A 62,125-nucleotide genomic window follows, 5' to 3' on the forward strand; every position below is an offset into this window, starting at 1 on the left:
ATGATGTATTGTTACACCATGTAGGAACAGTATAGACCAAGTCTGTTCATTATATACATCTACATGATGTATTGTTACACCATGTAGGAACAGTATAGACCAAGTCTGTTCATTATATACATCTACATGATGTATTGTTACACCATGTAGGAACAGTATAGACCAAGTCTGTTCATTATATACATCTACATGATGTATTGTTACACCATGTAGGAACAGTATAGACCAAGTCTGTTCATTATATACATACATGATGTATTGTTACACCATGTAGGAACAGTATAGACCAAGTCTGTTCATTATATACATCTACATGATGTATTGTTACACCATGTAGGAACAGTATAGACCAAGTCTGTTCATTATATACATGATGTATTGTTACACCATGTAGGAGCAGTATAGACCAAGTCTGTTCATTATATACATCTACATGATGTATTGTTACACCATGTAGGAGCAGTATAGACCAAGTCTGTTCATTATATACATCTACATGATGTATTGTTACACCATGTAGGAACAGTATAGACCAAGTCTGTTCATTATATACATCTACATGATGTATTGTTACACCATGTAGGAGCAGTATAGACCAAGTCTGTTCATTATATACATCTACATGATGTATTGTTACACCATGTAGGAGCAGTATAGACCAAGTCTGTTCATTATATACATCTACATGATGTATTGTTACACCATGTAGGAGCAGTATAGACCAAGTCTGTTCATTATATACATCTACATGATGTATTGTTACACCATGTAGGAACAGTATAGACCAAGTCTGTTCATTATATACATCTACATGATGTATTGTTACACCATGTAGGAGCAGTATAGACCAAGTCTGTTCATTATATACATCTACATGATGTATTGTTACACCATGTAGGAGCAGTATAGACCAAGTCTGTTCATTATATACATGATGTATTGTTACACCATGTAGGAGCAGTATAGACCAAGTCTGTTCATTATATACATCTACATGATGTATTGTTACACCATGTAGGAGCAGTATAGACCAAGTCTGTTCATTATATACATCTACATGATGTATTGTTACACCATGTAGGAGCAGTATAGACCAAGTCTGTTCATTATATACATGATGTATTGTTACACCATGTAGGAACAGTATAGACCAAGTCTGTTCATTATATACATCTACATGATGTATTGTTACACCATGTAGGAGCAGTATAGACCAAGTCTGTTCATTATATACATCTACATGATGTATTGTTACACCATGTAGGAGCAGTATAGACCAAGTCTGTTCATTATATACATGATGTATTGTTACACCATGTAGGAACAGTATAGACCAAGTCTGTTCATTATATACATCTACATGATGTATTGTTACACCATGTAGGAACAGTATAGACCAAGTCTGTTCATTATATACATGATGTATTGTTACACCATGTAGGAACAGTATAGACCAAGTCTGTTCATTATATACATCTACATGATGTATTGTTACACCATGTAGGAACAGTATAGACCAAGTCTGTTCATTATATACATGATGTATTGTTACACCATGTAGGAGCAGTATAGACCAAGTCTGTTCATTATATACATCTACATGATGTATTGTTACACCATGTAGGAGCAGTATAGACCAAGTCTGTTCATTATATACATCTACATGATGTATTGTTACACCATGTAGGAACAGTATAGACCAAGTCTGTTCATTATATACATCTACATGATGTATTGTTACACCATGTAGGAGCAGTATAGACCAAGTCTGTTCATTATATACATCTACATGATGTATTGTTACACCATGTAGGAGCAGTATAGACCAAGTCTGTTCATTATATACATCTACATGATGTATTGTTACACCATGTAGGAGCAGTATAGACCAAGTCTGTTCATTATATACATCTACATGATGTATTGTTACACCATGTAGGAACAGTATAGACCAAGTCTGTTCATTATATACATCTACATGATGTATTGTTACACCATGTAGGAGCAGTATAGACCAAGTCTGTTCATTATATACATCTACATGATGTATTGTTACACCATGTAGGAGCAGTATAGACCAAGTCTGTTCATTATATACATCTACATGATGTATTGTTACACCATGTAGGAACAGTATAGACCAAGTCTGTTCATTATATACATGATGTATTGTTACACCATGTAGGAACAGTATAGACCAAGTCTGTTCATTATATACATCTACATGATGTATTGTTACACCATGTAGGAGCAGTATAGACCAAGTCTGTTCATTATATACATCTACATGATGTATTGTTACACCATGTAGGAGCAGTATAGACCAAGTCTGTTCATTATATACATCTACATGATGTATTGTTACACCATGTAGGAACAGTATAGACCAAGTCTGTTCATTATATACATACATGATGTATTGTTACACCATGTAGGAGCAGTATAGACCAAGTCTGTTCATTATATACATCTACATGATGTATTGTTACACCATGTAGGAACAGTATAGACCAAGTCTGTTCATTATATACATGATGTATTGTTACACCATGTAGGAACAGTATAGACCAAGTCTGTTCATTATATACATCTACATGATGTATTGTTACACCATGTAGGAGCAGTATAGACCAAGTCTGTTCATTATATACATCTACATGATGTATTGTTACACCATGTAGGAACAGTATAGACCAAGTCTGTTCATTATATACATCTACATGATGTATTGTTACACCATGTAGGAACAGTATAGACCAAGTCTGTTCATTATATACATACATGATGTATTGTTACACCATGTAGGAACAGTATAGACCAAGTCTGTTCATTATATACATGATGTATTGTTACACCATGTAGGAGCAGTATAGACCAAGTCTGTTCATTATATACATCTACATGATGTATTGTTACACCATGTAGGAGCAGTATAGACCAAGTCTGTTCATTATATACATGATGTATTGTTACACCATGTAGGAGCAGTATAGACCAAGTCTGTTCATTATATACATCTACATGATGTATTGTTACACCATGTACCAGTATAGACCAAGTCTGTTCATTATATACATCTACATGATGTATTGTTACACCATGTAGGAACAGTATAGACCAAGTCTGTTCATTATATACATCTACATGATGTATTGTTACACCATGTAGGAGCAGTATAGACCAAGTCTGTTCATTATATACATCTACATGATGTATTGTTACACCATGTAGGAGCAGTATAGACCAAGTCTGTTCATTATATACATGATGTATTGTTACACCATGTAGGAGCAGTATAGACCAAGTCTGTTCATTATATACATCTACATGATGTATTGTTACACCATGTAGGAGCAGTATAGACCAAGTCTGTTCATTATATACATTATGTATTGTTACACCATGTAGGAACAGTATAGACCAAGTCTGTTCATTATATACATCTACATGATGTATTGTTACACCATGTAGGAACAGTATAGACCATGTCTGTTCATTATATACATGATGTATTGTTACACCATGTAGGAGCAGTATAGACCAAGTCTGTTCATTATATACATCTACATGATGTATTGTTACACCATGTAGGAACAGTATAGACCAAGTCTGTTCATTATATACATCTACATGATGTATTGTTACACCATGTAGGAGCAGTATAGACCAAGTCTGTTCATTATATACATGATGTATTGTTACACCATGTAGGAACAGTATAGACCAAGTCTGTTCATTATATACATCTACATGATGTATTGTTACACCATGTAGGAGCAGTATAGACCAAGTCTGTTCATTATATACATCTACATGATGTATTGTTACACCATGTAGGAGCAGTATAGACCAAGTCTGTTCATTATATACATCTACATGATGTATTGTTACACCATGTAGGAACAGTATAGACCAAGTCTGTTCATTATATACATCTACATGATGTATTGTTACACCATGTAGGAGCAGTATAGACCAAGTCTGTTCATTATATACATGATGTATTGTTACACCATGTAGGAGCAGTATAGACCAAGTCTGTTCATTATATACATCTACATGATGTATTGTTACACCATGTAGGAGCAGTATAGACCAAGTCTGTTCATTATATACATGATGTATTGTTACACCATGTAGGAGCAGTATAGACCAAGTCTGTTCATTATATACATCTACATGATGTATTGTTACACCATGTAGGAGCAGTATAGACCAAGTCTGTTCATTATATACATGATGTATTGTTACACCATGTAGGAGCAGTATAGACCAAGTCTGTTCATTATATACATCTACATGATGTATTGTTACACCATGTAGGAGCAGTATAGACCAAGTCTGTTCATTATATACATACATGATGTATTGTTACACCATGTAGGAACAGTATAGACCAAGTCTGTTCATTATATACATCTACATGATGTATTGTTACACCATGTAGGAACAGTATAGACCATGTCTGTTCATTATATACATGATGTATTGTTACACCATGTAGGAACAGTATAGACCAAGTCTGTTCATTATATACATCTACATGATGTATTGTTACACCATGTAGGAACAGTATAGACCTAGTCTGTTCATTATATACATGATGTATTGTTACACCATGTAGGAACAGTATAGACCAAGTCTGTTCATTATATACATCTACATGATGTATTGTTACACCATGTAGGAACAGTATAGACCAAGTCTGTTCATTATATACATCTACATGATGTATTGTTACACCATGTAGGAGCAGTATAGACCAAGTCTGTTCATTATATACATCTACATGATGTATTGTTACACCATGTAGGAGCAGTATAGACCAAGTCTGTTCATTATATACATCTACATGATGTATTGTTACACCATGTAGGAACAGTATAGACCAAGTCTGTTCATTATATACATCTACATGATGTATTGTTACACCATGTAGGAACAGTATAGACCAAGTCTGTTCATTATATACATGATGTATTGTTACACCATGTAGGAACAGTATAGACCAAGTCTGTTCATTATATACATCTACATGATGTATTGTTACACCATGTAGGAACAGTATAGACCAAGTCTGTTCATTATATACATCTACATGATGTATTGTTACACCATGTAGGAACAGTATAGACCAAGTCTGTTCATTTATATACATGATGTATTGTTACACCATGTAGGAACAGTATAGACCAAGTCTGTTCATTATATACATCTACATGATGTATTGTTACACCATGTAGGAGCAGTATAGACCAAGTCTGTTCATTATATACATCTACATGATGTATTGTTACACCATGTAGGAACAGTATAGACCAAGTCTGTTCATTATATACATCTACATGATGTATTGTTACACCATGTAGGAACAGTATAGACCAAGTCTGTTCATTATATACATCTACATGATGTATTGTTACACCATGTAGGAACAGTATAGACCAAGTCTGTTCATTATATACATCTACATGATGTATTGTTACACCATGTAGGAACAGTATAGACCAAGTCTGTTCATTATATACATCTACATGATGTATTGTTACACCATGTAGGAACAGTATAGACCAAGTCTGTTCATTATATACATCTACATGATGTTCATTATATACATGATGTATTGTTACACCATGTAGGAGCAGTATAGACCAAGTCTGTTCATTATATACATCTACATGATGTATTGTTACACCATGTAGGAACAGTATAGACCAAGTCTGTTCATTATATACATCTACATGATGTATTGTTACACCATGTAGGAGCAGTATAGACCAAGTCTGTTCATTATATACATCTACATGATGTATTGTTACACCATGTAGGAACAGTATAGACCAAGTCTGTTCATTATATACATCTACATGATGTATTGTTACACCATGTAGGAGCAGTATAGACCAAGTCTGTTCATTATATACATCTACATGATGTATTGTTACACCATGTAGGAGCAGTATAGACCAAGTCTGTTCATTATATACATGATGTATTGTTACACCATGTAGGAGCAGTATAGACCAAGTCTGTTCATTATATACATCTACATGATGTATTGTTACACCATGTAGGAGCAGTATAGACCAAGTCTGTTCATTATATACATGATGTATTGTTACACCATGTAGGAGCAGTATAGACCAAGTCTGTTCATTATATACATCTACATGATGTATTGTTACACCATGTAGGAGCAGTATAGACCAAGTCTGTTCATTATATACATTATGTATTGTTACACCATGTAGGAACAGTATAGACCAAGTCTGTTCATTATGTACATCTACATGATGTATTGTTACACCATGTAGGAACAGTATAGACCAGTCTGTTCATTATATACATGATGTATTGTTACACCATGTAGGAGCAGTATAGACCAAGTCTGTTCATTATATACATGATGTATTGTTCAGTATAGACCATGTTCATTATATACATCTACATGATGTATTGTTACACCATGTAGGAACAGTATAGACCAAGTCTGTTCATTATATACATCTACATGATGTATTGTTACACCATGTAGGAGCAGTATAGACCAAGTCTGTTCATTATATACATTATGTATTGTTACACCATGTAGGAACAGTATAGACCATGTCTGTTCATTATATACATGATGTATTGTTACACCATGTAGGAACAGTATAGACCAAGTCTGTTCATTATATACATCTACATGATGTATTGTTACACCATGTAGGAACAGTATAGACCATGTCTGTTCATTATATACATGATGTATTGTTACACCATGTAGGAACAGTATAGACCAAGTCTGTTCATTATATACATCTACATGATGTATTGTTACACCATGTAGGAGCAGTATAGACCAAGTCTGTTCATTATATACATCTACATGATGTATTGTTACACCATGTAGGAACAGTATAGACCTAGTCTGTTCATTATATACATCTACATGATGTATTGTTACACCATGTAGGAGCAGTATAGACCAAGTCTGTTCATTATATACATCTACATGATGTATTGTTACACCATGTAGGAGCAGTATAGACCAAGTCTGTTCATTATATACATGATGTATTGTTACACCATGTAGGAGCAGTATAGACCAAGTCTGTTCATTATATACATCTACATGATGTATTGTTACACCATGTAGGAGCAGTATAGACCAAGTCTGTTCATTATATACATCTACATGATGTATTGTTACACCATGTAGGAGCAGTATAGACCAAGTCTGTTCATTATATACATGATGTATTGTTACACCATGTAGGAACAGTATAGACCAAGTCTGTTCATTATATACATCTACATGATGTATTGTTACACCATGTAGGAGCAGTATAGACCAAGTCTGTTCATTATATACATCTACATGATGTATTGTTACACCATGTAGGAGCAGTATAGACCTAGTCTGTTCATTATATACATGATGTATTGTTACACCATGTAGGAACAGTATAGACCAAGTCTGTTCATTATATACATCTACATGATGTATTGTTACACCATGTAGGAACAGTATAGACCAAGTCTGTTCATTATATACATGATGTATTGTTACACCATGTAGGAACAGTATAGACCAAGTCTGTTCATTATATACATCTACATGATGTATTGTTACACCATGTAGGAACAGTATAGACCAAGTCTGTTCATTATATACATGATGTATTGTTACACCATGTAGGAGCAGTATAGACCAAGTCTGTTCATTATATACATCTACATGATGTATTGTTACACCATGTAGGAGCAGTATAGACCAAGTCTGTTCATTATATACATCTACATGATGTATTGTTACACCATGTAGGAACAGTATAGACCAAGTCTGTTCATTATATACATCTACATGATGTATTGTTACACCATGTAGGAGCAGTATAGACCAAGTCTGTTCATTATATACATCTACATGATGTATTGTTACACCATGTAGGAGCAGTATAGACCAAGTCTGTTCATTATATACATCTACATGATGTATTGTTACACCATGTAGGAGCAGTATAGACCAAGTCTGTTCATTATATACATCTACATGATGTATTGTTACACCATGTAGGAACATTATTAGTCTGTTCATTATATACATCTACATGATGTATTGTTACACCATGTAGGAGCAGTATAGACCAAGTCTGTTCATTATATACATCTACATGATGTTTTGTTACACCATGTAGGAGCAGTATAGACCAAGTCTGTTCATTATATACATCTACATGATGTATTGTTACACCATGTAGGAGCAGTATAGACCAAGTCTGTTCATTATATACATCTACATGATGTATTGTTACACCATGTAGGAACAGTATAGACCAAGTCTGTTCATTATATACATGATGTATTGTTACACCATGTAGGAACAGTATAGACCAAGTCTGTTCATTATATACATCTACATGATGTATTGTTACACCATGTAGGAGCAGTATAGACCAAGTCTGTTCATTATATACATGATGTATTGTTACACCATGTAGGAGCAGTATAGACCAAGTCTGTTCATTATATACATGATGTATTGTTACACCATGTAGGAACAGTATAGACCAAGTCTGTTCATTATATACATCTACATGATGTATTGTTACACCATGTAGGAGCAGTATAGACCAAGTCTGTTCATTATATACATCTACATGATGTATTGTTACACCATGTAGGAGCAGTATAGACCAAGTCTGTTCATTATATACATCTACATGATGTATTGTTACACCATGTAGGAACAGTATAGACCAAGTCTGTTCATTATATACATGATGTATTGTTACACCATGTAGGAACAGTATAGACCAAGTCTGTTCATTATATACATCTACATGATGTATTGTTACACCATGTAGGAACAGTATAGACCAAGTCTGTTCATTATATACATGATGTATTGTTACACCATGTAGGAACAGTATAGACCAAGTCTGTTCATTATATACATCTACATGATGTATTGTTACACCATGTAGGAGCAGTATAGACCAAGTCTGTTCATTATATACATCTACATGATGTATTGTTACACCATGTAGGAACAGTATAGACCTAGTCTGTTCATTATATACATCTACATGATGTATTGTTACACCATGTAGGAGCAGTATAGACCAAGTCTGTTCATTATATACATCTACATGATGTATTGTTACACCATGTAGGAGCAGTATAGACCAAGTCTGTTCATTATATACATGATGTATTGTTACACCATGTAGGAGCAGTATAGACCAAGTCTGTTCATTATATACATCTACATGATGTATTGTTACACCATGTAGGAGCAGTATAGACCAAGTCTGTTCATTATATACATCTACATGATGTATTGTTACACCATGTAGGAGCAGTATAGACCAAGTCTGTTCATTATATACATGATGTATTGTTACACCATGTAGGAACAGTATAGACCAAGTCTGTTCATTATATACATCTACATGATGTATTGTTACACCATGTAGGAGCAGTATAGACCAAGTCTGTTCATTATATACATCTACATGATGTATTATTACACCATGTAGGAGCAGTATAGACCTAGTCTGTTCATTATATACATGATGTATTGTTACACCATGTAGGAACAGTATAGACCAAGTCTGTTCATTATATACATCTACATGATGTATTGTTACACCATGTAGGAACAGTATAGACCAAGTCTGTTCATTATATACATGATGTATTGTTACACCATGTAGGAACAGTATAGACCAAGTCTGTTCATTATATACATCTACATGATGTATTGTTACACCATGTAGGAACAGTATAGACCAAGTCTGTTCATTATATACATGATGTATTGTTACACCATGTAGGAGCAGTATAGACCAAGTCTGTTCATTATATACATCTACATGATGTATTGTTACACCATGTAGGAGCAGTATAGACCAAGTCTGTTCATTATATACATCTACATGATGTATTGTTACACCATGTAGGAACAGTATAGACCAAGTCTGTTCATTATATACATCTACATGATGTATTGTTACACCATGTAGGAGCAGTATAGACCAAGTCTGTTCATTATATACATCTACATGATGTATTGTTACACCATGTAGGAGCAGTATAGACCAAGTCTGTTCATTATATACATCTACATGATGTATTGTTACACCATGTAGGAGCAGTATAGACCAAGTCTGTTCATTATATACATCTACATGATGTATTGTTACACCATGTAGGAACATTATAGACCAAGTCTGTTCATTATATACATCTACATGATGTTTTGTTACACCATGTAGGAGCAGTATAGACCAAGTCTGTTCATTATATACATCTACATGATGTATTGTTACACCATGTAGGAGCAGTATAGACCAAGTCTGTTCATTATATACATCTACATGATGTATTGTTACACCATGTAGGAACAGTATAGACCAAGTCTGTTCATTATATACATCTACATGATGTATTGTTACACCATGTAGGAGCAGTATAGACCAAGTCTGTTCATTATATACATGATGTATTGTTACACCATGTAGGAGCAGTATAGACCAAGTCTGTTCATTATATACATCTACATGATGTATTGTTACACCATGTAGGAGCAGTATAGACCAAGTCTGTTCATTATATACATCTACATGATGTATTGTTACACCATGTAGGAACAGTATAGACCAAGTCTGTTCATTATATACATCTACATGATGTATTGTTACACCATGTAGGAACAGTATAGACCAAGTCTGTTCATTATATACATCTACATGATGTATTGTTACACCATGTAGGAGCAGTATAGACCAAGTCTGTTCATTATATACATCTACATGATGTATTGTTACACCATGTAGGAGCAGTATAGACCAAGTCTGTTCATTATATACATCTACATGATGTATTGTTACACCATGTAGGAACAGTATAGACCAAGTCTGTTCATTATATACATCTACATGATGTATTGTTACACCATGTAGGAGCAGTATAGACCAAGTCTGTTCATTATATACATCTACATGATGTATTGTTACACCATGTAGGAGCAGTATAGACCAAGTCTGTTCATTATATACATCTACATGATGTATTGTTACACCATGTAGGAACAGTATAGACCAAGTCTGTTCATTATATACATGATGTATTGTTACACCATGTAGGAGCAGTATAGACCAAGTCTGTTCATTATATACATCTACATGATGTATTGTTACACCATGTAGGAGCAGTATAGACCAAGTCTGTTCATTATATACATGATGTATTGTTACACCATGTAGGAGCAGTATAGACCAAGTCTGTTCATTATATACATCTACATGATGTATTGTTACACCATGTAGGAGCAGTATAGACCAAGTCTGTTCATTATATACATGATGTATTGTTACACCATGTAGGAGCAGTATAGACCAAGTCTGTTCATTATATACATCTACATGATGTATTGTTACACCATGTAGGAGCAGTATAGACCAAGTCTGTTCATTATATACATTATGTATTGTTACACCATGTAGGAACAGTATAGACCAAGTCTGTTCATTATATACATCTACATGATGTATTGTTACACCATGTAGGAACAGTATAGACCATGTCTGTTCATTATATACATGATGTATTGTTACACCATGTAAGAGCAGTATAGACCAAGTCTGTTCATTATATACATGATGTATTGTTACACCATGTAGGAACAGTATAGACCAAGTCTGTTCATTATATACATCTACATGATGTATTGTTACACCATGTAGGAGCAGTATAGACCAAGTCTGTTCATTATATACATCTACATGATGTATTATTACACCATGTAGGAGCAGTATAGACCAAGTCTGTTCATTATATACATCTACATGATGTATTGTTACACCATGTAGGAACAGTATAGACCATGTCTGTTCATTATATACATGATGTATTGTTACACCATGTAGGAACAGTATAGACCAAGTCTGTTCATTATATACATCTACATGATGTATTGTTACACCATGTAGGAACAGTATAGACCATGTCTGTTCATTATATACATGATGTATTGTTACACCATGTAGGAACAGTATAGACCAAGTCTGTTCATTATATACATCTACATGATGTATTGTTACACCATGTAGGAGCAGTATAGACCAAGTCTGTTCATTATATACATCTACATGATGTATTGTTACACCATGTAGGAACAGTATAGACCAAGTCTGTTCATTATATACATCTACATGATGTATTGTTACACCATGTAGGAGCAGTATAGACCAAGTCTGTTCATTATATACATCTACATGATGTATTGTTACACCATGTAGGAGCAGTATAGACCAAGTCTGTTCATTATATACATGATGTATTGTTACACCATGTAGGAGCAGTATAGACCAAGTCTGTTCATTATATACATCTACATGATGTATTGTTACACCATGTAGGAGCAGTATAGACCAAGTCTGTTCATTATATACATCTACATGATGTATTGTTACACCATGTAGGAGCAGTATAGACCAAGTCTGTTCATTATATACATGATGTATTGTTACACCATGTAGGAACAGTATAGACCAAGTCTGTTCATTATATACATCTACATGATGTATTGTTACACCATGTAGGAGCAGTATAGACCAAGTCTGTTCATTATATACATCTACATGATGTATTATTACACCATGTAGGAGCAGTATAGACCTAGTCTGTTCATTATATACATGATGTATTGTTACACCATGTAGGAACAGTATAGACCAAGTCTGTTCATTATATACATCTACATGATGTATTGTTACACCATGTAGGAACAGTATAGACCAAGTCTGTTCATTATATACATGATGTATTGTTACACCATGTAGGAACAGTATAGACCAAGTCTGTTCATTATATACATCTACATGATGTATTGTTACACCATGTAGGAACAGTATAGACCAAGTCTGTTCATTATATACATGATGTATTGTTACACCATGTAGGAGCAGTATAGACCAAGTCTGTTCATTATATACATCTACATGATGTATTGTTACACCATGTAGGAGCAGTATAGACCAAGTCTGTTCATTATATACATCTACATGATGTATTGTTACACCATGTAGGAACAGTATAGACCAAGTCTGTTCATTATATACATCTACATGATGTATTGTTACACCATGTAGGAGCAGTATAGACCAAGTCTGTTCATTATATACATCTACATGATGTATTGTTACACCATGTAGGAGCAGTATAGACCAAGTCTGTTCATTATATACATCTACATGATGTATTGTTACACCATGTAGGAGCAGTATAGACCAAGTCTGTTCATTATATACATCTACATGATGTATTGTTACACCATGTAGGAACATTATAGACCTAGTCTGTTCATTATATACATCTACATGATGTTTTGTTACACCATGTAGGAGCAGTATAGACCAAGTCTGTTCATTATATACATCTACATGATGTATTGTTACACCATGTAGGAGCAGTATAGACCAAGTCTGTTCATTATATACGTCTACATGATGTATTGTTACACCATGTAGGAACAGTATAGACCAAGTCTGTTCATTATATACATCTACATGATGTATTGTTACACCATGTAGGAACAGTATAGACCAAGTCTGTTCATTATATACATGATGTATTGTTACACCATGTAGGAGCAGTATAGACCAAGTCTGTTCATTATATACATCTACATGATGTATTGTTACACCATGTAGGAGCAGTATAGACCAAGTCTGTTCATTATATACATCTACATGATGTATTGTTACACCATGTAGGAACAGTATAGACCAAGTCTGTTCATTATATACATCTACATGATGTATTGTTACACCATGTAGGAGCAGTATAGACCAAGTCTGTTCATTATATACATCTACATGATGTATTGTTACACCATGTAGGAGCAGTATAGACCAAGTCTGTTCATTATATACATCTACATGATGTATTGTTACACCATGTAGGAGCAGTATAGACCAAGTCTGTTCATTATATACATCTACATGATGTATTGTTACACCATGTAGGAACAGTATAGACCAAGTCTGTTCATTATATACATCTACATGATGTATTGTTACACCATGTAGGAGCAGTATAGACCAAGTCTGTTCATTATATACATCTACATGATGTATTGTTACACCATGTAGGAGCAGTATAGACCAAGTCTGTTCATTATATACATCTACATGATGTATTGTTACACCATGTAGGAACAGTATAGACCAAGTCTGTTCATTATATACATGATGTATTGTTACACCATGTAGGAACAGTATAGACCAAGTCTGTTCATTATATACATCTACATGATGTATTGTTACACCATGTAGGAGCAGTATAGACCAAGTCTGTTCATTATATACATCTACATGATGTATTGTTACACCATGTAGGAACAGTATAGACCAAGTCTGTTCATTATATACATCTACATGATGTATTGTTACACCATGTAGGAACAGTATAGACCAAGTCTGTTCATTATATACATGATGTATTGTTACACCATGTAGGAGCAGTATAGACCAAGTCTGTTCATTATATACATCTACATGATGTATTGTTACACCATGTAGGAACAGTATAGACCAAGTCTGTTCATTATATACATGATGTATTGTTACACCATGTAGGAACAGTATAGACCAAGTCTGTTCATTATATACATCTACATGATGTATTGTTACACCATGTAGGAGCAGTATAGACCAAGTCTGTTCATTATATACATCTACATGATGTATTGTTACACCATGTAGGAACAGTATAGACCAAGTCTGTTCATTATATACATCTACATGATGTATTGTTACACCATGTAGGAACAGTATAGACCAAGTCTGTTCATTATATACATGATGTATTGTTACACCATGTAGGAACAGTATAGACCAAGTCTGTTCATTATATACATGATGTATTGTTACACCATGTAGGAGCAGTATAGACCAAGTCTGTTCATTATATACATCTACATGATGTATTGTTACACCATGTAGGAGCAGTATAGACAAAGTCTGTTCATTATATACATGATGTATTGTTACACCATGTAGGAGCAGTATAGACCAAGTCTGTTCATTATATACATCTACATGATGTATTGTTACACCATGTAGGAGCAGTATAGACCAAGTCTGTTCATTATATACATCTACATGATGTATTGTTACACCATGTAGGAACAGTATAGACCAAGTCTGTTCATTATATACATCTACATGATGTATTGTTACACCATGTAGGAGCAGTATAGACCAAGTCTGTTCATTATATACATCTACATGATGTATTGTTACACCATGTAGGAGCAGTATAGACCAAGTCTGTTCATTATATACATGATGTATTGTTACACCATGTAGGAGCAGTATAGACCAAGTCTGTTCATTATATACATCTACATGATGTATTGTTACACCATGTAGGAGCAGTATAGACCAAGTCTGTTCATTATATACATTGATGTATTGTTACACCATGTAGGAACAGTATAGACCAAGTCTGTTCATTATATAAATCTACATGATGTATTGTTACACCATGTAGGAACAGTATAGACCATGTCTGTTCATTATATACATGATGTATTGTTACACCATGTAGGACGAGTATAGACCAAGTCTGTTCATTATATACATCTACATTATGTATTGTTACACCATGTAGGAACAGTATAGACCAAGTCTGTTCATTATATACATCTACATGATGTATTGTTACACCATGTAGGAGCAGTATAGACCAAGTCTGTTCATTATATACATGATGTATTGTTACACCATGTAGGAACAGTATAGACCAAGTCTGTTCATTATATACATCTACATGATGTATTATTACACCATGTAGGAGCAGTATAGACCAAGTCTGTTCATTATATACATCTACATGATGTATTGTTACACCATGTAGGAGCAGTATAGACCAAGTCTGTTCATTATATACATCTACATGATGTATTGTTACACCATGTAGGAACAGTATAGACCTAGTCTGTTCATTATATACATCTACATGATGTATTGTTACACCATGTAGGAGCAGTATAGACCAAGTCTGTTCATTATATACATGATGTATTGTTACACCATGTAGGAGCAGTATAGACCAAGTCTGTTCATTATATACATCTACATGATGTATTGTTACACCATGTAGGAGCAGTATAGACCAAGTCTGTTCATTATATACATGATGTATTGTTACACAATGTAGGAGCAGTATAGACCAAGTCTGTTCATTATATACATCTACATGATGTATTGTTACACCATGTAGGAGCAGTATAGACCAAGTCTGTTCATTATATACATGATGTATTGTTACACCATGTAGGAGCAGTATAGACCAAGTCTGTTCATTATATACATCTACATGATGTATTGTTACACCATGTAGGAGCAGTATAGACCAAGTCTGTTCATTATATACATTATGTATTGTTACACCATGTAGGAACAGTATAGACCAAGTCTGTTCATTATATACATCTACATGATGTATTGTTACACCATGTAGGAACAGTATAGACCATGTCTGTTCATTATATACATGATGTATTGTTACACCATGTAGGAACAGTATAGACCAAGTCTGTTCATTATATACATCTACATGATGTATTGTTACACCATGTAGGAACAGTATAGACCTAGTCTGTTCATTATATACATGATGTATTGTTACACCATGTAGGAACAGTATAGACCAAGTCTGTTCATTATATACATCTACATGATGTATTGTTACACCATGTAGGAACAGTATAGACCAAGTCTGTTCATTATATACATCTACATGATGTATTGTTACACCATGTAGGAGCAGTATAGACCAAGTCTGTTCATTATATACATCTACATGATGTATTGTTACACCATGTAGGAGCAGTATAGACCAAGTCTGTTCATTATATACATCTACATGATGTATTGTTACACCATGTAGGAACAGTATAGACCTAGTCTGTTCATTATATACATCTACATGATGTATTGTTACACCATGTAGGAACAGTATAGACCAAGTCTGTTCATTATATACATGATGTATTGTTACACCATGTAGGAACAGTATAGACCAAGTCTGTTCATTATATACATCTACATGATGTATTGTTACACCATGTAGGAGCAGTATAGACCAAGTCTGTTCATTATATACATCTACATGATGTATTGTTACACCATGTAGGAACAGTATAGACCAAGTCTGTTCATTATATACATGATGTATTGTTACACCATGTAGGAACAGTATAGACCAAGTCTGTTCATTATATACATCTACATGATGTATTGTTACACCATGTAGGAGCAGTATAGACCAAGTCTGTTCATTATATACATCTACATGATGTATTGTTACACCATGTAGGAACAGTATAGACCAAGTCTGTTCATTATATACATCTACATGATGTATTGTTACACCATGTAGGAACAGTATAGACCAAGTCTGTTCATTATATACATCTACATGATGTATTGTTACACCATGTAGGAACAGTATAGACCACATGTTCATTATATACATCTACATGATGTATTGTTACACCATGTAGGAACAGTATAGACCAAGTCTGTTCATTATATACATCTACATGATGTATTGTTACACCATGTAGGAACAGTATAGACCAAGTCTGTTCATTATATACATCTACATGATGTATTATTACACCATGTAGGAGCAGTATAGACCAAGTCTGTTCATTATATACATGATGTATTGTTACACCATGTAGGAACAGTATAGACCAAGTCTGTTCATTATATACATCTACATGATGTATTGTTACACCATGTAGGAACAGTATAGACCAAGTCTGTTCATTATATACATCTACATGATGTATTGTTACACCATGTAGGAGCAGTATAGACCAAGTCTGTTCATTATATACATCTACATGATGTATTGTTACACCATGTAGGAACAGTATAGACCAAGTCTGTTCATTATATACATGATGTATTGTTACACCATGTAGGAGCAGTATAGACCAAGTCTGTTCATTATATACATCTACATGATGTATTGTTACACCATGTAGGAGCAGTATAGACCAAGTCTGTTCATTATATACATGATGTATTGTTACACCATGTAGGAGCAGTATAGACCAAGTCTGTTCATTATATACATCTACATGATGTATTGTTACACCATGTAGGAGCAGTATAGACCAAGTCTGTTCATTATATACATGATGTATTGTTACACCATGTAGGAGCAGTATAGACCAAGTCTGTTCATTATATACATCTACATGATGTATTGTTACACCATGTAGGAACAGTATAGACCATGTCTGTTCATTATATACATGATGTATTGTTACACCATGTAAGAGCAGTATAGACCAAGTCTGTTCATTATATACATGATGTATTGTTACACCATGTAGGAACAGTATAGACCAAGTCTGTTCATTATATACATCTACATGATGTATTGTTACACCATGTAGGAGCAGTATAGACCAAGTCTGTTCATTATATACATCTACATGATGTATTATTACACCATGTAGGAGCAGTATAGACCAAGTCTGTTCATTATATACATCTACATGATGTATTGTTACACCATGTAGGAACAGTATAGACCATGTCTGTTCATTATATACATGATGTATTGTTACACCATGTAGGAACAGTATAGACCAAGTCTGTTCATTATATACATCTACATGATGTAATGTTACACCATGTAGGAACAGTATAGACCATGTCTGTTCATTATATACATGATGTATTGTTACACCATGTAGGAACAGTATAGACCAAGTCTGTTCATTATATACATCTACATGATGTATTGTTACACCATGTAGGAGCAGTATAGACCAAGTCTGTTCATTATATACATCTACATGATGTATTGTTACACCATGTAGGAACAGTATAGACCTAGTCTGTTCATTATATACATCTACATGATGTATTGTTACACCATGTAGGAGCAGTATAGACCAAGTCTGTTCATTATATACATCTACATGATGTATTGTTACACCATGTAGGAGCAGTATAGACCAAGTCTGTTCATTATATACATGATGTATTGTTACACCATGTAGGAGCAGTATAGACCAAGTCTGTTCATTATATACATCTACATGATGTATTGTTACACCATGTAGGAGCAGTATAGACCAAGTCTGTTCATTATATACATCTACATGATGTATTGTTACACCATGTAGGAGCAGTATAGACCAAGTCTGTTCATTATATACATGATGTATTGTTACACCATGTAGGAACAGTATAGACCAAGTCTGTTCATTATATACATCTACATGATGTATTGTTACACCATGTAGGAGCAGTATAGACCAAGTCTGTTCATTATATACATCTACATGATGTATTATTACACCATGTAGGAGCAGTATAGACCTAGTCTGTTCATTATATACATGATGTATTGTTACACCATGTAGGAACAGTATAGACCAAGTCTGTTCATTATATACATCTACATGATGTATTGTTACACCATGTAGGAACAGTATAGACCAAGTCTGTTCATTATATACATGATGTATTGTTACACCATGTAGGAACAGTATAGACCAAGTCTGTTCATTATATACATCTACATGATGTATTGTTACACCATGTAGGAACAGTATAGACCAAGTCTGTTCATTATATACATGATGTATTGTTACACCATGTAGGAGCAGTATAGACCAAGTCTGTTCATTATATACATCTACATGATGTATTGTTACACCATGTAGGAGCAGTATAGACCAAGTCTGTTCATTATATACATCTACATGATGTATTGTTACACCATGTAGGAACAGTATAGACCAAGTCTGTTCATTATATACATCTACATGATGTATTGTTACACCATGTAGGAGCAGTATAGACCAAGTCTGTTCATTATATACATCTACATGATGTATTGTTACACCATGTAGGAGCAGTATAGACCAAGTCTGTTCATTATATACATCTACATGATGTATTGTTACACCATGTAGGAGCAGTATAGACCAAGTCTGTTCATTATATACATCTACATGATGTATTGTTACACCATGTAGGAACATTATAGACCTAGTCTGTTCATTATATACATCTACATGATGTTTTGTTACACCATGTAGGAGCAGTATAGACCAAGTCTGTTCATTATATACATCTACATGATGTATTGTTACACCATGTAGGAGCAGTATAGACCAAGTCTGTTCATTATATACATCTACATGATGTATTGTTACACCATGTAGGAACAGTATAGACCAAGTCTGTTCATTATATACATGATGTATTGTTACACCATGTAGGAGCAGTATAGACCAAGTCTGTTCATTATATACATCTACATGATGTTTTGTTACACCATGTAGGAGCAGTATAGACCAAGTCTGTTCATTATATACATCTACATGATGTATTGTTACACCATGTAGGAGCAGTATAGACCAAGTTTGTTCATTATATACATCTACATGATGTATTGTTACACCATGTAGGAGCAGTATAGACCAAGTTTGTTCATTATATACATCTACATGATGTATTGTTACACCATGTAGGAGCAGTATAGACCAAGTCTGTTCATTATATACATCTACATGATGTATTGTTACACCATGTAGGAGCAGTATAGACCAAGTCTGTTCATTATATACATCTACATGATGTATTGTTACACCATGTAGGAGCAGTATAGACCTAGTCTGTTCATTATATACATCTACATGATGTATTGTTACACCATGTAGGAGCAGTATAGACCTAGTCTGTTCATTATATACATCTACATGATGTATTGTTACACCATGTAGGAGCAGTATAGACCAAGTCTGTTCATTATATACATCTACATGATGTATTGTTACACCATGTAGGAACAGTATAGACCTAGTCTGTTCATTATATACATCTACATGATGTATTGTTACACCATGTAGGAGCAGTATAGACCAAGTCTGTTCATTATATACATGATGTATTGTTACACCATGTAGGAGCAGTATAGACCAAGTCTGTTCATTATATACATCTACATGATGTTTTGTTACACCATGTAGGAGCAGTATAGACCAAGTCTGTTCATTATATACATCTACATGATGTATTGTTACACCATGTAGGAGCAGTATAGACCAAGTCTGTTCATTATATACATCTACATGATGTATTGTTACACCATGTAGGAGCAGTATAGACCAAGTTTGTTCATTATATACATCTACATGATGTATTGTTACACCATGTAGGAGCAGTATAGACCAAGTCTGTTCATTATATACATCTACATGATGTATTGTTACACCATGTAGGAGCAGTATAGACCAAGTCTGTTCATTATATACATCTACATGATGTATTGTTACACCATGTAGGAGCAGTATAGACCTAGTCTGTTCATTATATACATCTACATGATGTATTGTTACACCATGTAGGAACAGTATAGACCTAGTCAGTTCATTATATACATCTACATGATGTATTGTTACACCATGTAGGAAGCAGTATAGACCAAGTCTGTTCATTATATACATCTACATGATGTATTGTTACACCATGTAGGAACAGTATAGACCTAGTCTGTTCATTATATACATCTACATGATGTATTGTTACACCATGTAGGAGCAGTATAGACCAAGTCTGTTCATTATATACATGATGTATTGTTACACCATGTAGGAGCAGTATAGACCAAGTCTGTTCATTATATACATCTACATGATGTATTGTTACACCATGTAGGAGCAGTATAGACCAAGTCTGTTCATTATATACATCTACATGATGTATTGTTACACCATGTAGGAGCAGTATAGACCAAGTCTGTTCATTATATACATGATGTATTGTTACACCATGTAGGAACAGTATAGACCAAGTCTGTTCATTATATACATCTACATGATGTATTGTTACACCATGTAGGAGCAGTATAGACCAAGTCTGTTCATTATATACATCTACATGATGTATTGTTACACCATGTAGGAACAGTATAGACCTAGTCTGTTCATTATATACATCTACATGATGTATTGTTACACCATGTAGGAGCAGTATAGACCAAGTCTGTTCATTATATACATGATGTATTGTTACACCATGTAGGAGCAGTATAGACCAAGTCTGTTCATTATATACATCTACATGATGTATTGTTACACCATGTAGGAGCAGTATAGACCAAGTCTGTTCATTATATACATCTACATGATGTATTGTTACACCATGTAGGAGCAGTATAGACCAAGTCTGTTCATTATATACATGATGTATTGTTACACCATGTAGGAACAGTATAGACCAAGTCTGTTCATTATATACATCTACATGATGTATTGTTACACCATGTAGGAGCAGTATAGACCAAGTCTGTTCATTATATACATCTACATGATGTATTATTACACCATGTAGGAGCAGTATAGACCTAGTCTGTTCATTATATACATGATGTATTGTTACACCATGTAGGAACAGTATAGACCAAGTCTGTTCATTATATACATCTACATGATGTATTGTTACACCATGTAGGAACAGTATAGACCAAGTCTGTTCATTATATACATGATGTATTGTTACACCATGTAGGAACAGTATAGACCAAGTCTGTTCATTATATACATCTACATGATGTATTGTTACACCATGTAGGAACAGTATAGACCAAGTCTGTTCATTATATACATGATGTATTGTTACACCATGTAGGAGCAGTATAGACCAAGTCTGTTCATTATATACATCTACATGATGTATTGTTACACCATGTAGGAGCAGTATAGACCAAGTCTGTTCATTATATACATCTACATGATGTATTGTTACACCATGTAGGAGCAGTATAGACCAAGTCTGTTCATTATATACATCTACATGATGTATTGTTACACCATGTAGGAACATTATAGACCTAGTCTGTTCATTATATACATCTACATGATGTTTTGTTACACCATGTAGGAGCAGTATAGACCAAGTCTGTTCATTATATACATCTACATGATGTATTGTTACACCATGTAGGAGCAGTATAGACCAAGTCTGTTCATTATATACATCTACATGATGTATTGTTACACCATGTAGGAACAGTATAGACCAAGTCTGTTCATTATATACATGATGTATTGTTACACCATGTAGGAGCAGTATAGACCAAGTCTGTTCATTATATACATCTACATGATGTTTTGTTACACCATGTAGGAGCAGTATAGACCAAGTCTGTTCATTATATACATCTACATGATGTATTGTTACACCATGTAGGAGCAGTATAGACCAAGTCTGTTCATTATATACATCTACATGATGTATTGTTACACCATGTAGGAGCAGTATAGACCAAGTCTGTTCATTATATACATCTACATGATGTATTGTTACACCATGTAGGAGCAGTATAGACCAAGTCTGTTCATTATATACATCTACATGATGTATTGTTACACCATGTAGGAGCAGTATAGACCAAGTCTGTTCATTATATACATCTACATGATGTATTGTTACACCATGTAGGAGCAGTATAGACCAAGTCTGTTCATTATATACATCTACATGATGTATTGTTACACCATGTAGGAACAGTATAGACCTAGTCAGTTCATTATATACATCTACATGATGTTTTGTTACACCATGTAGGAGCAGTATAGACCAAGTCTGTTCATTATATACATGATGTATTGTTACACCATGTAGGAACAGTATAGACCAAGTCTGTTCATTATATACATCTACATGATGTATTGTTACACCATGTAGGAACAGTATAGACCAAGTCTGTTCATTATATACATGATGTATTGTTACACCATGTAGGAGCAGTATAGACCAAGTCTGTTCATTATATACATCTACATGATGTATTGTTACACCATGTAGGAACAGTATAGACCAAGTCTGTTCATTATATACATCTACATGATGTATTGTTACACCATGTAGGAACAGTATAGACCAAGTCTGTTCATTATATACATGATGTATTGTTACACCATGTAGGAACAGTATAGACCAAGTCTGTTCATTATATACATGATGTATTGTTACACCATGTAGGAGCAGTATAGACCAAGTCTGTTCATTATATACATCTACATGATGTATTGTTACACCATGTAGGAGCAGTATAGACAAAGTCTGTTCATTATATACATGATGTATTGTTACACCATGTAGGAGCAGTATAGACCAAGTCTGTTCATTATATACATCTACATGATGTATTGTTACACCATGTAGGAGCAGTATAGACCAAGTCTGTTCATTATATACATCTACATGATGTATTGTTACACCATGTAGGAACAGTATAGACCTAGTCTGTTCATTATATACATCTACATGATGTATTGTTACACCATGTAGGAGCAGTATAGACCAAGTCTGTTCATTATATACATCTACATGATGTATTGTTACACCATGTAGGAGCAGTATAGACCAAGTCTGTTCATTATATACATGATGTATTGTTACACCATGTAGGAGCAGTATAGACCAAGTCTGTTCATTATATACATCTACATGATGTATTGTTACACCATGTAGGAGCAGTATAGACCAAGTCTGTTCATTATATACATTATGTATTGTTACACCATGTAGGAACAGTATAGACCAAGTCTGTTCATTATATACATCTACATGATGTATTGTTACACCATGTAGGAACAGTATAGACCATGTCTGTTCATTATATACATGATGTATTGTTACACCATGTAGGAGCAGTATAGACCAAGTCTGTTCATTATATACATCTACATTATGTATTGTTACACCATGTAGGAACAGTATAGACCAAGTCTGTTCATTATATACATCTACATGATGTATTGTTACACCATGTAGGAGCAGTATAGACCAAGTCTGTTCATTATATACATGATGTATTGTTACACCATGTAGGAACAGTATAGACCAAGTCTGTTCATTATATACATCTACATGATGTATTATTACACCATGTAGGAGCAGTATAGACCAAGTCTGTTCATTATATACATCTACATGATGTATTATTACACCATGTAGGAGCAGTATAGACCAAGTCTGTTCATTATATACATCTACATGATGTATTGTTACACCATGTAGGAACAGTATAGACCTAGTCTGTTCATTATATACATCTACATGATGTATTGTTACACCATGTAGGAGCAGTATAGACCAAGTCTGTTCATTATATACATGATGTATTGTTACACCATGTAGGAGCAGTATAGACCAAGTCTGTTCATTATATACATCTACATGATGTATTGTTACACCATGTAGGAGCAGTATAGACCAAGTCTGTTCATTATATACATGATGTATTGTTACACAATGTAGGAGCAGTATAGACCAAGTCTGTTCATTATATACATCTACATGATGTATTGTTACACCATGTAGGAGCAGTATAGACCAAGTCTGTTCATTATATACATGATGTATTGTTACACCATGTAGGAGCAGTATAGACCAAGTCTGTTCATTATATACATCTACATGATGTATTGTTACACCATGTAGGAGCAGTATAGACCAAGTCTGTTCATTATATACATTATGTATTGTTACACCATGTAGGAACAGTATAGACCAAGTCTGTTCATTATATACATCTACATGATGTATTGTTACACCATGTAGGAACAGTATAGACCATGTCTGTTCATTATATACATGATGTATTGTTACACCATGTAGGAACAGTATAGACCAAGTCTGTTCATTATATACATCTACATGATGTATTGTTACACCATGTAGGAACAGTATAGACCTAGTCTGTTCATTATATACATGATGTATTGTTACACCATGTAGGAACAGTATAGACCAAGTCTGTTCATTATATACATCTACATGATGTATTGTTACACCATGTAGGAACAGTATAGACCAAGTCTGTTCATTATATACATCTACATGATGTATTGTTACACCATGTAGGAGCAGTATAGACCAAGTCTGTTCATTATATACATCTACATGATGTATTGTTACACCATGTAGGAGCAGTATAGACCAAGTCTGTTCATTATATACATCTACATGATGTATTGTTACACCATGTAGGAACAGTATAGACCTAGTCTGTTCATTATATACATCTACATGATGTATTGTTACACCATGTAGGAACAGTATAGACCAAGTCTGTTCATTATATACATGATGTATTGTTACACCATGTAGGAACAGTATAGACCAAGTCTGTTCATTATATACATCTACATGATGTATTGTTACACCATGTAGGAGCAGTATAGACCAAGTCTGTTCATTATATACATCTACATGATGTATTGTTACACCATGTAGGAACAGTATAGACCAAGTCTGTTCATTATATACATGATGTATTGTTACACCATGTAGGAACAGTATAGACCAAGTCTGTTCATTATATACATCTACATGATGTATTGTTACACCATGTAGGAGCAGTATAGACCAAGTCTGTTCATTATATACATCTACATGATGTATTATTACACCATGTAGGAACAGTATAGACCAAGTCTGTTCATTATATACATCTACATGATGTATTGTTACACCATGTAGGAACAGTATAGACCAAGTCTGTTCATTATATACATCTACATGATGTATTGTTACACCATGTAGGAACAGTATAGACCAAGTCTGTTCATTATATACATCTACATGATGTATTGTTACACCATGTAGGAACAGTATAGACCAAGTCTGTTCATTATATACATCTACATGATGTATTGTTACACCATGTAGGAACAGTATAGACCAAGTCTGTTCATTATATACATCTACATGATGTATTATTACACCATGTAGGAGCAGTATAGACCAAGTCTGTTCATTATATACATGATGTATTGTTACACCATGTAGGAACAGTATAGACCAAGTCTGTTCATTATATACATCTACATGATGTATTGTTACACCATGTAGGAACAGTATAGACCTAGTCTGTTCATTATATACATCTACATGATGTATTGTTACACCATGTAGGAGCAGTATAGACCAAGTCTGTTCATTATATACATCTACATGATGTATTGTTACACCATGTAGGAACAGTATAGACCAAGTCTGTTCATTATATACATGATGTATTGTTACACCATGTAGGAGCAGTATAGACCAAGTCTGTTCATTATATACATCTACATGATGTATTGTTACACCATGTAGGAGCAGTATAGACCAAGTCTGTTCATTATATACATGATGTATTGTTACACCATGTAGGAGCAGTATAGACCAAGTCTGTTCATTATATACATCTACATGATGTATTGTTACACCATGTAGGAGCAGTATAGACCAAGTCTGTTCATTATATACATGATGTATTGTTACACCATGTAGGAGCAGTATAGACCAAGTCTGTTCATTATATACATCTACATGATGTATTGTTACACCATGTAGGAGCAGTATAGACCAAGTCTGTTCATTATATACATTATGTATTGTTACACCATGTAGGAACAGTATAGACCAAGTCTGTTCATTATATACATCTACATGATGTATTGTTACACCATGTAGGAACAGTATAGACCATGTCTGTTCATTATATACATGATGTATTGTTACACCATGTAAGAGCAGTATAGACCAAGTCTGTTCATTATATACATGATGTATTGTTACACCATGTAGGAACAGTATAGACCAAGTCTGTTCATTATATACATCTACATGATGTATTGTTACACCATGTAGGAGCAGTATAGACCAAGTCTGTTCATTATATACATCTACATGATGTATTATTACACCATGTAGGAGCAGTATAGACCAAGTCTGTTCATTATATACATCTACATGATGTATTGTTACACCATGTAGGAACAGTATAGACCATGTCTGTTCATTATATACATGATGTATTGTTACACCATGTAGGAACAGTATAGACCAAGTCTGTTCATTATATACATCTACATGATGTAATGTTACACCATGTAGGAACAGTATAGACCATGTCTGTTCATTATATACATGATGTATTGTTACACCATGTAGGAACAGTATAGACCAAGTCTGTTCATTATATACATCTACATGATGTATTGTTACACCATGTAGGAGCAGTATAGACCAAGTCTGTTCATTATATACATCTACATGATGTATTGTTACACCATGTAGGAACAGTATAGACCTAGTCTCTTCATTATATACATCTACATGATGTATTGTTACACCATGTAGGAGCAGTATAGACCAAGTCTGTTCATTATATACATCTACATGATGTATTGTTACACCATGTAGGAGCAGTATAGACCAAGTCTGTTCATTATATACATGATGTATTGTTATACCATGTAGGAGCAGTATAGACCAAGTCTGTTCATTATATACATCTACATGATGTATTGTTACACCATGTAGGAGCAGTATAGACCAAGTCTGTTCATTATATACATCTACATGATGTATTGTTACACCATGTAGGAGCAGTATAGACCAAGTCTGTTCATTATATACATGATGTATTGTTACACCATGTAGGAACAGTATAGACCAAGTCTGTTCATTATATACATCTACATGATGTATTGTTACACCATGTAGGAGCAGTATAGACCAAGTCTGTTCATTATATACATCTACATGATGTATTATTACACCATGTAGGAGCAGTATAGACCTAGTCTGTTCATTATATACATGATGTATTGTTACACCATGTAGGAACAGTATAGACCAAGTCTGTTCATTATATACATCTACATGATGTATTGTTACACCATGTAGGAACAGTATAGACCAAGTCTGTTCATTATATACATGATGTATTGTTACACCATGTAGGAACAGTATAGACCAAGTCTGTTCATTATATACATCTACATGATGTATTGTTACACCATGTAGGAACAGTATAGACCAAGTCTGTTCATTATATACATGATGTATTGTTACACCATGTAGGAGCAGTATAGACCAAGTCTGTTCATTATATACATCTACATGATGTATTGTTACACCATGTAGGAGCAGTATAGACCAAGTCTGTTCATTATATACATCTACATGATGTATTGTTACACCATGTAGGAACAGTATAGACCAAGTCTGTTCATTATATACATCTACATGATGTATTGTTACACCATGTAGGAGCAGTATAGACCAAGTCTGTTCATTATATACATCTACATGATGTATTGTTACACCATGTAGGAGCAGTATAGACCAAGTCTGTTCATTATATACATCTACATGATGTATTGTTACACCATGTAGGAGCAGTATAGACCAAGTCTGTTCATTATATACATCTACATGATGTATTGTTACACCATGTAGGAACATTATAGACCTAGTCTGTTCATTATATACATCTACATGATGTTTTGTTACACCATGTAGGAGCAGTATAGACCAAGTCTGTTCATTATATACATCTACATGATGTATTGTTACACCATGTAGGAGCAGTATAGACCAAGTCTGTTCATTATATACGTCTACATGATGTATTGTTACACCATGTAGGAACAGTATAGACCAAGTCTGTTCATTATATACATGATGTATTGTTACACCATGTAGGAGCAGTATAGACCAAGTCTGTTCATTATATACATCTACATGATGTTTTGTTACACCATGTAGGAGCAGTATAGACCAAGTCTGTTCATTATATACATCTACATGATGTATTGTTACACCATGTAGGAGCAGTATAGACCAAGTTTGTTCATTATATACATCTACATGATGTATTGTTACACCATGTAGGAGCAGTATAGACCAAGTTTGTTCATTATATACATCTACATGATGTATTGTTACACCATGTAGGAGCAGTATAGACCAAGTCTGTTCATTATATACATCTACATGATGTATTGTTACACCATGTAGGAGCAGTATAGACCAAGTCTGTTCATTATATACATCTACATGATGTATTGTTACACCATGTAGGAGCAGTATAGACCTAGTCTGTTCATTATATACATCTACATGATGTATTGTTACACCATGTAGGAACAGTATAGACCTAGTCAGTTCATTATATACATCTACATGATGTATTGTTACACCATGTAGGAGCAGTATAGACCAAGTCTGTTCATTATATACATCTACATGATGTATTGTTACACCATGTAGGAACAGTATAGACCTAGTCTGTTCATTATATACATCTACATGATGTATTGTTACACCATGTAGGAGCAGTATAGACCAAGTCTGTTCATTATATACATGATGTATTGTTACACCATGTAGGAGCAGTATAGACCAAGTCTGTTCATTATATACATCTACATGATGTATTGTTACACCATGTAGGAGCAGTATAGACCAAGTCTGTTCATTATATACATCTACATGATGTATTGTTACACCATGTAGGAGCAGTATAGACCAAGTCTGTTCATTATATACATGATGTATTGTTACACCATGTAGGAACAGTATAGACCAAGTCTGTTCATTATATACATCTACATGATGTATTGTTACACCATGTAGGAGCAGTATAGACCAAGTCTGTTCATTATATACATCTACATGATGTATTGTTACACCATGTAGGAACAGTATAGACCTAGTCTGTTCATTATATACATCTACATGATGTATTGTTACACCATGTAGGAGCAGTATAGACCAAGTCTGTTCATTATATACATGATGTATTGTTACACCATGTAGGAGCAGTATAGACCAAGTCTGTTCATTATATACATCTACATGATGTATTGTTACACCATGTAGGAGCAGTATAGACCAAGTCTGTTCATTATATACATCTACATGATGTATTATTACACCATGTAGGAGCAGTATAGACCTAGTCTGTTCATTATATACATGATGTATTGTTACACCATGTAGGAACAGTATAGACCAAGTCTGTTCATTATATACATCTACATGATGTATTGTTACACCATGTAGGAACAGTATAGACCAAGTCTGTTCATTATATACATGATGTATTGTTACACCATGTAGGAACAGTATAGACCAAGTCTGTTCATTATATACATCTACATGATGTATTGTTACACCATGTAGGAACAGTATAGACCAAGTCTGTTCATTATATACATGATGTATTGTTACACCATGTAGGAGCAGTATAGACCAAGTCTGTTCATTATATACATCTACATGATGTATTGTTACACCATGTAGGAGCAGTATAGACCAAGTCTGTTCATTATATACATCTACATGATGTATTGTTACACCATGTAGGAGCAGTATAGACCAAGTCTGTTCATTATATACATCTACATGATGTATTGTTACACCATGTAGGAACATTATAGACCTAGTCTGTTCATTATATACATCTACATGATGTTTTGTTACACCATGTAGGAGCAGTATAGACCAAGTCTGTTCATTATATACATCTACATGATGTATTGTTACACCATGTAGGAGCAGTATAGACCAAGTCTGTTCATTATATACATCTACATGATGTATTGTTACACCATGTAGGAACAGTATAGACCAAGTCTGTTCATTATATACATGATGTATTGTTACACCATGTAGGAGCAGTATAGACCAAGTCTGTTCATTATATACATCTACATGATGTTTTGTTACACCATGTAGGAGCAGTATAGACCAAGTCTGTTCATTATATACATCTACATGATGTATTGTTACACCATGTAGGAGCAGTATAGACCAAGTCTGTTCATTATATACATCTACATGATGTATTGTTACACCATGTAGGAGCAGTATAGACCAAGTCTGTTCATTATATACATCTACATGATGTATTGTTACACCATGTAGGAGCAGTATAGACCAAGTCTGTTCATTATATACATCTACATGATGTATTGTTACACCATGTAGGAGCAGTATAGACCAAGTCTGTTCATTATATACATCTACATGATGTATTGTTACACCATGTAGGAGCAGTATAGACCTAGTCTGTTCATTATATACATCTACATGATGTATTGTTACACCATGTAGGAACAGTATAGACCTAGTCAGTTCATTATATACATCTACATGATGTTTTGTTACACCATGTAGGAGCAGTATAGACCAAGTCTGTTCATTATATACATGATGTATTGTTACACCATGTAGGAACAGTATAGACCAAGTCTGTTCATTATATACATCTACATGATGTATTGTTACACCATGTAGGAACAGTATAGACCAAGTCTGTTCATTATATACATGATGTATTGTTACACCATGTAGGAGCAGTATAGACCAAGTCTGTTCATTATATACATCTACATGATGTATTGTTACACCATGTAGGAACAGTATAGACCAAGTCTGTTCATTATATACATGATGTATTGTTACACCATGTAGGAACAGTATAGACCAAGTCTGTTCATTATATACATCTACATGATGTATTGTTACACCATGTAGGAACAGTATAGACCAAGTCTGTTCATTATATACATGATGTATTGTTACACCATGTAGGAACAGTATAGACCAAGTCTGTTCATTATATACATGATGTATTGTTACACCATGTAGGAACAGTATAGACCAAGTCTGTTCATTATATACATCTACATGATGTATTGTTACACCATGTAGGAACAGTATAGACCAAGTCTGTTCATTATATACATCTACATGATGTATTGTTACACCATGTAGGAGCAGTATAGACCAAGTCTGTTCATTATATACATCTACATGATGTATTGTTACACCATGTAGGAGCAGTATAGACCAAGTCTGTTCATTATATACATCTACATGATGTATTGTTACACCATGTAGGAGCAGTATAGACCAAGTCTGTTCATTATATACATCTACATGATGTATTGTTACACCATGTAGGAGCAGTATAGACCAAGTCTGTTCATTATATACATCTACATGATGTATTGTTACACCATGTAGGAGCAGTATAGACCAAGTCTGTTCATTATATACATGATGTATTGTTACACCATGTAGGAACAGTATAGACCTAGTCTGTTCATTATATACATCTACATTATGTATTGTTACACCATGTAGGAGCAGTATAGACCTACAGTAAGCTAGCTACTTATTTAGATTTAGTTTGACTTAATGAAACTGCCTTTAATGTGCTGTAGTAATCATGTTTTATTTGCACTAATCAATCAACACATTCAGGTCTTTGTATGTCTCAATATAATAGTATTATTTAATTAAATCCATTTAAAATAACCTTTGTCTGAAAATAAAATATGATCCTCAACTGCGTTTCCCCTCCAGTCAGCAGGCGGCGATGTGGATCTTTCAGGCGCCGCTGCCAGCGTGACGTATAATCTAGTGGACGGTTCTTCAGAAACAGCTCGTCAACCACCTCGGTATTTTGCTAGACTACATAGCCGAAAGATTCAAGCTATTTATACGCTTTCGGTGTATATTAGCTGATGTGTTTTAGACACACCTTTGTTGTATCTACTTGTTAACCTATTTAATTTAATATTACGTTATTTTGTATTAGTCAGCTATAGTAGTTGGCTGGTTAAGTTAGCACTAGCCTAGTCGCTAATGATAGCTAGATAACATCCCCGACCATGAGCTCCCTAAACTACTCCCCTCCTGTTAAAGAAGAGGAGATCTGCTGGACGGAGAAAGAAGCTCTGGGGCTGAACATTGTGGTGAAAGAGGAGAAGGAAGAGGATGTCACAGTTAAAAAAGAAGTAGATGGTGAGTCTGTTACACTGAAAGAAGAAGAGAAAGACTTTTCAGTGAAAGAAGAGGAAGATGCGTTCATAGTGAAAGAGGAGGAGGATGTTAAAGTAAAAGAAGAGGACGGGAAAGAGGATGTAGTTTTTGGAGTGAAGAAGGAAGGGGAGATTACTGTCACATTGAAAGATGAAGAGGTGGAGATAGGAGATCTGATTAACACCAGTAAGTACTGTCTTCAATTTGTTTTTAACTTTGGATATTCGGAGTTGGCTCGTCAATACCTTTTCAACGGAGGGCCCTGGGATGATGACTGATATGTCGAAAATCAGAGACTTAGAGAGCAAGCACCCCTTGTTTTTCCATTCCGTTTCCAAAAAGTGACTTAACATATATATTTGAGAAGGGTCTATCTGCAGACTGGGGGGCACGGCATGTAGTGATTTTCATGTAGCGATGTTTTACTACACACCGGGGCCCCCAATAGTGCCATGTGAGAGTTGGGTTGGCTACACCAAAGATTATGGATATACTGACAAGATGTCTCTCTGCCCTAACAAGGGGAGTCATTGTCCACAAAGCGGCACTGTGGGTTCTCTAGCTTCCACCTATCCCTTCTTTGGATTGGTGGATACATCTTATTATTGTAATATATTATTTATATTCTGTGAGGGTTGTTGACATCAACCGCCTGTATTCAATGGAGAGAGATGCTAAGTTACTAGCATGAATATGCATAGCGATCTGGAGACAACTCCTATAGTGCTTTTTATCAAAGTTGTCGGTATGTCACATAACAACTTAATCATTACAAAACTTCTGTTAAATCAAGTAATCCTCACGTAGAAAATAAGCCATTCATTTTGTTGTTGACCAAATTCGACTCTTTCCACATTGGGTTGATCATTGTTTCCACTTGGATACAACCTACTGTAGCCTACTGGCTTGGCCTAGATAGATACAACCTACTAACCTACTGGCATGACCTAGAGAGATACAACCTACTGTAGCCTACTGGCATGACCTAGAGAGATACAACCTACTGTAGCCTAATGGCATGACCTAGAGAGATACAACCTACTGTAGCCTACTGGCATGACCTAGAGAGTTACAACCTACTGTAGCCTACTGGCTTGGCCTAGAGAGATACAACCTACTGTAGACTACTGGCATGACCTAGAGAGATACAACCTACTGTAGCCTACTGGCATGGCCTAGAGAGTTTCAACCTACTGTAGCCTACTGGCATGACCTAGAGAGATACAACCTACTGTAGCCTACTGGCATGACCTAGAGAGATACAACCTACTGTAGCCTACTGGCATGACCTAGAGAGATACAACCTACTGTAGCCTACTGGCATGGCCTAGAGTGTTACAACCTACTGTAGCCTAATGGCATGGCCTAGAGAGTTACAACCTACTGTAGCCTACTGGCATGGCCTAGAGGGTTACAACCTACTGTAGCCTACTGGCATGACCTAGAGAGATACAACCTACTGTAGCCTACTGGCTTGGCCTAGAGAGATACAACCTACTGTAGCCTACTGGCATGACCTAGAGAGTTACAACCTACTGTAACCTACTGGCATGACCTAGAGGGTTACAACCTACTGTAACCTACTGGCATGACCTAGAGTGTTACAACCTACTGTAGCCTACTGGCATGACCTAGAGAGATACAACCTACTGGCATAGCCTACTGGCATGGCCTATAGAGTTACAACCTACTGTAGCCTACTGGCATGACCTAGAGTTACAACCTACTGTAGCCTACTGGCATGACCTGGAGAGTTACAACCTACTGGCATGGCCTAGAGAGTTACAACCTACTGGCATGGCCTAGAGAGTTACAACCTACTGTAGCCTACTGGCATGGCCTAGAGAGTTACAACCTACTGTAGCCTACTGGCATGGCCTAGAGAGATACAACCTACTGTAACCTACTGGCATTGCCTAGAGAGTTACAACCTACTGTAGCCTACTGGCATGGCCTAGAGGGTTACAACCTACTGTAGCCTACTGGCATGACCTAGAGAGATACAACCTACTGTAGCCTACTGGCTTGGCCTAGAGAGATACAACCTACTGTAGCCTACAGGCATGACCTAGAGAGTTACAACCTACTGTAACCTACTGGCATGACCTAGAGAGATACAACCTACTGTAGCCTACTGGCATGGCCTAGAGAGTTACAACCTACTGTAGCCTACTGGCTTGGCCTAGAGAGATACAACCTACTGTAGCCTACTGGCATAGCCTAGAGAGTTACAACCTACTGTAGTCTACTGGCATGACCTGGAGAGTTACAACCTACTGGCATGACCTGGAGAGTTACAACCTACTGGCATGACCTAGAGAGATACAACCTACTGTAGCCTACTGGCTTGGCCTAGAGAGATACAACCTACTGTAGCCTACTGGCTTGGCCTAGAGAGATACAACCTACTGTAGCCTACTGGCATGGCCTAGAGAGATACAACCTACTGTAGCCTACTGGCATGACCTAGAGAGATACAACCTACTGTAGCCTACTGGCATGGCCTAGAGAGTTACAACCTACTGTAGCCTACTGGCATGACCTAGAGTTACAACCTACTGTAGCCTACTGGCATGGCCTAGAGAGTTACAACCTACTGTAGCCTACTGGCATGGCCTAGAGAGATACAACCTACTGGCATGGCCTAGAGAGTTACAACCTACTGTAGCCTACTGGCATGGCCTAGAGAGTTACAACCTACTGTAGCCTACTGGCATGACCTAGAGAGATACAACCTACTGTAGCCTACTGGCTTGGCCTAGAGTGTTACAACCTACTGTAGCCTACTGGCATGGCCTAGAGAGATACAACCTACTGTAGCCTACTGGCATGGCCTAGAGAGTTACAATCTACTGTAGCCTACTGGCATGGCCTAGAGTGTTACAACCTACTGGCATGGCCTAGAGAGTTACAACCTACTGGCATGGCCTAGAGAGTTACAACCTACTGTAGCCTACTGGCATGGCCTAGAGAGTTACAACCTACTGTAGCCTACTGGCATGACCTAGAGAGATACAACCTACTGTAGCCTACTGGCTTGGCCTAGAGTGTTACAACCTACTGTAGCCTACTGGCATGGCCTAGAGAGATACAACCTACTGTAGCCTACTGGCATGGCCTAGAGAGTTACAATCTACTGTAGCCTACTGGCATGGCCTAGAGTGTTACAACCTACTGTAGCCTAATGGCATGGCCTAGAGAGTTACAACCTACTGTAGCCTACTGGCATGGCCTAGAGAGATACAACCTACTGTAACCTACTGGCATGGCCTAGAGAGTTACAACCTACTGTAGCCTACTGGCATGGCCTAGAGGGTTACAACCTACTGTAGCCTACTGGCATTACCTAGAGAGATACAACCTACTGTAGCCTACTGGCTTGGCCTAGAGAGATACAACCTACTGTAGCCTACTGGCATGACCTAGAGAGTTACAACCTACTGTAACCTACTGGCATGACCTAGAGTGTTACAACCTACTGTAGCCTACTGGCATGACCTAGAGAGATACAACCTACTGTAGCCTACTGGCATGGCCTAGAGAGATACAACCTACTGTAGCCTACTGGCATGACCTAGAGAGATACAACCTACTGTAGCCTACTGGCATGGCCTAGAGTTACAACCTACTGTAGCCTACTGGCATGGCCTAGAGAGTTACAACCTACTGTAGCCTACTGGCATGGCCTAGAGAGTTACAACCTACTGTAGCCTACTGGCATGACCTAGAGAGTTACAACCTACTGGCATGACCTGGAGAGTTACAACCTACTGGCATGGCCTAGACAGTTACAACCTACTGGCATGGCCTAGAGAGTTACAACCTACTGTAGCCTACTGGCATGGCCTAGAGAGATACAACCTACTGTAGCCTACTGGCATGACCTAGAGAGATACAACCTACTGTAGCCTACTGGCATGACCTAGAGAGATACAACCTACTGTAGCCTACTGGCATGACCTAGAGAGATACAACCTACTGTAGCATACTGGCATGACCTAGAGAGATACAACCTACTGTAGCCTACTGGCATGACCTAGAGAGATACAACCTACTGTAGCCTACTGGCATGACCTAGAGAGTTACAACCTACTGGCATGGCCTAGAGAGTTACAACCTACTGGCATGGCCTAGAGAGTTACAACCTACTGTAGCCTACTGGCATGGCCTAGAGAGTTACAACCTACTGTAGCCTACTGGCATGACCTAGAGAGATACAACCTACTGTAGCCTACTGGCTTGGCCTAGAGTGTTACAACCTACTGTAGCCTACTGGCATGGCCTAGAGAGATACAACCTACTGTAGCCTACTGGCATGGCCTAGAGAGTTACAATCTACTGTAGCCTACTGGCATGGCCTAGAGTGTTACAACCAACTGTAGCCTAATGGCATGGCCTAGAGAGTTACAACCTACTGTAGCCTACTGGCATGGCCTAGAGAGATACAACCTACTGTAACCTACTGGCATGGCCTAGAGAGTTACAACCTACTGTAGCCTACTGGCATGGCCTAGAGGGTTACAACCTACTGTAGCCTACTGGCATGACCTAGAGAGATACAACCTACTGTAGCCTACTGGCTTGGCCTAGAGAGATACAACCTACTGTAGCCTACTGGCATGACCTAGAGAGTTACAACCTACTGTAACCTACTGGCATGACCTAGAGTGTTACAACCTACTGTAGCCTACTGGCATGACCTAGAGAGATACAACCTACTGTAGCCTACTGGCATGGCCAAGAGAGATACAACCTACTGTAGCCTACTGGCATGACCTAGAGAGATACAACCTACTGTAGCCTACTGGCATGGCCTAGAGTTACAACCTACTGTAGCCTACTGGCATGGCCTAGAGAGTTACAACCTACTGTAGCCTACTGGCATGGCCTAGAGAGTTACAACCTACTGTAGCCTACTGGCATGACCTAGAGAGTTACAACCTACTGGCATGACCTGGAGAGTTACAACCTACTGGCATGGCCTAGACAGTTACAACCTACTGGCATGGCCTAGAGAGTTACAACCTACTGTAGCCTACTGGCATGGCCTAGAGAGATACAACCTACTGTAGCCTACTGGCATGACCTAGAGAGATACAACCTACTGTAGCCTACTGGCATGACCTAGAGAGATACAACCTACTGTAGCCTACTGGCATGGCCTAGAGAGATACAACCTACTGTAACCTACTGGCATGACCTAGAGGGTTACAACCTACTGTAACCTACTGGCATGACATAGAGTGTTACAACCTACTGTAGCCTACTGGCATGGCCTAGAGAGTTACAACCTACTGTAGCCTACTGGCATGGCCTAGAGAGATACAACCTACTGTAGCCTACTGGCATGACCTAGAGAGATACAACCTACTGTAGCCTACTGGCATGACCTAGAGAGATACAACCTACTGTAGCCTACTGGCATGGCCTAGAGAGATACAACCTACTGTAACCTACTGGCATGACCTAGAGGGTTACAACCTACTGTAACCTACTGGCATGACATAGAGTGTTACAACCTACTGTAGCCTACTGGCATGGCCTAGAGAGATACAACCTACTGTAGCCTACTGGCATGACCTAGAGAGTTACAACCTACTGGCATGACCTGGAGAGTTACAACCTACTGGCATGGCCTAGACAGTTACAACCTACTGGCATGGCCTAGAGAGTTACAACCTACTGTAGCCTACTGGCATGGCCTAGAGAGATACAACCTACTGTAGCCTACTGGCATGACCTAGAGAGATACAACCTACTGTAGCCTACTGGCATGACCTAGAGAGATACAACCTACTGTAGCCTACTGGCATGGCCTAGAGAGATACAACCTACTGTAACCTACTGGCATGACCTAGAGGGTTACAACCTACTGTAACCTACTGGCATGACATAGAGTGTTACAACCTACTGTAGCCTACTGGCATGGCCTAGAGAGTTACAACCTACTGTAGCCTACTGGCATGGCCTAGAGAGATACAACCTACTGTAGCCTACTGGCATGACCTAGAGAGATACAACCTACTGTAGCCTACTGGCATGACCTAGAGAGATACAACCTACTGTAGCCTACTGGCATGGCCTAGAGAGATACAACCTACTGTAACCTACTGGCATGACCTAGAGGGTTACAACCTACTGTAACCTACTGGCATGACATAGAGTGTTACAACCTACTGTAGCCTACTGGCATGGCCTAGAGAGATACAACCTACTGTAGCCTACTGGCATGACCTAGAGAGATACAACCTACTGTAGCCTACTGGCATGGCCTAGAGAGTTACAACCTACTGTAGCCTACTGGCATGACCTAGAGTTACAACCTACTGTAGCCTACTGGCATGACCTGGAGAGTTACAACCTACTGGCATGACCTGGAGAGTTACAACCTACTGGCATGGCCTAGAGAGTTACAACCTACTGGCTTGGCCTAGAGAGTTACAACCTACTGTAGCCTACTGGCATGGCCTAGAGAGATACAACCTACTGTAACCTACTGGCATTGCCTAGAGAGTTACAACCTACTGTAGCCTACTGGCATGGCCTAGAGGGTTACAACCTACTGTAGCCTACTGGCATGACCTAGAGAGATACAACCTACTGTAGCCTACTGGCTTGGCCTAGAGAGATACAACCTACTGTAGCCTACTGGCATGGCCTAGAGAGATACAACCTACTGTAGCCTACTGGCATGACCTAGAGAGATACAACCTACTGTAGCCTACTGGCATGGCCTAGAGTTACAACCTACTGTAGCCTACTGGCATGGCCTAGAGAGTTACAACCTACTGTAGCCTACTGGCATGGCCTAGAGAGATACAACCTACTGTAGCCTACTGGCATGACCTAGAGAGATACAACCTACTGTAGCCTACTGGCATGGCCTATAGAGTTACAACCTACTGTAGCCTACTGGCATGACCTAGAGTTACAACCTACTGTAGCCTACTGGCATGACCTGGAGAGTTACAACCTACTGGCATGGCCTAGAGAGTTACAACCTACTGGCATGGCCTAGATAGTTACAACCTACTGTAGCCTACTGGCATGGCCTAGAGAGTTACAACCTACTGTAGCCTACTGGCATGGCCTAGAGAGATACAACCTACTGTAACCTACTGGCATTGCCTAGAGAGTTACAACCTACTGTAGCCTACTGGCATGGCCTAGAGAGATACAACCTACTGTAGCCTACTGGCATGACCTAGAGAGATACAACCTACTGTAGCCTACTGGCATGACCTAGAGAGATACAACCTACTGTAGCCTACTGGCATGGCCTAGAGGGTTACAAGTCCTACAGAAATGCAAGCATTTCTAAACCTTTTTTCTCGCTTTTATGGGGTATTGTGATGTCATTATGAGGTATTGTCTGAAGATTTTAAAAAATATATTCCGTAAATCGGAATGGGAGTCGGTTGAAGCCTGGATAAAAGCATCGTTTGGCATAAGCCATTTCCAAGTGAAATTATTTTGATTGATTAACAAAATGTGTCAAAAGGAAGGGGTCCTAATGCACTGTATGTTCTAGGGTGTCCCAGATAACAAAAACAGATGGGTCTTATGAAAAGTTATGGGTCCTACAGTAGGTCTATGTTGTTGTTAGGTGAAGTTATGGGTCCTACAGTAGGTCTATGTTGTTGTTAGGTGAAGTTATGGGTCCTACAGTAGGTCTATGTTATCGTTAGGTGAAGTTATGGGTCCTACAGTAGGTCTATGTTATTGTTATGGGTCCTACAGTAGGTCTGTGTTATTGTTAGGTGAAGTTATGGGTCCTACAGTCGGTCTATGTTGTTGTTAGGTGAAGTTATGGCTGATGTTTAAAGCTAGCCAAAGAGCATTTTGCTGGTTAATTCTTTTTTAAGTATTTAGCAGTTGATTTGCGACAGTAACACACACATACTAACCAGGACATTCAAGCGAGCCTTACAATTATAATCCAAAAGTAATGTGAAATACACTCATACGCAACCTGTAAATGGAGGCTATTTTTGCTGTCAGCCTATGAGAACTCCGGTGGTGAATTACACACAGAGATTAAAATTAGTTTCCTTGAGTAGCACTCCTGATCTTGCACTGATGCGCTGTAATATTCAGAATACATTGTGAAAATAAAATCTTTGCTCACCATTTTTGCTCCATGCAAATATACTACATCCATAACTATCGGTTTCCTCATTACCAGATATACTACATCCATAACTAGCGGTTTCCTCATTACCAGATATACTACATCCATAACTAGCGGTTTCCTCATTACCAGATATACTACATCCATAACTAGCGGTTTCCTCATTACCAGATATACTACATCCATAACTAGTGGTTTCCTCATTACCAGATATACTACATCCATAACTAGCGGTTTCCTCATTACCAGATATACTACATCCATAACTAGCGGTTTCCTCATTACCAGATATACTACATCCATAACTAGCGGTTTCCTCATTACCAGATATACTACATCCATAACTAGCGGTTTCCTCATTAGCATGTAGGTATTAATTAAATTATGTGTGCATTGCCCTCGTGATGCAATTTATGCAAACACAGAAAGGGGCCTGTATTGGAGACCAATAGTTGTCTGGCACACTGCTTAGGATTTCAACAACTTTAATAACTTATTTCTAGTTACTACTAATGTGAAAACAAGACTAAATATAACTATTGTTGCTATCTTGACTGTCTTAATTGTCAAATCATTTAACACGTCAATTGTTGTACAACTTCACAACTGCTCTGGGCATCACCTTTTTCCACAAAATAAACAGTGGATTTCTGATGTTTTGGGCCTTTTACCATCTGTCTGACGTTGTCATTCACACAGGAGAGAGATGTGACCATCGTGGATCCTCTGGGGACCCTCAACAACCTCATGATGCTGACGAGGCAGAGAAGAGTCTCTCCAGATCAGAACTCCTCCAGAAACACCAGCAGAGACCCACCGGGAAGATATCTAACTGCTGCTCTGATTGTGGGTTATATTTCTCAATACCAAATTCACTAAAGGAACACCTGAGAATACACATTGGAGGGAAATCTCACTGCTGCTCTGACTGTGGGAAGATATTCAACTCTTCATCAGACCTTAAAATGCATCAACGAATTCACACAGGAGAGAAATCTTATAGCTGTGATCAATGTGGGAAGAGATATACTACATCTAGCAATCTAACTATACACCAGAGAACACACAAAGGAGATAAACAATATAGCTGTGATCAATGTGGGAAGAGTTTTGGTGCATATCAATGTCTGACTAGACACCAGAGAACACACACAGGAGAGAAACCTTATAGCTGTGATCAATGTGGGAAGAGTTTTGGTGCAAATCAATGTCTGACTTTACACCAGAGAACACACACAGGAGAGAAACCTTATAGTTGTACTCAATGTGGGAAGAGTTTTTCAAGATCTAGCTGTCTAACAAAACACCAGAGAACACACACAGGAGAGAAACCTCATAGCTGTAATCAATGTGTGAAGAGTTTCTCTACATCTAGCTATCTAAAGATACACCAGAGAACACACACAGGAGAGAAACCTTATAGCTGTTATCAATGTAGGAAGAGATACTATGATAAATGGTCTCTGATTAGACATCAGAAAATACATGGATTTGTTTCATGATATCAATGAAATAATGTCACAATGTAGAATGTTTAAACATTGTAAATCAAATCAAATTTATTTATATAGACAGCTGATATCTCAAAGTGCTGTACAGAAACCCAGCCTAAAACCCCAAACAGCAAGCAATGCAGGTGTAGAAGCACGGTGGTTAGGAAAAACTCCCTAGAAAGGCCAAAACCTAGGAAGAAACCTAGAGAGGAACCAGGCTATGTGGGGTGGCCAGTTCTCTTCTGGCTGTGCCAGGTGGAGATTATAACAGACATGGCCAAGATGTTCAAATGTTCATAAATGACCAGCATGGTCGAATAATTATAAGGCAGAACAGTTGAAACTGGAGCAGCAGCACGGCCAGGTGGACTGGGGACAGCAAGGAGTCATCATGTCAGGTAGTCCTGGGGCATGGCCAAAATGTTCATAAATGACCAGCATGGTCGAATAATAATAAGGCAGAACAGTTGAAACTGGAGCAGCAGCACGGCCAGGTGGACTGGGGACAGCAAGGAGTCATCATGTCAGGTAGTCCTGGGGCATGGTCCTAGGGCTCAGGTCCTCCGAGAGAGAAAAGGAGAGAATTAGAGAACGCACACTTAGATTCACACAGGACACCGAATTGGACAGGAGAAGTACTCCAGATATAACAAACTGACCCCAGCCCCCCGACACATAAATTACTGCAGCATAAATACTGGAGTATTTAGTAGGAGTATTTTAATAATGTCACAATGTAGAATGTTTAAACATTGTAGTAGGAGTATTTTAATAATGTCACAATGTAGAATGTTTAAACATTGTAGTAGGAGTATTTTAATGTCATAATGTAGAAGCCTAAATGTTTCCCCCTGTTCTATTGATTTCAGCTCTGGATATGGATATATATTAGCCTCAGGGGAAAATCCAGGCTCTGTATTGAAACAATACTATTTATGAGATTTAACAAAAAGAGCTGTGTTACACTTACCACGTTGGTGACCCACTTCAATCATAATGCAACACTTCAAAATGTAGCTAGCTGTTTGTTTTCTTCAAGTTGTCCTCGAACCAGGGATGTACACATTATTCCCATATTCTGTGTAGTTTTTGAGCTGTTCGTTTTAACAGGACGTGCAACCTCATCTCCCTCCTCTCGGCACAATTGATTTCAACGTGATATCGATGAGTTATGACAAATAAGTGTTGTGTTCCTTTGTTTAGCGACCCCTACATTTAAATGCATCACTGTTGCCCTGCTTTTAGAATATCAGGGTTCATTCTCAGATGTGCCAACCAAAATGTACTAGAGCATGACATTGGGGACTGGGCCCCGATCGAACAACATGACTATCTAGTGAACCCTGAAAAGAGAGAGAAGCTCCGCAGTGAGGTGGAAAGTTATTACGGATATTTCATTAGTTTCCTCTTGAAATCAGACATGTCTGTGGTAAGGACAACTTGGTTGCTGATTGTTTCAAGGGTGGGAAGTCAAAAATATTTGTGTTTTGCATTTAACCAGTGCGTTACCATGGATCACAATTTATCTTGACATGTTTTTCCGTGTTGTAAATGAGTTTTATCTCTTATTCTTTTCTGTATTTTGTTGAAACTGCACTGTTGGTGAGGGGGTCAAAAAGTAAGCATTTCACTGTTGTATTCAGCGCATGTGATATGATTTGAGTTTATTTTGGGGTTCCTTCCAAGGGGACGAGAGTTCTAGAAGCTTGTGAGTTTTAGGAAAAAAGAGAAAAGATATGATTGTATATTATTATTTAGAAATGCATGTTTTTTTCTTGTTTTTAATTGTTGACAGCCAGTAGACACCATGTTTATATTGATGAAAGTAAAGCATTGTAGTTGATTATAATGTGAAATGGAAGTCGTTTTCTTGTCAGTTGTTCAACTGAAATGTGTCTTCGGCACACTGATTGGTGTCACCTCGTTAGTCAGTATGTGTTACACCTGTGCTGGCTTGTCCATCTCGTTAGTGGGAAGGTGTTTCACCTGAGCTGGTCCAGGTTCTATTTAAAAGTGTCTGGCCCAGTGCTCCAGTTGTCTTGATAGATGTGGATGTTCAGTTGTTTTTTTTCATTGTTTTTCCTGTGAAGCCATTGTGTTGCGTCCATGTCTGAAATGTGCTGTATAAATAAAGCTTGATTTGATTTGAACATATTGTAAAACAAATTAGCCCAGTGACTGACCAATCAACAGACTCTTGGTCTCTCTTAGTATGAAAATCAGTATAAATCCCACTTTTCCAGCCAGCTGAAGGCATGGTGGAGTGGTAAACACCACCCCTGGCTCTACCAGGGGCTTGAGGTGGTCTCCCACAGCTCTGCTTATGTCATGTTCTGTGGGCTTGCCATTCCATTTTTTGACTGCCCCTGCAACACAGAAAGAAACACATTTAGTCATATTATATAAAACACTCAAAGTTATGGATATGGAGCATCTACAGCTTCAGTTACACCTGTCACCTAAATGTGACTTCTGTCATCTGATCACTCCAAGCTGCATTAGGTCTGGATGCAAAAAAGTCACAATGTGCTGCATTAGGTTTAGATCTGCCAGGATGGGCATTGTGTTCGGAATTTGAGTTTTGCCACCGAATATGCATAAGCAATGTAAGAGATGGGGTGAATGAGTGGGGAAAAGTATATTTGACACAAATTACCTATATAATATCAAAGAACAAATGTGCGTGCCTGAGGGGAAATCAACTTTCATACAGCCAAAAGGGGTGAGAAATTACATCAATATCAGTGGACAATTTGCACTAATGTAAATAAACATGGATGATGGAACATATTCCCTTCTGCTTACGTGATGAACCGCTAAGGGGACATAAATATTTACCATCTAAACCATGTGTGACCTCTCACCTCTCTGGCTGTAGAAGTGTTCTTCCTAACCAGTCCCTCAACAGCTCTGTGACTGAGCTCCACCCTCACTAGGTCTTCAGAGGGGAGGAAGGCTGAGGAGGGATGGAAGGATGAATGGATCAGTCAGTCAAAGTGTAGAGCTGCTGTCTGACACAATCACTATTTTAGTAGTTCATTAAAGTCAATAAGGCTTTATGACTGCTGAATACCAACTATCAATCACTTAGATCATGTATTTTCAGGTAGAGATACATCCTTGGGACATCCCTAGCCCATTGAAGTTGACATTTAAAATGGTAATGTTTTAGGATACCAGATGTCCCAAGGATCCCTGATTGCATTGACCATTGTGCATTCTTCAGTCTCTTTTACATAGCAGGTGTAAAATAAACAGACAAGACGCGCAATGGATTATTAGTATTGCAGTTTAAAAAATAGCATCTAATTATCTAATTAATTATATGTGGGAACTCCTTCAAGATTGTTGGAAAATCATTCCTCATGAAGCTGGTTGAGAGAATGCCAGGAGTGTGCGAAGCTGTCATCAAGGCAAAGGGTGGCTACTTTGAAGAATATAAAATATATTTTGATTTGTTTAACACTTTTGTTGGTTACTTCAGGATTCCATATGAGTTATTTCATAGTTTTGAGGTCTTCACTATTATTCTACAATGTAGAAAATAGTAAAAAATACAATAAAGAAAAACCCTTAAATGAGTACGTTTGTCCAAACCTTTGACTGGTACTGTATACACTACTCGTACAACGCTGTGTACTACTCCCTTTCACAGAACAGCACAAACTGGCTATAACCAGAATAGAAAGAGGAGTGGGAGGCCCCAGTGCACAACTGAGTAAGAGGACAAGTACATAAGAGTACATAAGAGTGTCTAATTTGAGAAACATAGACCTCAACTGGCAGCTTCATTAAATCGTACCCGCAAAACACCAGTCTCAATGTCAACAGTGAAGAGGCGACTCCGGGATGCTGGCCTTCTAGGCAGAGTTGCAAAGAAAAATACACTTCTCAGACTGGACAAAAAAAGAAAAGATGAAGATGGGCCAAAGAACACAGACACTGGACAAACTCTGCTGTTCCATAAGGTGTTTTTTAAATCTAATTTTACTGCTGGCATCAGTTACTTGATGTGGAAAAGAGTTCCATGTAGTCATGGCTCTATGTAGTACTATGTGCCTCCCATAGTCCATGTGTAAAGGGTGTTGAAGGATAATTCCAGTACAGTACATGTGTAGAGGGATAACTCCAGTACAGTACATGTGTAGAGGGATAACTCCAGTATAGTACATGTGTAGAGGGATAACTCCAGTATAGTACATGTGTAGAGGGATAACTCCAGTACAGTACATGTGTAGAGGGATAATTCCAGTACAGTACATGTGTAGAGGGATAACTCCAGTATAGTACATGTGTAGAGGGATAACTCCAGTATAGTACATGTGTAGAGGGATAACTCCAGTACAGTACATGTGTAGAGGGATAACTCCAGTACAGTACATGTGTAGAGGGATAACTCCAGTATAGTACATGTGTAGAGGGATAACTCCAGTACAGTACATGTGTAGAGGGATAACTCCAGTACAATACATGTGTAGAGGGATAATTCTAGTACAGTACATGTGTAGAGGGATAACTACAGTACAGTACATGTGTAGAGGGATAACTCCAGTACAGTACATGTGTAGAGGGATAAGTACAGTACATGTGTAGAGGGATAACTCCAGTACAGTACATGTGTTGAAGGATAACTCCAGTACAGTACATGTGTAGAGGTATAACTCCAGTACAGTACATGTGTAGAGGGATAATTCCAGTACAGTACATGTGTAGAGGGATAACTCCAGTATAGTACATGTGTAGAGGGATAACTTCAGTACAGTACATGTGTAGAGGGATAACTCCAGTACAGTACATGTGTAGAGGGATAACTCCAGTACAGTACATGTGTAGAGGGATAATTCCAGTACAGTACATGTGTAGAGGGATAACTCCAGTACAGTACATGTGTAGAGGGATAACTCCAGTACAGTACATGTGTAGAGGGATAATTCCAGTACAGTACATGTGTAGAGGGATAACTCCAGTACAGTACATGTGTAGAGGGATAACTCCAGTACAGTACATGTGTAGAGGGATAATTCCATTCCCATCATTTATACTCCCTGACCTTACTTGGCAGGAACTAATGGAGATCCATAATAAACCCCAGGAAGAGTAGCTGCTGCCTTGGCAGGAACTAATGGGGATCCATAATAAACCCCAGGAAGAGTAGCTGCTGCCTTGGCAGGAACTAATGGGGATCCATAATAAACCCCAGGAAGAGTAGTTGCTGCCTTGGCAAGAACTGATGGGGATCCATAATAAACCCCAGGAAGAGTAGTTGCTGCCTTGGCAAGAACTGATGGGGATCCATAATAAACCCCAGGAAGAGTAGCTGCTGCCTTGGCAGGAACTAATGGGGATCCATAATAAACCCCAGGAAGAGTAGCTGCTGCCTTGGCAAGAACTGATGGGGATCCATAATAAACCCCAGGAAGAGTAGCTGCTGCCTTGGTAGGAACTAATGGGGATACATAATAAATACAAATACTTGTATCAATATTTGTGTCTCTTTACTCTTGGATTCTAAAATGCTAATTAGCATCAAAGTAGATGACATGCAGACTACAAATCCCTGCAAGCTCCTTCATGTCATCTTTCACAGAACAGTTCACTGAATTGTCCATTGAAATACATTTGGACAATTTAATCATTGCTACATTAAGGCCTGATTGGTGGAGTGCTGCAGAGATTGTTGTCCTTCTGGAAGGTTCTCCCATCTCCACAGAGGAACTCTGGAACTATTTCAGAGTGAAGATCGGGTTCTTGTTCACCTCACTGACCAAAGCCCTTCTCCCCAGATTTCTCAGTTTGGCCCGGGCGTCCAGCTCTAGGAAGAGTCTTGGTGGTTCCAATCTTCTTCCTTTTAAGAATGATGGAGGCCACTGTGTTCTTGGGGACCTTCAATGCTGAAGACATTTTTTGGTACCTTTCCCCAGATCTGTGCCTCGACACAGTCCTTTCTCAGAGCTCTATGGACAATTCCTTTGACCTCATAGCTTGGTTTTTGCTCTGACATGCACTGTAAACTGTGGGACCTTATGTAGACAGGTCTGTGCCTTTCCAAATCATGTCCAATCAATTGAATTTACCACAATTGGACTCTAATCAAGTTGTAGAAACATCTCAAGGATGATCAATGGAATCAGGATGCATCGATTTTCAATTTCTAGGTTCATAGCAAAGGGTCTGAATACCTAAGTAAATACATTTATAAAATCTCTAAAAACCTGTTTTCGGTTTGTCTTTATGGGGTATTGTCTGTAGATTGGGGTCAACATTACTCCAAAGGATTTGAATTTGTTAAAAGTCCATTTTGATACAGAAACACTAAACCATGATTTAGATTTATTAAGAACAAGTTGATTGACAAAGTCATGAAAAATTGGAAGAATTGAATAAATCACATTTTTGGCTATGATAAAAGATATGCCTCTGGGGTGAAAATGATCCTGTCAGAAGTATGGTTCAATGAAAATATGTACTGGGTGTAAAGTTTGTTTTAAATTCTCACTCATTAAACACAAATCAATCAACACATGCTTCTTTTTGAACGACTTAATATAAAATTAAACTTTTATTAAATAAATGAAAAATAAACTTTTGTTTCCTCAACTGCGTTGCCCACTCCAGTCATCAGATGGCGATGTGCGTCTTTTAGGTTCCGGCGACGCTACCAGTGTGACGTATAATCTAGTGGACGGGACGCTCCTTCAACAACAACAGCTCGTCAGACACCTCGGTAGCTTTCTAGCAAACATAGCTACAACATTCACGCTCTTTACACTGTTTTAGTGTATATTCGTCGCTGTGTATTAAACACACTTCTGTCGTATGTACTCGATGACCCACTTAATTATATATTTACGTTGTTTGTCAGCTAGCTGGTTTGCTAAATTAGCTTAGAACTAGACTAGTCGCTAATGCTAGCTAGCTAAAATTTCCGAACATGAGTTCACCAAGCTTCTCTCCTCTTGATAAAGAAGCTCTCATCAAAGAGGAGGAGGAACAGGAGGCTGTTACAATACAAAAACAAGTAGAGGGTGAGGCTGTTACCGTGAAAGAAGAAGAGAAAGACGTTTCAGTGAAAGAAGAGGAAGACGCGTTCAGAGTGAAAGAGGAGGAGGATGTTACAGTAAAAGAAGAGGAGGATGTTACAGTAAAAGAAGAGGAGGATGCCGTTTTTGGAGTAAAAGAGGAGGAGATGACTGTCACATTGGAGGAAGAAGAGGAGGTTGGAGATCTGTTTAACACCAGTAAGTACCGTATCTGCAGTCGTTGAACCAATGTGCAGTAAAGGGGTTCTACACTTTAATGTTGTTCTGTAGGAATGGCTGAAGCTGCACTGTAACGTGTAGAACATCAAGAGTGGGCCAACAATTGATCAAATGCATCCAGTGACAATGCTGAAATACTGTACTCCTCAATATTTCCTACTAGATTAGCCCAGGAGGTGCTATCAGCAGTTGTTACATCCATTTTGGGACTTATACATTAATGATATGTACCCATTGTTTCTTGAAGAAATCACTTTTATAAATGCCTCATGAGCTTAGGTCAACTGTCGTACCCCATCAGAACGCAAAATAGAAGCTTTCTTTTACTCCAATGTTTGTCAGTAAATATAAACAAACACTGTATATCCTCAAAACATGGTTAAAACAATATTGTTGATATCAGCCCCATCCCTCAGCTTTTTACCGAAACGGGCAGGGAGTTCGCTTTGTTATTCTTTCAACATGTGATTGCTGCCCCCGTTACTCCTCAAGGTCCAAGGACTGTAATGCTTCTTTTAGAGGTAGACTGGCTCTGGCAGCCAAAATCGTCAAATATTCCATCTAAATGTGAATCGATAATCAATTTGGGATATGTTTCTACAAACATAAATTGCTGTACTCACATAATACTTTCATATCACATCAAAATAGGTAACCAGTTGCGACGCCCCAAACGGTAAAACAAATTGGTTTCTCGTAATTTCTCCTTCCATCAGGCTGCTTTTTCTTCTTTGGACTTTATATGGCAGTTGGCAACCAACTTTAAGGTGCATTACCACCATCAACTGGACTGGAGTGTGGACCTCAGTAACCCCATTCCTGGGAATTAGATTTGATTGCAAATCGCCCCTGTCTGTTACCACAGAAGGGTTCCGTCTGTTCCATTCCCAGCTAGGTTACGGGGCTGTTTGTCACCAGTACCTATGACTGGTTGATAGGGGAAACCTCCATGTTTATTATAGGAAAAGTAATTAGGGGAAAACTTTTTAGTAAATTGAAATAAAATAACAAATCTGTTTGAAAATTGAAAACTATTCCAAAACTTTTTTACGACTCCAAAACTAAAATAGCCTAAAATAATAACCAGCATTAATTATGTTCAGTTTGAATAATTTACATCTTAACTTTGGGTAAAAATATAATTGTGTTTTAAATCATTTTTATGTGGTTTTAAAATTCTGAACCTGGAGGCTGGTAAACACTGCCATGGGATGGCAATGTTTCAAATAGACCTAGCTTGTGTATCACTATGACTTGCTATCACCAGAAATACTTTAAGAAATGAGGATATTGGAAACTACTTTCGATTCGTATTAACAGCTTAACGAAAAGAACATTGGCATGAATTACCCTCTGTGAACAAGAAGCACAACATTACAAATATTTTCAGAGATGTGAGATAATTAACTTGTTCTCTGTAATATCGTGTAGCTTTGCAATCGTAACATTATGTACTTTCAAGGAAAATAGGCCTGTTTCTCGACTCATACCCTGACTTTAAAAGGGGATTTAGTGAGAATTAGCTTAGGAACTGCGTGTCACAGCATGACAATCTGAACGCGATTCGTCGACAGTCTCTTGGACGGGCGTTATATACGCTTTGAATTTTTTGGGGGTTTACTTGCCTGTCTATTGAATTTGGAATGCACTGTACTGTTCATCTCTGAAACTCACTGAGATAATTCCTTTGATACAGCAGTAGCAATACAGGGATATAAGATCTACAGAAAATCTAGGAATGCTTATGGGGGAGCTGTTGCTGTATACATGCATTCGGAAAGTAGTATGACCCCTTGACTTTTTCCACATTTTGTTTAAAGCCTTATTCTAAAATGTATTAAATTACTTTTTTCCCTTTCATTTAGCAAATTTATTTGGCACACCTGCATTTGGTGAGTTTCTCCCATCCTTCTCTGCAGATCCTCTCTTGCTCTGTCAGGTTGGATGGGGAACATCACTGCACAGCTATTTTCACATCTCTCCAGAGATGTTAGATTGGGCTCAAGTCCGGGCTCTGGCTTGGCCACTCAAGGACATTCAGAGACTTGTCCCGAAGCCACTCCTGTGTTGTCTTGGTTGTGTGCTTAAAATCTCTTACAGCTACCCCCCTACTTTGTGCAATTTCCGCCTGAAGACATACCCAAATCTAGCAGCCTGTAGCTCAGGCACAGAACCAAGATATGCATATTCTTGGTACCATTTGAAAGAAAACACTCTAAAGTTTGTGTACATGTGAATTGAATGTAGGAGAATATAACACAATAGATCTGGTTTAGATGAAACAATGAAAAAAACACATGTTTTTAAACATATGTTCTTAAAATGAACAAGATAAAACAAAAATTCAGATAGGATGATGGGGATAATTTCAGTGAAAAACACAAGTTGGCAGTAAGAGTGAAACAGTAAGTTTCAGAATGATAACTTCCAAAATGAGTTTGCTACATGACATTTATCATGATGTCACCCAGGTGTCCCACACAAGTAGCCCAAATGTCCCCAAGTGGCCAAATTGGTGAAGTATACATTTTGAAACGAATAACTATATACAAAATACCAAATTAGTATTCTAACACCCCCCCCCCCAAAAAAAAAAAAAAAAAAAAAAATGAACAAAATAATAATAATTGATTAAAAAAATATATATATATATATATATATTTGCAAAATAACATGGGTAACTATTTACACACTTTCAATATTTGGAAGACCCTCAGTCCTCTAGCAAACCAAATCAATTTAAATAGCCCCAGCCTAAAACCCCAAACAGCAAGCAATGCAGGTGTAGAAGCACGGTGGCTAGGAAAAACTCCCTAAAAAGGTGGACTGGGGACAGAAAGGAGTCATCATGCCAGGTAGTCCTGGCGCATGGTCCTAAGGCTCAGGTCCTCCGAGAGAGAGAAAGAGAGAATTAGAGAGAGCATACTTAAATTCACACAGGACACCGGATAAGACTCCCATTTGGAGTCTGTGTCATTGTGAAAGAAAATGTTCAGTTAGAATAGTTTCACATATGAGCCCTGTATCAACAGGTATAATAAACAGATATATATATAGAGAGTACAGGGAACATAAGGTTGAATATATTATTATGACCTGCTAGATCTACTGTCTCTTTTGTATTATGACATTTCAGCTGTATCTACTGTCTCCATTTCACTTTGGCCATTGATGTGGTCCTGCCCTCTCCTCAACAGCCTCAAATAGGCTATTTCATGTGGGTTGGGGTGGGGCGGCAGACACACGCATCTCACATTTCATGACATTACATGTTTATATGTTGCTTCTAAAATGTAAAAAAAAATCACAAATAATATTTTCTATTATTAATTTCAAACAAGGGCATTAGCATAAGACCTTACCAGTCCAAAACGATGTCCTCTCCCATTCAAAAAATATTCCTCCACAATCGCTAAATGAATCGTCCTACAACAATCTCTGTCTCACCTTCCCAATCAATTTATTCCAAAGTTGTTTGTACGTCTGTATATCTAGACTTAGATTTAGCTTTCCCTGACTTAGTCGCCATAATGATTGATATGTAAACAGCTGAATCTGCGCGTTCACCAAACAATGCAATGCGTAATATGTGTTTCTCCTTCCGGTATGAAACTTCAATAGTGAATGACTCACTTTACGCTGGAGCTTACTACATGGGTTGGTCTTGCAACACATAAACATAGCGTATTGCCGTTTAGCTCAGCTCATTGGCTATCTACCCAGCTAGATTTCAAGGCGATCAGTGGTCATTGGGTTAAAAGACAGTCAATCAACGAAACAGCGAGCAAATCATTGGTGCACAATGATATCATGACTTGTTGTCTTCAAATCGGTTTCTTTCAGTCAATGTGTCCCGCGAAATGGCCCATCAGGTTTGATTATATTACAAATAAACCAGTTGGTTGCAGTGAAACCAAACATGACTGGAAAAGTCACGTTCTGTGTGGGTTATTTACCTGGAATGTGTCGTCGAAAATGGAATCAGACGGAATTCACGATACAAGCGGTTCACAAAATGTTTCGTGTTAGGCTAAAAACAGATTTTATCAAACAAAAGATCATTCATTGTGTAACAATGAGCATTGGAATTGCAAACAGATGAAGATCGTCAAAGGTAAACGATTTATTTTAATGCAGTTTGTGATTATGTTACGCTTGTGCTGGTTAAAATAGTTTTTATGGGGCTCTATGCTCAGATAATCGCATCGTATTCTTTCGCAGTAAATCCTTTTTTAAATCTGACAACGCAAGATTAGCAAGATTCTAGGCTTTCGATACATTTGAGACACTTGTATTTTCATGAATGTTTAATATGACTATTTATGTACGATCACCGTATGTTGTGGAATTTCAGCCCGCTAGCGGGTTCCGTGCGCAGAGAGGTTAAGGTTGTTGTCCTGTTGGAAGGTGAACCGTTGCCCCAGTCTGAGGTCCTGGGTGCTCTGGAGCAGGTCTTTCATCAAGGATCTCTCTGAACTTTGCTCCGGTAATATTTCCCTCGATCCTGACTAGTCTCCCAGTCCCTGCTGCTTAAAAACATCGCCACAGCATCATGCTGCCACCACCATGGTTTTAGAGTCCTTAAGGTGCCCTTTGTCAAACTCCAAGCAGGCTATCATGTGCCTTTTACTGAGGAGTGGCTTCCGTCTGGCCACTCTACTATAAAGGTCTGATTGGTGGAGTGCTGCAGAGATGGTTGTCCTGGAAGATTCTCCCATCTCCACAGAGGAACTTTGGAGCTCTGTCAGAGTGACCATTGGGTTTTTGGTCACCTCCCTGACCAAGGCCCTTCTCAGTTTGGCTGGGTGACCAGCTCTAGGAAGAGTATTCCATTTAAGAATGATGGAGGCCACTGTGTTCTTAGGGACCTTCAATGCTGCAGAATTTTTGTGGTACCCTTTCCCAGATCTGAGCTTTCCCTGAGTATATCGGACTGTATTTCTCCTCCACATCACTATACATCCATAACTATCGGTTTCCTCATTAGCAGATATACTACATCCATAACTATCGGTTTCCTCATTAGCAGATATACTACATCCATAACTAGCGGTTTCCTCATTAGCAGGGAGGAGTTTCTACAACCAGATTGTTTGTGCATCGCCCTCATTCCGCAATTTTAGCAACACAGAAAAGGGCCTATATTGGAGACCAAAAGTCTTCTACCACACTGCTTAGGGTTTCAACCGCATGAATAACTTATTTATAGTCTACAATCTTAGATGTTACTACTTATGTGAAAACAAGACAAAATATGACTTCTTGCTCATTTTAAGACAACTGTCAAATAATTTTTACATTAATTACCGACATGATTTGTTGTTCAACATCATGGCTATGCTGTTGGCATCACCTTTTTACAGTGGATTACCGCTGTTGTGGGCCTTCATTCATCTGTCTGACTTTGTTTTTCACACAGGAGAGATACGGGACTATCGTGGATCCTCTGGGGAGCCTCAACAACCTCATGACGCTGAAGAGGCAGAGACGAGTTTCTCCAGATCAGAACACCTTAATAAACACCTGCAGATATCCACAGGGAAAATAACTCACTGCTCCTCTGACCGTGGGAAGAGATTCACCTCATCAGACATTACAATTCATCAGAGAACACACACAGGAGAGAAATCTTATAGCTGTGGTCAATGTGGGGAGAGTTTTGGTGCATCTTGCACTCTGACTCTACACCAGAGAACACACACAGGAGAGAAACCCTATAGCTGTGGTCAATGTGGGAAGAGATGGAGGACATCTGGCCAGCTGACATCACACCAGAGAACACACACAGGAGAGAAACCTTATAGCTGTGTTCAATGTGGGAAGAGTTTTGGTCAATCAACCAGCCTGATATCACACCAGAGAATTCACACAGGAGAGAAATCATATAGCTGTGGTCAATGTGGGAAGAGTTTTGGTCAATCAAGCGCTCTGACTCTACACCAGAGAATACACACAGGAGAGAAACCTTTTAGCTGTAAACAGTGTGGGAAGAGTTTTACTCACAAAAGCACCCTGATATCACACCAGAGAATACACACAGGAGAGAAACCGTATAGCTGTGATGAATGTGGGAAGAATTTTGCTTTTTTGAACAATCTGACTCTTCACCAGAGAACACACACAGGAGAGAAACCTCATTTCTGTGATCAATGTGGGAAGAATTTTACTCAGCTAAAAAGCCTGATATCACACCAGAGAACACACACAGGAGAGAAACCTTATAGCTGTGTTCAATGTGGGAGGAGTTTTTCTCAGTCAACCAGCCTGATATACCACCAAAGAATTCACACAGGAGAGAAACCTTATAGCTGTGGTCAATGTGGGAAGAGTTTTGGTCAATCAAGAGCTCTGACTCTACACCAGAGAATACACACAGGAGAGAAACCTTATAGCTGTGGTCAATGTGGGAAGAGTTTTGGTCAATCAAGAGCTCTGACTCTACACCAGAGAATACACACAGGAGAGAAACCGTTTAGCTGTAATCAATGTGGGAAGAGTTTTACTCAAAAAAGCACCCTGATATCGCACCAGAGAATACACACAGGAGAGAAACCGTATACCTGTGATGAATGTGGGAGGAGTTTTACTTTTTCGAGCAATCTGACTCTTCACCACAGAACACACACAGGAGAGAAATCTAATTTCTGTGATCAATGTGGGAAGAGTTTTGCTAGTTCACGCAATCTGACTCTTCACCAGAGAACACACACAGGAGAGAACCCCTAAAGCTGTACTCAATGTGGGAAGTTATTTTTATTTTTTACTTTTATTTTATTTTTTAGCCTTCTGAAGACACACAGGAGAGAAATCTTATAGCTGTACTGTATGTGGGAAGAGTTTTGTTCAATCTGGGAAACTGAAGATTCACCAGAGAACACACACAGGAGAGACATCTTATAGCTGTGATCAATGTGGGAAGAGTTTTGTTCAATATAGCTCTCTGAAGATACACCAGAGAACACACACAGGAGAGAAATCTCATAGCTATGATCAGTGTGACCAGAGATACTCTGAAAAACATCAGAAAATACATACATGTCAATGATATGATTTCACAATGTACAATGTTTTAACATTGTAGTAGGAGTATTTTAATGATGTCACAATGTAGAACCCTAAACGTTTGCCCCCTGTTCTATTGATTTCAGCATGATATGGATATTAGCCTCAGGGGAAAATCCAGGCTCTGAAATGGAATAGTACTATTTATGAGACTAAGTTTATGAGAAAAAGATTTGTTACACTTACCACGGTGGTGACCCACTTGAGTGAAAATGCAACACTTCAAAATGTGGCGAGCTGTTTTTTACAAATTGTCCTCTAACCAGTGATGTACACATTATTGACAGATTCCGTGTGGTTTTTGAGCTGTTAGTTTTAACAGGATGTGCAACCTCATCTCCCTCCTCTCGGCACAATGGATTTCAACGTGATTTCAATGAGTGATAACAAATAAGTGCATCACTCCAATGTAGCTGACTGTCTTCTGCAGGTGGTCCTCTAACTAGTGAGCTAAAAGATATCTCCCATTTCCATGTGTTTTTTAGATGTTAGTTTCAACATCAAGTACAATCTGACCTCCACCCTAATCGATATCAGTGATTTATTGCTACTTGTCAAAACAACAGTGTTTTTGGTGCTTGTGTCCATGGTGAGGACAACAAGTTTCTGATTGTCTCATGGTTGGACAGTCAAAAAGATTTGTGTTTTGTGTTTAGCCAGTGCGGTCCATTGATCACAAATTATTTTGACTTTCCGTATTAGAGATGAGTTATGTTCCAAGGGGACAGAGAGTTCTAGAAGCAAGTGAGTTTTAGGAAGGGAAAAAAATACACTTTTTTTCTTGTTTTTAATTGTTGCCAGTCAGTAGACACCATGTTAATATTGTAGAATGTGAAGCATTGTAGTTGATTATAATGTGAAATGGAAGTTGTTTTCTGTTGGTGGTGTGCATTCTTTTAAGGTGTTACAGTCTTTGGTTTTTCCATTTATGTTCTGAGGTTGGACTTCAGCTCGTTAGCACGTAGGGCGCACTGGTGTCACCTCGTTAGTCAGTATGTGTTGCACCTGTGCTGGCTTGTCCATATCGTTAGTGGGAAGGTGTTTCACCTGAGCTGGTCCAGGTTCTATTTAAGAGTGTCTGGCCCAGTGCTCCAGTTGTCTTGATAGATGTGGAGAGTCAACACCTTTTAGTTGAAGACTATTTATACAATGAAACACTGTTTTTTTATTCAAACTGTTTGTAAACAATAACTTCTGCCCTCTTAGGGTCTACTTGACCCGCTTATTGATTAGAAAGTATGATTAGAAACCAAGGCTGTGGAATATATTCTCTCTCACAGGCTATGAAAAAGACAAAAGCTAGGACATTGACTCATGAGTGTTGAATTTATGCCCACTCTACAACAACCCAGGTTGTTATATGCCCCTGAGGATCATCTACGAACATATGAACATCTACAACTATTGAAGATGCAAAAAAAAGAGGGGTTTTCAGAAATATATTTGGTTTGCAGATATGTATTATTATAAAAAATAATATACCATTATTATCATAATCTTTAGGATTAATATGTTACATGTGAGACATAACCAGAAACGTCAACGTAGACAACTTACAAGAATGTGTTTACCAGGCTGTGATGAAAACACTTTAAAGGAGCTCTAATTCAAACATGCAGGGCTATATATATATATATATGATACGATTACCCACGTTAAAACTGTTGCTGCAAAATCACTTCTCAAGGTGTGTACATTTCAAGCTTTCAACAACAATAAACCAACCAGCACAATAATGTTTCTCAGACTTACACACGGTTGAGTTTTCCTAGTTAGTAAAGAAACAACCACTAAGCAAAACACACAAAGTTGTAATATAATCTGTATTCAAGTCATTCTATACGGAAAACAGGTACATTTAGATTGATCAAGAATTCCCAATAGGTTTGTGTCACACCCTGACCATAGTTTGCTATGTATGTTTATAGGTTTTGTTTGGTATGGGTGTGATCTGAGGGGGCTTTCTATGTTGTGTGTCTAGTTTGTCTTTTTCTGTGTTTGGCCTGGTATGGTTTTCAATCAGAGGCCGGTGTTAGTCGTTGTCTCTGATTGGGAACCATATTTAGGTAACCTGTGTTGTCATTGTTGTGTGATTGTCTATGTTAGGAGCTTGGGTCAGCACATTTGGTATATAGCGTCATTGTTGATTTATTGGCTTGTTCAGTTTACTACGTGTTTTCGTCATCCATTAAAACGATGCATTCACACCACACAGCGCTTTGGTCCGCTTCTTATTACCCATGACGATCGTGACAGCTTGATCTGATCCTCAACCCTATTACGACAGCATATAATGCACAGTCATATGCAAAACCATAAAACTCTGACAAGAAAACTATGAAAACTTTAACACGACTACACGAATTACCATTATTTTAGTTATCAGCCACCCATGGTGGAAGTTGGTACTTTTTCTTTGCACCAAGCCTCCAAGGGCGTTGACAACCGTATTCCTAATGAGAAATATAGTCTAATAAAACAAATGTCTGCATAATGAAAGACATGAAAACTGTATCCAACAATGTATTTCGATCTGTTTTAAAAGGGGGATATTTAAGGTCACTGATACTAACAATAGACAATAGTTATTGTGGGAGGTTTAGGGTTAAAATATATGGGAAGGATCAGGAATGTTAGAGATTTGGTCACTGGGTTTTAGTTTTTACAACTCTTTTATAATCTAAATGTATATGTTGTGCAAAGTATTTTGGATTCTCAGTCCAGAGAATGGAACACCTATCAATTAACCATGAAAATGGGAGTTACCCATGATATACACTATTGTGTTCTATGTTTGTAGGTCTAATAAACAAATATATTGTTTATCAACTGATTTACCTCTATGGTCAAATGCATCTATAGTTTTTAATGAAGTGGTCGCTGCATTCATTTAGATTATTTCAACATAGTCTAAAACCAGTAAGAACATAGATTGAATGATGTGCTATTGAGCAAGAGCGGGCGGCAGGGTAGCCTAGTGGTTAGAGTGTTGGACTAGTAACCGGAAGGTTGCGAGTTCAAACCCCCGAGCTGACAAAGTACAAATCTGTCGTTCTGCCTCTGAACAGGCAGTTAACCCACTGTTCCCAGGCCGTCATTGAAAATAAGACTGTGTTCTTAACTGACTTGCCTGGTTAAGGTTTAAAAAATAAATGACCCATTTCTATGTAAGAAGCTGAATATAAAAAGTGTGGCTTCTTACATATGGTTAGCGTTAGGTACAATGAGTGACAGACAAATCTGTTGTGCACTGGCACAGGCAACCCCGTTAGGATAAATGGGTAAGACGTATGTATAGAATACTTTAAATGACTGAGAAAAAGGTTATAAAAGAAAGACCAGAGTCCGACATTAAAACACGGCTTAAGTTAAAAGCCAGAAATTCTGAACTAAAAATAAAGGCCAAGTGCGAAGTTCAGTACGGTGGTCTAGGAAAAAAAAATCAATTGCAAGAATCTAAAGAAATTAGATATGGAGAGTGAAAGATTTGGATTAGATATGGGGACATAGGGTTAGGGTTGGGAATAAAGCTGTAAATTTAAAAACTAAAAGTTAAGGTCAGAATTCCAATTGGGATTCCCATAAGGGTCAGGATCAAAGTACAGGTCCTGGTTGGATCAAAATCAGATATGAGGGTCTAAAGGTTTAAGGTTAGGCATGAGGGTCTCAGAGTTAGGGTGAGGGATTGGGATAACTAGGGGTTAAGGTTAGAATTCAGGTTAGGGTTAGGTTCTCCAAAGGTTTAAGATTAGGCATGGGGCTCTCAGGGTTAGGGTGAGGGATTGGGGTAACTAGGGGTTACGGTTAGATTTCAGGTGAGGGTTAGGGTCTACAAGGTGAACCACCCAATAAATACAGACATTAAAAAAATAGATATAAAATAAATAATAAAAGGTCCATAGTGCCATCAAACAAGGCAAAACTCAAGATAAGTGCTAAAAGTATCCAAACAATAAAATAAAATCACGCCACACTGAAAAAAATCAAGGATATAATGAAAATAAGTGCCATCGTTTTTATGGTCCATGAGTAGGTCCATAAATAAATACTTAAATAAGAAATAAAATAAGTGCTAAAAATATCCAAACAAACAAATAGAATCACGCCACACTAAGAGATCAAAGATATGATGAAAATAAGTGCCATCGTTGTTATGATCAGTAAGTAGATCCATAAATAAATAATTAAATAAGAGATAAGCAATCATAAGTGCTATCAAACAATGGCAAATCCACCATGGACCAGTCAAAAAGAAATGAATAATACAATAAACAAACCTTTATAATGGGTGGCTCTCCCCAGATTACGTGTTTTCCACTGTTTTATTGTATCCCCCTTCCCTGCCAAATAATTCCCGTACTTCTGCCTTTATCCCCCTAAGGAAACGTTTGGAATATCCCCGTGGCCCCAAGGCTCTAAAAAGGATGGTTGTGGCCTCCTCCACCTGCTCACCCAATGTACAGATTC

At 37.6% G+C, this 62,125-nt stretch overlaps 2 protein-coding genes across 2 annotated transcripts; both read left to right on the forward strand.

Moving 5' to 3' along the window:
• The first annotated feature begins 33,327 nt into the window (after nt 1-33,327).
• LOC135532713 (gastrula zinc finger protein XlCGF17.1-like) lies at nt 33,328-45,487 on the forward strand. The gene is made up of 2 exons (XM_064960179.1): nt 33,328-33,899; nt 42,544-45,487. Exons 1-2 carry the CDS (start codon nt 33,563-33,565, stop codon nt 43,344-43,346), a joined length of 1,140 nt encoding a protein of 379 aa, XP_064816251.1. The 5' UTR covers nt 33,328-33,562; the 3' UTR covers nt 43,347-45,487.
• A 4,455-nt stretch (nt 45,488-49,942) lies between these two features.
• On the forward strand, nt 49,943-59,920 carry LOC135532712 (zinc finger protein OZF-like). Its single transcript, XM_064960178.1, has 2 exons — nt 49,943-50,575; nt 56,016-59,920. Exons 1-2 carry the CDS (start codon nt 50,269-50,271, stop codon nt 57,320-57,322), a joined length of 1,614 nt encoding a protein of 537 aa, XP_064816250.1. The 5' UTR covers nt 49,943-50,268; the 3' UTR covers nt 57,323-59,920.
• Nucleotides 59,921-62,125: the final 2,205 nt, after the last annotated feature.

This window comes from Oncorhynchus masou, unplaced genomic scaffold (genome assembly GCF_036934945.1).
Source record: "Oncorhynchus masou masou isolate Uvic2021 unplaced genomic scaffold, UVic_Omas_1.1 unplaced_scaffold_1995, whole genome shotgun sequence".
Taxonomy (NCBI): domain Eukaryota; kingdom Metazoa; phylum Chordata; class Actinopteri; order Salmoniformes; family Salmonidae; genus Oncorhynchus; species Oncorhynchus masou.

Excerpts from the sequence above, each read along its gene's own strand:
- LOC135532713 (XM_064960179.1), top strand. The coding sequence starts at position 33,563 with ATGAGCTCCCTAAACTACTCCCCTCCTGTTAAAGAAGAGGAGATCTGC. Across the intron at positions 33,900-42,543 it reads AGGAGATCTGATTAACACCA|GAGAGAGATGTGACCATCGT; the intron begins GTAAGTACTGTC and ends TCATTCACACAG.
- LOC135532712 (XM_064960178.1), top strand. The coding sequence starts at position 50,269 with ATGAGTTCACCAAGCTTCTCTCCTCTTGATAAAGAAGCTCTCATCAAA. Across the intron at positions 50,576-56,015 it reads TGGAGATCTGTTTAACACCA|GAGAGATACGGGACTATCGT; the intron begins GTAAGTACCGTA and ends TTTTTCACACAG.